Raw genomic sequence first — 72,089 nt, 5'->3', positions numbered from 1 at the left:
GTGGAATAGAAAACAATGGTGGCAAAAAATACATTTATCAAGCTAGCACTTTTAAGTGACTCTAGAAAGTCCCCTCACAAGACAGCGAGGCAGCACCGAACACCACTCTCAGTCAAATGCTAAAGGGACCAAACATAGTGATGGATGGAGTCTTTGACTTCCAATAGAAGTGGCATGATGGCTTGGCATCTCTCCGAAGTCCTCGCGTTCACATTGTGACCAAATCTTGCTCTGTCCCTGTTTCTTTGCGGTGACAGCATGAGAAATGCTTGGTTTTGTTCCCCCTACTGTTGCTATCCATCATCCATGGAAAGCCGGGACGCGTTGCTGCATACCCCCGTCTCTGCACACACACTTGCATACTCTCTTTCTCTCTCTCTCTCTCTCTCTCTCTCTCTCTCTCTCTCTCTCTCTCTCTCTCTCACTCTCTCTCACACACACACACACACACACACACACACACACACACACACACACACACACACACACACACACACACACACACATACATCTTTAATTCCAAAAGCTCATCTGCACCTACATGGTTAAATTGGTCTCTATTTTGCCCAAAGACCATTTCTCTGGCTCGCTTTTTTACAGGCCATGTAATAATGCAGAATGCTGGAAAGGTTAAATCTCTTTTCTTCAACTTACTGCTGCTCTAAAGAAGAATTTACAGATCAATTAGCTTTCATTGAATACCTGTCTATATGAATGTCTATAAATGATAAAAATAATAATAATAATAATAGTTATAATAATAATAATAATCCACAATTCTGTGTCCCACAACATATTCAAAAACACACATTTTCTTAGATAACTTGCATAACTCTCTACTCTTCGTCCCTCATGTAACCTTCAATAACTATTAGATAGCATCAACGTTCTTTTCCATTTTAGATTAAATGCACTACATTAACATATCACGTTTATTTTTCATGCATCTAATAATCATACGTTTCATCTAATAATCTTAAACACAATCATGCATTTAATCAAACGATGGAATGGAGCCATTAGGCTACAAATCACTAAAGTCTAATCCGTTGCTATTAAACATGACCACATCATCAATAAAATATCCTGCATATGATCTTGTGTTTAGGCATGCCAGATCACAGCTGAGCAAGCGAGTGCAAGTGTGTATGACGTGAGCTCAAGTGTCAAGATGTTATCTCATAAAGGAGCTTATAAATGTACAACTCTCTCTAGCCACATAAAGAGCAGCCATGATTTATGGCCATTGATTAGCTGCCGGAGGGTCTGACAGCTTTGTAGACAGCATCAACACCCTTTACACTGGCAACGTACAGATGCCTCTTTAACAGATACAAACAGAGTTTTGAATGAAGCCCCAGATGCTGAATGTCAGCATCACTGTATGTTAGTGTTCGCCCACAATTTCTCTCTACTATTAAAAATGCAGTGCAAAGAGATTTAAAAATATCAATCATGCATCAAAAAAGGGGCTATTTAAAGTCAGAAAAAATGAGGAAGATAGTGATGATGATGATGATGAGGATGATGAGGATGGCATGTCTCTTGTTGATGATCTTGTTCCTCCAGCAACCACCACTTGAACCTTTCCTAATCCTTTAGCAAGGTTTATGCAAGTCCAAACCATTTAGGGAGAGAAATTCCTGCCTCGCCAATGAAGCCTAATTGTGTCCCGTGAGAATGGATAGCACGTTCACGGCGTAGCTTAGTTTAAAATGCAAAATGTGGACATTATCTGGCACAGAGATTCAGCAGCATCCATCACGCTATGCTAATGTGGGCGGTTGGTTAAGATATTCTAATATAAGCCACCCTGCGGATGTAGAGGAATTAACACAAACAGAGAGGGGAGGCAGGAACATAGAGGGGTCAGGAGATAGAAAGGGACAGGGGAGTGTCGCCAGAGACAGGATCTCTCTTTCTCACTCTCTCTCTCTCTCTCTCTCTCTCTCTCTCTCTCTCTCTCTCTCTCTCTCTCGCTCTCTATTTTTCTCTCTCTCTCTCTCACACACACACACACACACACACACACACACACACACACACACACAGCATTTCTCTGGCTTTTTTTTTTTCTCTCCACTTTTTTTCTACTGTATCTTCGTTATAAAGATTTGTAAATAATTATATATGTATCAGTCCTCTCACCTCTTTTCTGTCTTCAAGTCATGTGGGCAAGCTCTGCGTTCTCTCCATAAACTCACCCAGAATTTGCCTTCTCAGGTATTTTTCTCCCCCGGGGATGAGTACCCAGTTTCCCCAGTTCAGACCCAGCTTCTGCTTTAGCTCACCAACGCTTCAAGGGAAGGTATTATTATCGTTATATTAATGTGACATTAATTGCTTTTACTTTTTCACTCCATTAAGTGTGCTCTATCTCTTCGGGAGCCAGGCCAGATGGTTTATCACTTCGCCGCTGTTGCTAGCGCCATTAATTGGCTAAGACACTGGACTATAAAATGATTGCGCTGCAGTGTTAAAAATGTTCATCGCACTAATTGAAAAGTAATTGTGGAGGTATAGTGCAACTGTCACTCCATAAAGAGACGGATTATTGAAGAGGAGCGGCATTGGCACGTGCGAGCCTGTTGTTTGGCAGTAATTACAAGGTGTTTAAAGTAAAAAAAAAAAAAAAAAATCTTTGTGACCTACTACATAACAAAGCGAAAACACAGCTGGTTCAAGACTTCCTGTATGCAGTTCAGCTCCTTTAATTCAGTGTCTGAGAAATTGTTGTCAAACAAGCAAGTCCTTTTCTTGTATTTGTGGATTATATTCCTAATGCATGTCTTTTGTCTTCTCCATCTTTATCATGAGGTTGAAAGCGCTATTTCATGTCGTTTATAACATATGTGCATAATTTAGATATTTCTGCCATAAAAAGACAGAGTGATGGAGATCAAGATAATTAGAACAAATGTGATGGTTGCATTGTGAGCAGTACGATTTGATTCATATCTAATGAACTTTAAATTATTATCTGAAGACCAACACATTAGAATGGTCAAATTATATTGCAAAATACTATTGAACTGGCAATAAATCATCTGAAAATAATGAAACGTCGTTCATGGAAATACATTAAATGCTAGAATACACTATGAAGCTACACTATGTGGAATAAAGTGTTAGGACACCGAACCTAGAAAAACGACCCGGACACCTGAACTTGTATATATTGGACATCTAAACTTTCCAGCCATATGCGATTCTTTCCAAAACTGCTAGTTTTTGGGTTTACACAATTGCATAGGGTGTGTTTGGATGCTGTAGCATGAAGTTCTTCCTTCATTCGAACTGGGAGACCCAAACCTGCTCCATGACAATCCCCCTCCACAAAACAAGTTTGAAGATATTGTTTTCATGGGTTGGACCTCCAACCTATTGAATACCTTTGGGATATACTGGAATGCTGTCTGCACCCCAGGGCACTACCCTACATCAGTACCTGACAATACTAATACCTCTTTGCCAGAATGTATGGCTAAATAAAAACAAATCTCCACAAAGCTTTCCAACCACTCTATAAATATTAAATATAAATATTTGATATGAATCATATGGCTCAGGTCTACATTGTCCAAACAGTAACTTTATAACTTTAACTGTAACGTTTGTTGAGTATTTCTACAACAGTGTATTTATTATATTTGTCTTAGTGTCTGTATATATTGTCCCAAATAAATTGTTTAGATTTTCTAGATGTAAAATGAATTATTTAAAATACTTCACACAGAGTAAGACTTGATAAGGACCGGCTTACAGCCAGCATATCGATTAAAAAGTGAATATTATAGTGACTTTTTTTTTGTCCACAAGACCTCAGCTGTTCCACTGACCCCATTGTTGTTCCACTGACTCTGTCACTCAGCTACTTGAGATAGATGGAGAGAAAAATGTGTCCATATTTATTGCAGAACTCCTTTGCTAGTGAATGTCAGGATAGCAAAAAGGATTTTAGAGAGAACATACACTCTTTATTTAAAATGTTGTTTGCTTAACAAATCTCCCATAACATTTTAATAGAAATGTAGAGTAAAAACAAAATAGAACAATTTTCTGAATGAATTTCTCTGACAACCACATTTATAAATAAAGCAAACCTCACTTATGGGGTTATATATAATAATAATATATATAATAAATAAAGACATGAGCAGTCTGCTATAAACACCAGCAATTTTATTTCCTCTATTATATGAATAAGATATTATAATAATCTTATCTTATCCATTTTCAATTTAATAGAAATGACTGTTTTATGTCATGTACATTACATGAAGAAAATCAGAAGGGCCAAGCTCATCATCATCAATAAGCATAAAGCATGCATTAGAGCCTGTATTCCTGTATGTGTACTCTGGGCGATATGCAGCATTGGTGTTCCTGCACACAGAGACAGCTGGCTTTGTTTCCACATGTCTGCTGATGTAAAATAATGTTTGAAGTGCTGTCTTGGCGGGCAGAGTTATTCGTTTAAGCCGTCATTACTAAAACAAAGCATTCGCTTGCTTATCAGCACCAAATCGACTCTCCTCTCACCCATCCAATCTACCATATTGACACTCATCGACTGGCCTGTGTGAGAACGCAATGGTGAACTTGTTGTACAAGGATTGGGGTCAGGGCATGAGGGGGCCAGCGGGTGTGTCTGTGTGTGCTGGTGACAGGAAAGATTCTATATATTGGTGCACAATCATCACTAATCAATGGTTGGACATAAAAAAGGACAAACAAGGGTTGAGATTATACATTTTTGTACTGACTTCTAACAGCATTTAAGTAGGGGATGTAATAGTGAATATTTCTGTGTCTTTGCATCAGTGCTGATGTGTACATCTGTCTAAGTCAATACATGCTTCAGATCAAGTTTCCATTATGCATCTTATGTTGTGTGTGCTGTTTTATTTTGGTTGTGTTATCTCTAGGTCAACCAAAGCCTTTTCATCAGAGTGCTACAACCAACCAGCACTCTGCTCACCCCCCCCCCAACATCCTACTCTCCCCTACCCAAGGTCAATATCTTCAACAATTAGCCCAAGAAGGAGGAGGGGAATTTTAAGCATGGCCGCCCACCGTCCTCGGCCCTTCTCAAGGGCTCAGGGGGGCAGCAACAGTATGTCAGGCTCAAATGAAAAGTGTACCCATTTTCTCTTTATGTCTCCATTTGCCACCCTCGTTAGGACCATTTGCAGACACTTAGAGGCACCCTGCATATCAGGACGGCATCCTGCCCTAGCCAGGATTGTCCCCCGTTCCACCTTCAGCTACTTAATGACAAGTACACGGTGTCAAACCTGAACTGTGCTGGCGTCAGGTGCAGCATAAAGTGCAGATGCAAATATAGAGTGGGTTGAGTAAGGGAAAGATGATAAGGTAGGTGAAAGCAAAAGCAGAAAGCGCACATCAACACACATGCTTACTAACAGATAAAAATGTATTAAATGCTGCAGCATGCCATTTATGTGACTATAACATCAACAATTTATTTCGATTGACCTCAAGTACATGTGATTACTACTTTTTTCACCACTGTCAACTTTCTGAATCACAATGTAATAATTAGTATTTCATTCCTATGTTATAGAAATACCTTAAAATTGCATACAGTCTACACTGAATACTCGATTATGCCGAACACTAAAATGTGTTTTTTATGTTTTTCAATGCTATTTTATAAAAATATTTATGCTTAATTTTTGATCTTATTCTTTTCTATCGCTGAGAATGCACAAGCTGAGGCCTTCATTGTACAAGGAAATTCTTCATTCTTGAAAATGTATAAGCATTTTTAAAACACCATGTTTGAAAGAGGGCCAAACATTTTCTCCAACTGCTTAAATCTGCTACATATAGAAAAATAGAAAAATATATGCCATGTTGTACTTCAGCTAGAAGTAGCTTATAAGGCTGTAAGCATGTGCATAAAACCATATGACAGCTTAAATAGCTTTGCTCAGTCTGCTTGAGCCACAGATAATACACTCTGCCCATTCTGCCCTCTCAGACAATAATGCTAGGCAGACAGTGAAGTAAAAAATGAAACATATACCTAAATTCAATTCCGCAGAGGTACATCCACACTCATAAATCTCTCCCTCACTGCACCCCTACCCCCAGGCTTTTGCCACAAGCTTGTCAAACCAGCTGAGCTCTTCCTATGGAAAAAATCGAGACTACAAAAGAAAACAGAAGATGAGGACAGGGAGAGACAGAGACATAGAGAGACAACACGCAGAGGTGAGGTGATTACAAGTGTTGAGCCAAGAACATGCAGTCCCCTTGTGAGCATTGGGATGGAGCAGCAGGGGAGAAAAAAAAAAAAAAAAACTCATGCTGTACAGACAAACACAGTCATCACACTTTACCATCTGTCCCGCTCGTCACACACAATAATTCTACATAATTCAGTTACAATTTTACAAAATTTTACAAAAAGAACAGTTTACAAAAATAAATGATTTGACATTACTTAAACTGAATCAATAGTGTTGTGACGGATGCCATCCATCCTGTTTATAACACAATAACAGTAGTACTTTTATGCATGAGAACAGAGCTTGCCAGACATTTCCTTTTTTGAATTGTTTCATGCAGTCTAAGCCGAAGACCCGAACCTCTACTGAACACACAATGAGGGCACTGTAGTGCTGATGTCATGGATTCCTGGTGACTGAGGTAGACAGTAAGCCACCGTCATTTGTAACACGGGACAGCTGTCCTCTCCTCTCTCTATCTCCCATGGCGAGCTTTAGTGGGCTTTAATTGGAAGGGGTTAGGAAGAAATCGACAAAGTTAAAACAGAGACTTAGTTTGACAAATGAGGTGGAGAAAAGTGGTGCGAGCCTGCTGGCTGCAATTAGCTTTCTTAGAACTTAATGTGCCAGGGCGCTCTCCACTCTGAGTGTTGAGACGGTCCAACACTGCAAAAAGTAAGGAGGGAAAATAAATAAATAAATAACAAGGACCACTGTAATTACAGGAACCTGATTGCATGTACACAGGGTGCCTGCTTGTATGCTCAATTTTAAATGTAATACCCCGATATTTCTTTGTCGCATCTCAAACACAGTTTAAGACTACAGTGGTGATATACTCCATACAAATGACTGTACAAATAGTTTGCAGATAAGAGACAAGGATTATGGTGAATGGATTATTGGTGGCACTTCAGAATAATCTTTTATCATAACATAAAATAAATGCATTGTTGCATTTACAATTCTTAAAATATTTGTGTGTCTTTCAGTAAAAATCACTTTTCAGCTTTTGGGGTGTCCAAAAAGTTCATAAAAAATCATTAGGGAAATTATTATTATTATTATTTCAAACTTAACTTCCTCTACATAATTGTCATATTTTTGTAAAACACGCACTGGTTCACAGGTTGGCAGTGTGAGATGTGTTTACCAGGTTTCCTGTTAAAGTTACACTACCGTGCGACCGTGATCCCAGTCCAGCCAGGAGAATACTTATAGACTATACGTACTTAATATTTATGAAGTATGACAAATTTAGGAAGACATTTAGATAATATAAATAATAATAATAATAATAATAATAATAATAATAATAATAATTATTATTATTATTATTATTATTATTATTATTATTATTATTTAATTTCCTTTTTGTATTCAAACATTTGGGACACCCTGTAGACTTTTATCTTATATCATTTAACCAGATAAAAACATTTTGTAATCTTTAATTTTTAATATGAAAAACATTTTACAGTTAAATATTAAAGGATTTAAGATTTAACTTAAGACTTTCTACCTGCTGACATTTAGCTTAGAGAACACAAAAAGGGCACCTTTTATTGATATATTTTTATTTCATGCAAATAAAATAGTAAAAAAAAGTGACAAAGAACCCACTATAACCATTGCAATAAAATACGTTTAAAGTGAGTAAAATAAAATGATCAGTAATACCTAAATGTCCCTTAGCACAAAATATTTACTGGCCCTTACCAGCACAGGAGGCAGGAGCATGGGAAGGTGCCAACATTTAGGAAAAATCTTTAATAAACATAAATTTTTTGTTGTTGTGCTAAAGTATTTCATTACCATTTATCATTTAAGCTAACATGTAAAGTTACATATTAACCGAAATACTCATTTAGGTTAACATGTTTACTACATACATAGACTAACATGTTAACATACACACAGATGTATAACAATACATACATACAGTACAGACCAAAAGTTTGGACACACCTTGTGTATATATATTATATATACATTACAGACCAAATGAAACAATTTACATTATTTAATTAACATTATTTTTACAGCTGTACCAAATCCAAAATACTAAATAAATCTGCATCCAAAGTAATGTAAGTAATATACAGTACAGACCAAAAGTTTGGACACACCTGCTCATTCAAAGAGTTTTCTTTATTTTCATGACTATGAAAATTGTAGATTCACACTGAAGGCATCAAAACTATGAATTAACACATGTGGAATTATATACATAACAAAAAATGAACTGAAAATATGTCATATTGTAGGTTCTTCAAAGTAGGCATCAAGAGAATGCCAAGAGTGTGCAAAGCAGTAATCTAAGCAAAAGGTGGCTACTTTGAAGAACCTACAATATGACATATTTTCAGTTGTTTCACACTTTTTTGTTATGTATATAATTCCATATATAATTCCACATGTGTTAATTCATAGTTTTGATGCCTTCAGTGGGAATCTACAATTTTCATAGTCATGAAAATAAAGAAAACTCTTTGAATGAGAAGGTGTGTCCAAACTTTTGGTCTGTACTGTATATTACTTACATTACTTTGGATGCAGATTTATTTAGTATTTTGGATTTGGTACAGCTGTAAAAATAATGTTAATTAAATAATGTAAATTGTTACCATCACTGTTACATTATAATCACAAAACTGTCACATTACGAAATAGCTCTACATTTGAAAAGCAAGTCACCAAGTTAAATTAAAAAAGTATTTAGCCTGTCAAAATAGGTTTAAATGTTTGTTAGGATGCAGCACAACACAAAATGTCTGTTTTACTTAGAAGTAAGAATAAACTTACTGTCTGCCTGCATCAGATTGAGCTTTCAGACAAGCTTCAGACATGGGTATCAAGGAAAACCAATTAATTTACTGTTTGAGGTAATGTGATTTACCACACACACACACACACACACACACACACACACACACACACACACACACACACACACACACACACACACACACACACACACACACAGACACAAAGTCGCTTGCCATGCAAACATGTATGTCAGCTTCCCTCAAAACAGCCACACAGAAACTCTCTCTGATTGAAAATGGCATCTCCTCATCTTCCTCATAAACAAAACGGAAACGGAAGACAAACACCACCGATACAACTTTTGTGAAGGCGGGAAAGGATGAGAGTAAGCGATTTGCATAGAAAAGTTCATCGGGACATAAGGATACGGTCGTAAAAATGGAGCAATAAAACTTTAAGTATGACAGAATATTAAAGGAGGCAGTAAATTTAAAGCAGGCGGGTGGAAACGAGTCTGAGGAAGCGACAGACAATGGCTCGGCCTGCTAAAGCTGCTAATGTTCACATGCTTAGGGAAGGATGTTCTCTCACCACACACACACAAACACGCACCAAAAATAAACCATTTCTCCTATCAGACCACTGACAGACACGGTTGGGATAGTCAAGATTTAGGATAATATCACCGAATTTCGACACTGAGTAACCTGAGTTGAAAAGCGCCATTTTAGCGGAAACCTCGGTGAGGATGTGGAATGGTGCGTCTCCTCCTCATTAAAGAAACTGTTCATACCCCAGACTCTCGTTCACTCTTTTTGTCTCAACTCATTTACCCCAACCAAGGTCTACAGATATAAATAAAAGAAAATGTTACTGGGACATTTTAACTCAGTGCCCAGCCTTGAAAGCCGTAATGTAACCACATATCATCAAAAGTGCTGAATCTTCCTTTATCTCCGCGCGTGACACGCAATTCCTCCTAAACATTTTCATGTAATGGCTAAAACTTACAAATAAGATTACAAATAAATGGTGTCACACGCCCTGAAAAAAAAAAAAAAAAAAAAATCTATTTCAGCACTTGAATATGGTAAGTGGATACATTCTAACACCCCCCTCACACACACACACATATACACACACGCAAACAATATAAAATTGTATTAATTTAAACTGGTTATTTGTTTCCCGAAGGAATGTGTACCTAGGCCTACAAAGTGAAGTGCAGTTCAACAGGTGGCCCATAGATGGAGCTCTTCTCATTAGAATACATTACACCCCTCTGTCCTGCATGCAATCCAGCTTCAAGGTTCAGTTTACCTGTCCTTAAGCAAATAGGAGCAGAAATCCAAGCCACTTGCACCCAATGCACTCCAAACAGTTGTCTTCTTATTCTTTACTTAACACTCCAGACTGTCACAAGTGAGAGAACTACAATTACCCATGATCCCCTGCAGCAGAATGACTTAATTTAGTTATCTAGGGAAATCAAATTATAAAAATACACAGTGTGGACTGGACTGTTCAGTGCTTTCTCACATTATATTTCTGCTCTCAATATTTTTTCCTGTGTACAGATGTCTGCTTCGTACTCGGGGTAGAAAGGGAAGTTAATATACACCCAAAAGCAGCAGTGACAGTAAAGGCTTTAATTGGAGGGGTTTTAATCAGAATTCACAGGCTTGTAAAGTTACAGAAACAGATGGGACAATATGGGCTCTCAATTGTGTGAAACATGCTCTGTGATCGAGATAATGTTGTGGTGTGTATTTTCCAAAACTTCCTTGTTAGTATTAGATTTTTTGCATCGAACACATTTACAGCGCTTAGCAAACGCACATATCCGAAATGACTTTTAGAGTTCATTTGTAGTGTCTGGGAAAAAAAGTAATATCATTAAGATAAAAAAAAAAAAAAAAAACGTTGTTAGAACAGCAGCAAGTTATGTGTGTTTGTGTGTTAGTTTTAACGACAGTCACTGACTCGCTGTTTGAACAGCCAGAAAAAGTTCATTCCACGACAGGACAAAGACTTAAGAATCCATCTTCTCTGTATCTTAAGAGACAATAAGTCAAGTTGTGCTATGCTAGTGGATTAAAGAGCACATGGTGCAGAATAGGGTTTGATTAATGCCTTTAGGTAGGTACAGCATTAGTGTTAAATGCTTCAGAAAGCACATCATAGTAAAAATACAGAATTTGACATGCAGGTGAATGCAGGTTATCTTTTACACTGCATACACATGGAAGGCAAAGTGACACTAATATACAACTGCAGTGACTTTGAAAAAAAAAAAAAAATAAAAGAAAATCACCTTTGCATTCTCTTTGTTTGTCTAATTGATATTTTCTGGAATAATCCATGCTCTAACCATTCTCAATTAGCTGAGAAGTGACAATGCTAATTCTCCATAAAAGAGCCCCAAAATGCCTGCCGATATGTGAGCTTTAACTACACAAAGCCATTAGGCAGACACAGCAGCTGCAGGAGCTTGGTATTGATCAGTGTAAGGGACAGACAGAGGTATTCTCTGTATCTCTGTATTGTGCCGTGGCTGACTGACATTGTAAAAGACACTTTCGACTGCATTCTCCCTTTATAAAGCACAAAGAGCCTTCAGATGTCAAGGTAAGTTTTACTGTGATAACAGTTGAGGGTTGAACAACCTGTTCAGGTTCTGAATCTTGTCTGAGCTACAGGAGTGGAATAGTTGAATAGACTTAGTGTACTATATATGTTTATGTACTGTATATTTAAATATGTGCATACCCATATTTGCTGGACAATGTGTGCGTGTCTATCTATCTATCTATCTATCTATCTATCTATCTATCTATCTATCTATCTATCTATCTATCTATCTATCTATCTATCTATCTATCTATATATATATATATATATATATATATATATATATTTAAAATAAATTCATGGGTGTAAGTTTATGTGCCCTCTTCTTCTTGCATCCATGTTGACTCTGGGAATGACCTCTCAGACTGCCCCAGAATGCATTGCTCCATGCTTTATAGTCAGAAAATGGGATTTGGGTGTAGTGGATATGTGGCCAGCATAGTGCAGCCTATTTATGAAAGTCTCACTCTCAGAAACAAGGTCGTCGCGGACAGCGAGGAGACAGAAGCAGTGCGCCCAAGGCCATTCCCGTGCAGACGGCGATCATATTGAAATTAGCAAATGGACCGCACACTTCAGCTCTCTGGCCCATTTGTGGGCCCTTCCCTTTCTCAATGATATGCTGACATGAACTGTGACGGAACATCAACATTTGCAGGGCATCAGTGTGAGAAAGTGGTGGTGGTGGTGGTGGTGGTGTTTGTGTGTGTGTGGGCTGGTTGGTGGGTTTGGGAGGTGGTGGGGTGTGTAATCTCCCCCTACATCCTAAAATAAAATGGATTTGACTCTTATTTATTTACAGCATGTTTTGCACTCATCCCATAACACTGTAAATTACTTGCATGGTCAAGGTTCCATTCTCAGGCAAGGCAAGCGAGAGAGGGGGGGCGGAACGACATAAACCATGTGATCTATAAGACATTTAATCCAGGAATCACATATGATCTGTCAATTTCCATATATCAAGCTTTATAGGTCGTATTTTAAATACAAAAATCCCATTTATGAATATAAATGTGTGAAATATGGCTGGCCATATGCATTATACGGCATAAAGTATGAGTCCATGAGCTCAAGACAAGTAAGCAGGTCAGTATTTACGATTTTTGATCCCTTCGGTAAAAGACAAAGTGCGCCTTAGTGTTTTCAGCTTTTCACTCTTAAATAAGGTCAGATTTACAATGACAATATGGGCCATGCTTTGCGCACGTTCACCTTTGGATTGGTTAAAGAAAATAGCATAAAAACAGATTGAGTATGAAATGCACACTCTCGTGGTAGATACACCGAGTTGCCTGTTAGTCACTAGATCAGGATAGCCAATTAGCTGGTAACTCGATGCATACATATACAGACAGCGTTATTCTGAATCATTTTTGGATGATTTGAAAAAATGTGAGTGGTCTCTTCCAGAATGACCCCAGCTCCATCACCAGGTCATGAGATTGCAGTTTGTTGAAGTTGAAAATGATGTAAATCAAATCATGGCCTTGGCAGTCACCAGATTGCAGCCCAATTGAACACTTATGAGGGGTTTTGGAATGAGATATTAGACAGCGCTCTCTACAAATATAATAGCACACCATTATTGGAAAGATCTTCTGTTAGATATTTGTACCATTTTAGAGACTTGTGGAATCTATTGTAAACTTCATTGAAGCTTTTCTAGCTTCTGGCTTTGTGTAGTGTATTTTTTCTTTAATTTGCAACCTTTGCTGTGCACATGTATGTGTTTTTGTCATATCTGCAATAACACTTTAATAATTTAGTTGTTGAACATTCTGAAGCACCTCAGGATGTAGGTATTACATATAATTATTAAGAAATGTCAAATTCATTGAGTGAAAGTACCGGAAATAGACAGAACAAGAAGGAGGGTTTATACGCTCACAAGAATGTCATGCAGCCTCTCATGGGATCATCCCTAGGATCCTGTTTGCATTTAGGAGTATGTCCAGTGTAACAGCAAACGTGGATTTCCTTTACAGCCAGTGGAGATTTCTAACCTTTGGCTGACAACAGGTCCATCCTGAGTGTTGAGCCCTGAGAGATCCTTTCTGTTTCTGCTCCACCAGTGTGTTTGTGCATCTCTGCTGCTTCTCTTCATCTGAGCACATGTTCTATCTGCTTAATACATTGAAGAGAAGAACAATGTTTGATTTTACTTGTAGGAAAAATTATAATGCAATGGAAATATAATAATATAGGAAAATATTGTATTAATACTTTCCAAACAAATACTAAATAATACAATTATATAAATAATATAAGATTATTAGTTAAATGAAATTATACTAAAAGTATATAAATTGTAAATAATAATAATAATAATAATAATAATAATAATAATAATAATAATTAATAATAATAATAATAATAAACTTACCCACATGTAAATGTGGCATGTTGCAAGTGTTTTTAACTGTGTTTTTGTATTATTATTATTATTATTATTATTATTATTATTATTATTATTATTATTATTATTATTATTATTATTATTAATTTATTGCATTCTGTTGAACATATGCCATCTATATTTGTCTTATATCAAATGTGGTTTAGTTTTTTTGTGACAGGTTTTGTGTTATTTGTAAATAATTTTTTTTTTTTTTTATGAGAATAAGAATATATGTTGGTAAAATTGATTATTATTTATTATCATTATTATTAATGTATGTAGGGTTTGCAGGTCATCTTTTTCTTTTCCTGATATACTGTGACCAATGTAATTTTACACTGATATACGTCTTACATTTATTCTTTCATTAATTAATTGTTAGTAATCACCTTCTCCTGGATCTGAAGCCCATCGAGAAACACTGAGTAATGAGGGGGAAACAAACAAGAACAAATACACACCAAGGGGCAAACCTACTACATGATTTTTGGAGGTGAGAGGAAACCCAAGAACCCGGAGATCAAACCATGGCTTCGGGGGTTGTGAAGTGGCAGTGCTTACCTGCTGCACCACTCTGCAGCCTTAGCTGTATCAAACTTTCTTTCTTTTAACAATAATTTTAGCAAAAAAAAAAGACATCCTCTTAAGTCTTCTTGTATATTTTTGTTATACTGTATTGAAAATATAATTTAATAGGGAAAATATTGGTAGTTATAACTATATATTTAGAACTTATTTACTTATTACATTATAAAGTGCTATATTTAATGTGGGCTGTCAGATATTTGTACTCAAACTCATTGTACTCTTTCAATTTTAGAGCCAACTTCAGCATTGTCTAGACTTACAGCTTTATCCGACTGCTTTTGACAAAAAGAACTCTGCTGCATGTCTTTCTGCCATGAATACACACAGACCTGTTTTCCTTAGTGCAGAATTATGTGGACATTGTCTAAATGTATAGGAGTAGAAGCAAACACCACTGTGTCTGAAGTAATACGATTCTTATTCTTTGCAGCAAACTGGAGAAAAGCACATTCCTCACATCCTTACTTCGCGAAAACACAACAAATGAATGTAGCAGTGAATGAATAAAAACATTAAAAAAGAGAATAGAAATGTGGCAGGGATGCAGAGACAAGGAGGTGAAAAGCAAGAGACTGATGAAGGAGTGAGGCTTATATTTTATTTCTGTGCCACAAGCTCTCGGGGGACGTTCGCACGCTCCGTTTTCAATCCTAAGTGTAATTTGAGCCATTGCTTTATGCAAAGTGTATACTGCAGCTCAGTTCAAACCCAATCACTCACACTGACATGCAATTCTTTCTCTGGCCATCATCAACACTGAGAATAATGGAGCTCAGTTAGGAAGTAAAAAGGCCTTGAACACATACTGATGGAGACTGCATCCTGATGAATGGTAATCTATGAGTGGATAGGGAAGGCCTAACACTGAGAATGGATCACACACACACACACACACACACACACACACACACACACACACACACACACACACGGGGTATATTACTACTAAAATATGGTTCCGTAAAATTTTTTAATAGCTCACATTTGTTTTAGTTTTTTTCAAACCGTGTTTAATTAATAACTCTACAGTACATATTCGAATCCACGATGGATAAGCATGTGACTGTTTATTTTTTATTTTATTTTACTTGATCATTTCCAAAAAACTATTTTGCATAATATTTTAATGATAAATTAGAGATTTTATTTCTTGATTAATCAATTAGTGCTTAAGCCTTAAATCAAAATAAGCTGCAGATTAATAGTACTGGTGACAAATACGTTCGAGTATCGAATAAGGTTGATATAAAAAAGATGGTTATTAAAAAATAAGTTATATTAACCGTAAAAAAATTTACTCCCAAACTTCAATAATAGCTGAAGATACAGGTAATAAAGTGGTATTACATTTTTCAATTACTATCATTATTGAGCACAGAGCTACAGTGCAGGTCTGCTTAGTCAGAATTTGTAGAAACGCGCACACTCTTGATCATCCTCTATTTATACAGCATTTGCTTTGCAGGTCCTGCACACTTTTAGAGCTTTTAAAATGAATGGACAAGCTAAAGGTCATTACCATCCTTTATAATAGTCAGGCTCTTGTGAAATGTGAATTTGCAGGAGTGCTAGGCTATAGTAGGAAAAGTAAGAATCTCTGGAGCAGAATCTATAGCCCGGGCTGAAGTGAGCCGTATTAGACAACTGTATCTGTGCTGACATATTCAGTCAACTCTTTAAAACCCACTGATGCTTTGAGGACAGTCCCAGGCCTTTCCATATCACTGAGCTTGTGCTGCATTGTGTACAGTGTCTGGTGTGTGTTCAAAACAACATGAGAGAAACAGCCACAGTACTTTGGGAGTATATCTTTTCTTTGTTCCTTTTTTCTCATTTTTTGACATCAAAACAAAAAAGAAAAGTGACACATGAATTCCTAAATGAACAATCAGAGATATTATTGTACAGTGCGACCAAATTGATATAATACACACAATAAATATATTTCAGGAGAAAATAAAATCCATTTTCATTCTTGACATTTTGAACACAGCGGACCAATTCTGACTGGAGCATGCTTAAAGGGCTTAGAGTGGGAACATCTGTTACTTTTTTTTGTTTTTCACATTAAAATTGTTCATTCACAAATAACTGATGTGGAATGAAAGAATAACTAAACAATACAAGTGAGATACAGTGTATATGAAGCTCACACTGGGCTTTCAAAATGCATGTGCTGATAACATGACTTTCGAACAGACTTGTATGGTGAGGTGGTTAGCTGAGTGGTACATGTAGTTCAAGTAAGTAGGGTACATAGAGATAGACCACAAAGGTGTTTATAGGTATAGTTGTCTTGCCAAAACTGGAAGAGTTAACCACAGAGAAAAGTCAATCTGCATGCTAGAGTCACAATTTATGAACCGCAGTATGGAAACAAATCAAACAAAACAACAGTACTGAGTGATTTAGGAATAGTTACAGCATGATTGTAGTCAGAATTGGTCCTTATTGTCACCCACATTGTCAGCACAATAAAATGAAAAATGCCCTGTATTACATTGTCCTTATTTGCTTGGCTGAGCCTTTTCCGTACACAGAACTGTGGCCACTTCAAGTTTAAACAGTTTTATTGAACAGGTGCGTGCCTATTCTCCATTAAGTAGCCAATGAGTGAACAGTAGAATGTTTCTTGGCCAATGATATAGTGAGAGAGTTTCACTATGTCAGTTCCTTTGATCACAGTATCAAATTGCGACAGTGCCACAATTTACAACACATAAAATGACATCAGTAGTATAAGCCATTCTTTTCCGTCTCGACTCTCTCAAATGGAGGAAAAGGGGTTGACAGAAATCTACAGTACTGAACTACATTTCCAATCATGCACCACAAAGGTCAAACAAAACAACATGGCGCCTTTCTTCCAAGCGCAATTTACACAGTTGTTCCGACGTTGCTCTCAGACAGGAGTAGAGTGATGCAGGTGGTTTCTAGTCAACCTTCAAGGCCACTCGCATAGCTGGAAACCTTCCGAGGGGGAGGTTTAGGAGGATAATTAGCTGTTTATTCTCCAAAGCCCTTTTTAGTAATCAATGCATCAGTGCTGTTGTGTCAACATGGGGTCAGGAGCCCTCAATGTGTGCACACACTATTCTTCAGGCTTCTGCCACCTTTGCAGGCCTAAAAATATCGCTGGTGTGAAAAACCTGCACCTGCTGGTCACCTTCGTTTGGATACATTGCTATAAAAGTGTCGTGACTATAAAAAGTCTTGGTCACTTCTAAAACGGGCTGAGCAGATGCCGGGCACCTTTCTTCCTCTGTGCGGGGCGGCTTTACCCGCGGCTTAACGCACCCAGAATAGTTTCTTTGACGTATGGGCCTCTGATTGTTTGAACATGGAATTTCCTGGACTTATGCCACCTGGCATAAATCATTTAATACCTCCTCCTGTGAACCTCATTCCCCTCTCCACAGCCAACCCCCTACCAATTCCTCACTCATCTTTCACTCTGCCCAAATCAGGTCTGTTTGTCAGCCTGCCAGCTAACATTTAGCACCAGCTTACACCGCTGACCAAATTTGGGCTGGAGGAAACATCAGCAATGCTAACGACCATCAGCAAATGGGCACAGTGCAACAGGCAAGTGGTGCGATTTATTGCTGAAATGCACTCACTTGTACACCTAATGTATGAAATGTAATATGAAATCAGTTCTAATGGCAGCAGCATTGCGAAGCAGTTCGATTAGATCTGTACCATCAGCTCCCTTTTATTGCTGAGTTACTACACAGTAAGATGACTCACTACCTGACTCAACTAGTTTGTTTAAACATGTTTACCAGTTGTGTCACTTCCTGTACATGGTATGATAAAATCCTTGCTGCAGGTTCACTGTTCTAAAGAGGTATATTCACATTTCAAGTGAAAAAAAAGCTCACATTTTATGATTTAAGCGTCTTCTTATCCCTTTGAGCAGAGCAAGACAACATGGCTGCCATTTTCCACAATGTTTGCCAGTCCTTATTTTATCGCCCTGTTATGAATATTTACAAGTCCTGGACAAGTCCTTGGGGCTGAACAATCACATGTGTTTGACATGCGATGCTCCACATTACATACTGGTTCTGATTTAATCATGACATGTATAGAGTTAGATTTTCAAAAACTGAAAAGAAAAAAAAAAAAAAAAAAAAAGCTTGATCACCTCATTGAGAACGCTCCGACTTAGAGAGATTTCTTTCTTCGTACATAATCACGGACCATAAACAACAACAAAAAAAAAATCATTACTGTACAAGTACATAGGATTTGTTATATATTTTTAAACTCTTCATCATTTATATTTATACTGAGTTTTTCCATTTTGCTTATTTTTTTTTAAAGGTTGTTCTTTAAAAACATCTCATGTCCATGAGAGAGATAGTGGGAGACAGGGATTTGAAAAGACAGAGAGGGAGAGAGGTGAGTCTGTAACCTGCTTTTCAATCAACAGTGTGCCTCTCCTCTTGTCTCTCCTCAGTTACTGTGTCTCTTAAAGTCCTGGCTGTCGTAGCCTGACCTGCTCACACCTTGGCCTCCAGCATTTCCAGGAAGAGTTTGTGCATGGGCACTTTGCCCTGCACCTTGATGCTGTAGAAGTGTTGCACGGCCTTGGTGGCGGTCTGCCGCAGCAGGGGCAGGGTCATGAGCAGCTTGCCTGCCCGCCGCGGGTCCTCCGTGTGCTGGCTGTTCTCAAAGTCCTGAAGCGCTTCATGGAGAGCATCCTGCAGCTTCTGAACTGCCTCCACGTCCTCTATGTGCATGGAGTCTAACGACAGAAAACACACACAACACGTGTTCATTAACACTACATTCCAATTGCAACAGTCCCTGCCTTGACATCACAGGCATGAAATGACAAATTTAATGAATAAAACAATAATGGTTGTATATATCACAAAACAAAAATGACAAAACCTTCAAAAAAATTCAAAATTCTACTCAACCGATACTTAAATTTAGTAATAATGACAATAATCAGAATAATAATAATATAAATTAAAACATCACATTCTCTCTGCCAATAAATGTCCTTAATATTCATAAACTCAAATTCATAAATTACGTTAATCAATTTATGTTTCCAGTAGTGTTCTTTATTAACACAAAGTCTTAAATATTGTGATTTGTAATTGGGGAAAAAAGTATTACTTTTTTAAGAGAACCAGGCTATGGAAATATTGCAAATAAGATACAGTATAGAGTCTATACAGCAGACTTGACCTGCGCTATCACAGGAAACAGTGATCACAGTGCAATCAGCAGTACATGAAACACCATGTCTACCAATTTTAGATGATTCTCTCAGGACTTTTGGCTCTGACTAATATATAAATGTTTAATCCAGTTTTTTCTTTTGTTCTGTAAAATGCTGATTTTTTTTTACATAACTAAATACACAGGCAGAATAATAAGGCTAAACCTCACTCTGTATCATCACTCACACACACATATGCACACACAGACACACTTGGAGAGAGTGAGAGCGAGGGGGACACAGAGGGACACAGAGACAGCAGTTGTTAAGGGGCGTCTGACACCTCAGATGAGGGATGTGACTGGCTGCCTGGCTGATTTCACCTTGGTGAATATTTTACCATGTGGGACAATAAAAAAGAAAACAGATTTCAGAATTCTAAAATTCATTGAGTGGAACAGCTGCATTCCCAAGACCTTGAGATATTTCTCAGTCTGACCATTAGTGAAACAAGTTTTTGAAACAAGAGAGTGAGGTGATGACAGTCGGTGGGAGAAACAACTCTGTGTGAAAGCCTTTGGATTACACCAATAAAAAAACTGTTCTGAGAAAGTGATTTTATACTGTTAGTCTTTCTAGTCTTCGTATATGACAGTGACAAGCACGGGCATTTAATGGCTTTATATGTGAGATCTAAACACATCATGTATATAATACTGAGATTGTACTATTTGTAGAATATTTATATGAAGGCAATGTTTGAGAGTTTATTCTCACATGAATCTCACATCTTTAAGGTGTGTGCGTTTTTTTTGTCTGTGTCTGTGTGTGTGTGTGTGTGTGTGTGTGTGTGTGTGTGTGTGTGTGTGTGTGTGTGTGTCTTTTTGTCTCTCTGTGTGTGTGTGTGTGTGTGTGTGTGTGTGTGTGTGTGTGTGTGTGTGCCAGAGCAGGACAGATAGAAATAAAGGATGGAGCATTCGTATTTTTGTGCCCAAGAGATAGTGTGTGTATGGGGAGCATTAAAAAAACAACTTTGAAGAAACAATTTCCTTGCAATCCATCAGAGAGGCCGCGTCGATCCGATTGATAAACTGCTAATTACAAAATCAATCGCTATGAATTTTCACAGCTGTCAGACAGAGGCACTCCCATGAGAGCCTTTGCACAGAGCCCTTGTTTGAGCTCTCGGCACGCTCTGCTCCTCCCCCCATCCTGATCCTCCCGGCCCCACCTCTCTGCAAAAGGTCTGTCATCCGAAAGTAAAGCAAAGCCCACCCTCAGCATTTTTCTTTTTTCCGGCAAACAAAAAGAGAGGCAGAGAGAGAGAGAGAAAGAGAGAGAGAGAGAGAGAGAGAGAGAGAGAGAGAGAGAGAGAGAGAGAGAGAGAGAGAGAGAGAGAGAGAGAGAGAGAGAGAGAGAGAGAGAGAGGTAAAGAGAGAGCTATAGAGGGAGATAGAGGGATAGAGAATGCTTGCTTGCGGGCTCTGCCCAGACATTGATCAGAGAGGGACAGACCGTGCCTTCTGAAAAGCATGCTGTCAATACAGGCGCCTCGTCTTCTTCCCTGGAACAAACGAGGCCCATCACTCCCTGATACTCATTCCATTCGACTTAACACATTTTATTGACAGCCCCTACGCTCCTAATGAAATGCTAAATTTATCTCCTGTGGCTGCAGGGCCCCGTGGCTACAGTTATGGAGATAGAGAAAGAGCAAATGGAGGAATGGTAGAACACGGAAGGCGTTCAATTAAATGCTCCCTCCTCCCTCGTCCGCTTTCTCTTTCCGTGTGTCCTTCATGTTTATCTCAGCTGTATCAATTTAGAAGGCCACATCAAGATGGCGCAGATAAGAGATCGTTCAGGATGAACTCTATTCTTAGGTTATTTTGTTTAAATTGGTGCATCTCTCAGGGTAGTTTTGGACTTCAAACAACAATTCAACCAACATGCTTTTCACACAGAAACATGAAGATGAATCTAATACATTTGTGATAATAAATGATCACAGTCTATATATCTGCATCAACCTGGAATGGTGAAATATCCCCATATTTTCTGGAATTCTCTGTTATAATAAAGCTTCCTTAGATAATACAAATTAGAATTCTATGCCATCAGATCTACCTGAGTTGGCGAGAGCAATGGCCTTGAGTGTGACAAACTCCTCCTTTTCCACCTTCAGCTTCTTGTACTTGCGCACAAGCTGCAGGATAGAGACAAAAAGGTCCAGCAGTCCCGTAAGCCGGGAGTGCTCTTCGTCCATCACGTAGTCCTCGGCATAAACCAGTTCGTCTTCGTAGGGCAGCGAGCGAAAGACGATGCTCAGGATCAGAATCTCCATCCAAGCGCTCTGCAGTAGACTCATCTGATCTCCTAGTGACAAGCTGGAAAAACCTGAGGCACACAAATGAGACATGGTGTTTAATTTGTCAATGCCTGTTCCAAAGTTGCCGACATTAATGAAAAGAAAACCGTAGTCAGCACAGAGAATAAAACAAAAACTACATCTTTTAGCAAACATGGTTAAGCTGTCCCTCATATCAGTTCTGATATTTAGTTATGACAATGTTAATGTGTATTCTTACATTCTGTGTCATTTGTTCATTTCAAACTAAATTTCGTTAGAGTTTGGTGCTGCATTTTTAAAGAAAGAATAAAAACTTGTTTTTTCTCTTTAATGTAGTTAGAAGTCAAAAATTGTGAACACTACAGTTAAGCCATAAATTCTGCTCGGTCATTTTTTATTTATTTCTAAGTTTCAATTGTATTTCTTTTTATCTAGTAATTTTTATTTTTTGTCATTTGATGCTGAAACCGTCAGTTAATTATTTTTTCCCAAAATAACATGTCTGTTGTCAGAGGCCTAAAAGCATTCAATAGCATTAATATTGTGACTTGAAAATAATTAAATAAATCGATGCAACAACCATAAATTATTTTTTATTCTAATCAATAAGAAATTGACTAGAATAAAAAAAAAGTACAAACAACTTCAACTACAAAAAGCATTCAAATTTTGTAACTAATGTGTAAGTCATTATAATAGACTAGCAAGGTGACTTCCCTGTAAATCTCTTTCTTTTAAAACACATTCAGTGTACAGTGACATCATCAAATCCAGGAGATCTAGAAGGACCAAAACTGGCAATCATTTTGAAAAATACTTTTTGACAAGCACTTCAGTCCGAGAACTAAAATTTTGTGCAGTTAAAAATTAAATAATAATTCCTGAATGAGGCAAATCACTAATCCCCGGCAAGCTACCTGATTTCAAAGTGGCTAAAGGCAGTGTGTCATGGGGATGCACTGATAACCATCTCATCCTTTTTCCTTCTGCCCTCACCTGTCGATAAACTCTTCACAGCCCTCTGGCAGCATCGAAACCCCCTCCCTTCTATTCTTTCCCTTCACTCAGTGCCTGCCAGGCATCTCCATCCTGACAGTATATTAGCACTGGTTGCAGCATCTGATGATTAAAATGATTGCTTTTACAAGTTTACTGTTGCAGTCCTGTCTGCCACCACGTGATTAGGAAGGTGATAGATTACAGTATTGACTGGGTCACATGCAATACCTGCCTCCAATGTTTTTCCTGCTTTCATATAAATGATTTGATTGAGAAAGAGTTGAAGAGGGTGATGTTTATCTGCTCCACGTGTGACACTTTGGAGTGGTGGCAGCGTGTTTGAGAGACAGAATGGAGGAGAGAAGAAGAGGCAAAAGGGAAAAAAGGGGGTACCTGAGTGTTTAATTTCCCTTATCAGAGGGGCGAACACTAGCTGCGTGTGCTGGGGGATACATTAATTAACAGATTGCGATCAGCGCCTCAGGGACCCTCACAATGTGAAAGGGAATCAATAGGGCCAGAGTGGAGGTGGAAAAGAGAAAAAAGAAAAGACAGAGTGGAAGCCTGACAACAAACTTAATGCATAAATCCGCCCAACTAACTGAAGAGTAAAGATTAAACACTTAATATGTCTAAACGGTTGCTAAGCATGTTTTATCGTGCGCTCTGCTGTGATATAAAACAATCGCACACGTGCAGTGTATATGCATACTGGGAATGTACCCAATCTTATTTAAACTGAACAGATAATGAAAGAAACAGATTTCTCTGATTATCAATGGAAGCATAGGAAGTGCATAGCGGTCAGAAAGATCCACAGAGACGTCTATCTACATTTGTTCTATTGCAGACAGGTAGAAACAAATAGAATGTAATGTAATATAGTGGTATGTTTCATATATATATATATATATATATATATATATATATATATATATATATATATATATATATATATATATATATATATATATATAAAAAAAAACAGACACACAAACATACAAAAACCCTTCCAGTTAAGGCCACAAGGTTTGAATCCAAATCCAAATATCTGGAGCACAAAACAGAGATAGTGGTACTGCGTTACATCTTTAATACATACACAACACAAATTTATCAGCACATAAACTTTGCATGACAATCACTAAGACGGCTTATCAATGAGCCATGCTGCTCTCCTTGGACCTGACAGGATAAGCGAGGGTGTGCGATGTTCGACATGCACAAAAACACAACAAAACATCCCTTGAGCACCACACATCCAACTCTACACACCCATCACACTCGGCTGCCAGCAATTACACACACTGAAAGGCCCGGCGTTTAATCGTCTGTTACGGTTTGTTGTGAGACGGTGAAATGCGGAACGGTGCGTTTTGCCCACCCAGTCTCTCTCTCTCGCTCTCGTGCTCTCGTTCCTTCCACAATACTGAATTATCACTCCAAATGGGATCTTGTGTTTTTCCTCTCGCCTTTTTCCACTCAATTTAATCAAGTAATGAAGTGACTTTCCGACTCTCTAGGTCAAATGGTGCTCGGGCCTGGGCACTTCCGCAGAGCCTTGCTAAAATGCAAGAGTAGCTGGCGATTCCAGCACTAATGCAATATCAATATTTACATCTTAATTTCCAACCAACTGCCCCTGTGTGCTTTGACAAAACATGACACAATATTGACCTAGAGAGCCTAGCTGCTGCGTCTATGCCTTTGGCAAATTCACAAACAGAGTGCTTAGTGTCGATAGACATTAGCTTTAGACGGTAATGTAATGCACATCATCTCAGTTTTAGAAGCAATTGCCTTCAGTAACAAACATTGTCCTCAGGTAAAAAAAAATAAAGAAAAAACAAGAAAAAACAAGAAAAAAAAAATAGTCAGCAGTGAAGGTAATACAATTATATAATGTTGCATGGATCTTATACAATGTTACAGAATAAAAATCATATATTTAAAATAATTATTTTTCAAAAATCTGGATTTTTTTTTTTAAGGTTTTATGTGCTTATCAGACAAATGTTTAATGAGTCAAGACTAAAACTTTGAACTTCATTCCACACGCTGAAAATGGTTTACCTTACGCAAATACCACAAACAATTTTTTTTTAATATCAGAGTCTTTTCAGTTGATATTCAGTTTATTTTAAATTAGAATTTAACAAAACATGGCTTGAAATGCAGGTAAGACCCTCTACCAGCAAGCAGGACTAGTGACTGATTGCTTACACTGATAAACAGATGCAAAAAGCATGGAACCAGCACAGTATATACCATGACCTCAGGATAGTTTGAGTGTCTGGCTTAACCTATTAAGGTTATATAGGCATTTATTATTAGTATTATATCAATATATTATATGCTGGATTTCTTTTTAATTATGGCATTTAGTATAGTTTTTACAAATTTATTAGTTGCCTTGTAACATCATCATCTTAGCGCTCAGCCGAGTGAGATGCCCGTTCACATACCACACATTTTCATATCAAGGCTGAAATGTTTTTGAAAACTCAATTTATCAAGTCTGTGAACGAATCCCCTGTGCGGGTCTGTCTTCAACACTAGTATAAAAAGTAATCAGTTTTTAGCTTGTTTTTATGCAGCTCAATAAAGCTCATCGCTCGAAACAGCAGCTATAACAAAGACAGGCTTGGCTGGCTCTCAGTGACATATTTCATGCCCATTGAGTCAAAGTCAACGTTTCTGAAACGGGGTAAAAGCCTCAGCTCTGCAAAAAGAAGAAAGACTTTTATAGCCCCAGAAGTCCTTTATAAATAAAATAACAGCAAAACAGCAACTTTTAATCCTAACACATTTACAAGCTTATATATGAAATTGTATTTCCTCCTTGACCTCATGCCCTCCTGAATTTATGTGGAATCCTGTACTGCTGATGTTTATATCTTTTTAGGGTGACAGACTTGCTAACTACGTTTGCTACAACATGAACATTAAAATAAACACAATGCGCGGTATTGACAAAAATTGGATACAAAGGATAAATGCTTGGATGAATCCGAATCGTATCGTTCAAACTGTTTGTATCAGATGTAAAATAGCTTCCAAAGATATAGAAGCCATGATTTGGCATTTGCACTTAACTTTCATCCTGTGATCAATCAGCAGGATGCATTTTGTCATTTTGTCCACCAGGAGAGGGGCTGAAATTAAGTACTCCACATTCGTGTTGAGCGGAACTTAATATTCATATTAATTTATTATTGTTTCCTTATCCCTGAGGGCCATTAGCAGTGCTCATAAAAAGAGATGTAATTACGAGGTATAGTGGCCCCCTCCAGCTGCACCCCCTCATATTTCACCCTCAATCTGATGACAGAGTGAGTGTGTGAGTGAAAGAGAGAGAGTGAGAGAGACAGAGAGAAGAAAATGCACAACACACTTCAAGAGCTATGCAGAAAAAAAAGAGAAACGCAAAAAAAAAGCCAAAGCAAACAGATAAATTACTGAGTTAGAGTGACAGAAAAAGAGCCATAAAAAAAGAGAAAAGGCTTTACTTCCAGCACTTTAGACACAGAACTGCTCTATCATGGCTCCTAATCAGAGAGACAAGCCATACAGTCTTATATGTTGGCTTTAGCCATCAGCTATCGAAGGCATAACCTGCCGAGAGCTCTTCCCCACGGTTGTATTTCCAAAAGGAGTCTGCTGCCTGCTGAGCATCCCTGTTTCACCCGCATGTCATTGCTGCGTCGACTGACTTGTTTATGCTTTCAATCTTTTAAACTTAAATGAGCCTCTGTCATTTCCACTGACCTTAAGTTGAGGTCACGTTCGATATAAATGTATATAATATTGGAGTACGGCATGTCTGCGCCATCGGGCTGGGTAAGAGTAACGCGTAAACAATAGGAAAACAAACATAAATGAATGATCACAAAAATCCTAAAGAGAGAGAAAGGCCATTAATATGAAGCCTCCTCTTCTTATTCTTAACCATTCTTTTGCAGTTTGCATGACTCCATCACTAATGATGCTTAATTTGATGCGAGTCTGTTCAGAGAGACAGTAGAGGAGCTAGACGCATATCAGATTTGATCAAATTGCATTTCAACCCATAATAAATGCAACACATTCAATTTATTTTCAGTTATTTTCTAAAACGAATAAACTGTCAAAGAAAGATGTCCAAATAAAATATCTTAAACTCTTGCCCTTCACTAAGCATTGTAATAATACAAAACAAGGCTCTGACATTTATTTAGCGTCGACATTTAGATCTGTTCGGCCAGAATACATTAAAATAGAAAGCCTCTTCAAGCTGAGATCTACAGTATCAGTGCTTTAAATGATAAGAAGCCCATTAGACATGAGCACATGCCACGATGATGGGTCATTTGGCCAGTGGAGTGTGAACGATATGAAGTTTCGTAATGTTAAATACAGTAATCCCCTTGTCTTAATCTGCTGTTTCTGACCTTCTGACCTGACTCCACTGCTACTTAGTCCTCCCCAGAGAGCCACTGTCTTCACTGGACATTATATATCTCTGTTTAGCTCAGTGACAAGGAAGAGACGATCCTTAATCAGTCATGTAATTACACTTCATTTATTTCTGCTGCTGAGCAGATTCACTGGCTAATGAGTAGCCATGTCCTATTGACTACTGTGTAAAATGTCTGGCCAAAAAAGACCCACTGCAATGTGTTGATGTTTTGTTTTTACCAACAAAAAAAATCTAATTGAATTAAAAATTAATTTAAGTTAAGCTTATTCTAAAGAGCACCAGGGTCCAGTGTTCGGTCCTGAGATTGAGATACAGTGTAGTTGGGTTTCAGTAAATTGCCCTAAGGTGTGAATTTGTGGTGTCCAAGCTCCTGATCAGGAGGTTGTAAGTTCAAATCCCAGCAAAGCCAAGCTGACACTACCTGGTACTTCAATACAGAAACAACCCTTAACTGCGAAGCATTTTATCAGGTATTGGTTGTAAGTTGCTTTACATAAACGCATTAGACAGATAAGTACATTTAAATGACTGATGGATAAGGTAGAAGTATTTGATTTTGTGAAGGTTTTTACAGGAGGTATGTGTACTTACGCCCACACATTTCCCTCCCCGTGCACATAAACAAACTCTGCTTTGACAGCGCTAACACAACAAAAATAGATCTTGCCCTTTCTCTGAGCGTAACCCCGCCCCGGAGCAGCAGATGTCCCTTGCATGGTCCCGGAAGCCCCCCTTCAAATCTCCATCCCTGCATGCTGCATCTCAAGCGTTGGGCGTGAGGCCTGGGCCTACACCTGATTGCTCCATCCATCTTGATCTGGGCTGCTAAAGCCTCCGTCAGTGGGTAAATTGAATATACTAAGGCCTGTCTGTTGGTGTCTATATTTAATAAAGGCCGCTGATGAGGTGCTGATTTATCGGCCGGCAGTATTCACACTCCATTACAAGGAGATTACACAGCTTGAGAGGGATCAGCCTCTGCAACACAGTAAGGAGATTTCACAATTTAATGGCAAAGAGAAAACAGCGAGCTTTGGGTGGGTGGGGAGAACGGGGGTAAGATAGGAGTAATCTTGTGCCATGAGGTGTGTGCTGAGATATGATAGCTGTAAGCTTTGAGAGGTGATCATTTTTAATAAGGTTCTCAGATCTCTATACCTATGAAGACTATGGAATTTCTATTTCTAGAAAGCTTCAAATTGTGTTATGTATTTTAGCCAAATTTCCAGTAATTTAGAAAGTACAAAGCATTGCATTGAAGAAAAAAAAAAAAAAAATGTGTAAGTTCATACAAAAACTCGCTCATAAAATGAGATGCATCACAGGACAAGAACAGCTACTATGGCTGCAGCAGGATCATGTGGGAAACAATTCTGCAGACTCTCTCAGGCCAGAATTCCCTAGTGGAAAAAATCCCGCCCTCTGAATCTGGGGCTTGGAGGCAGGAGACTAACAGCTGTCTAATATGATGAAGCAACTGGGTTGCACAAGATGCAGAGTGTAAAGCCTTATTCCAAACCATGGCATATGACATTAACATTCAGTGTAGCACTTCAGCCACAGAAATCTGACTACTGACGCTGTGATAAGTTCTTGCAATATCAGCATTGCCACTACTTTTCTATTTTCCGTGCTTACGATGTTCACCAAAGCAAAGCAGCCTACGAGGTCCCTTAGAGAGGATTTCTTTTTTTCAGCCGTTGACTTTCTCTGTACTTTCTCCAAATCGGTAACCAGATTGCATTTTATAGTGTGTCAGGCTGTAAGTAACTACAGTAATGCTTTTGTCAGTCGGACACTGTGAAATTTGAGATGGAGAAGAACAAGCAATGGCCGCATGTATGTGAAAGGTCTTTAGCACCTTGGGAGTAAAAAAGCCATCTGTCAACATTTCCCACACATCGACCGTAATAAGCACAGCAATGCCAGACGTCACTCAAACTATTTACAGAGTGCACTCTCGCATTGCCAGGTCAACCAGTGCTGAGCTGTTCAACTCAGGGATTAATTATCAATTCAATTTATGGCAGATTGGGGAAGAATTCACTATATATAGTTGTTATCCAGGATGTGCAGATGACAGACAGAACTGTGTAAAGAACAAAACAAAAAAAAACTAATTTTATAATAAATGTGACAAACATAGAGCACTGTAGATAAACTTTGCATGACATGAGTAATTGTGCCAATCATATAATAATAAATACGGCAAATAAGTGACAAGGAAGATAGAAAGTGTATAAACGTATTAAAAAGGTAGGCATTCTTTTTCTGGAAAAGCTAGTTATTTTATTTTTAACTTAAAGACTAACCCAGGCTTTCTGCTTAGAATTTATTCAAAGTATGCACACTCTCTATGATAAAAAAATCCTTAATGACAGGCCGATGCTTACTTGTGTAACTGTTTGCTTCAAATGTTTCCCCTTTGCTTATAAAACGCAAATTACTGTATATTGTGTGTCACAAATTACTGTAAATTGTGTTTTATAAGCAAAGGGGAAACATCACAAAATCACTGGCCCTATGGTGTAGCAAGAAATTTCAGAGAGAGTATTGGGGAATCTACTGATCCTGATCTGTACAATTAAATGCAATGCACTTATGTATATCTGGTGGATGACATACAGCAGTAGAATATTAATAATGTACTAGTTATGATGCTATAAAATTAGATGATTACACACTGCTGTTGTCCATGTGCATCTCTCAAGCACTCTGAGATTAGTGCTGGATAGGACCATTCTAGAGAAATTTGCCACTTTTTCATAAACTGCTCAAATGTTATCCTCACAAAATGGACAATGAAAAATCAATTGAGGAAGTTAAGTGCCAATTTTCTGGACATATAAACTGTTACCTTTGGATGTTGGTCATTGGCCATCTGTCAACGTCCTAATCAATGTTTGCCACTTTATAATGAACTGTTAATCTTTTTTTAATTCCATTGCCAAAGGGCTGAAAATCTATCAGAATGTAATCAGTAGCCTCGCAGTGGGGAGGAGCCACTGCCTGCCTGCTCGCTGTTGGGGTTGAATCATAGCGATACAACAACGATACCCAACTCAATCAGCCTCCATGTGCAACACAGTGTCACTGGGGAGACGACTGACAGCACTATGTAAATTTAAATCTAACCATCTTTTCATTTTGGCCTACAGTTACTACAACAAATACCATGTTGTATTATATAAAACCATAGTACCATGTTTTGGGTTAGCAAAAACTGCACATGGTTTTATTTCCCCCTAAAATATATCATATACTAAATTAAATGTTATCAGAGATATGGGATAAAAATAAAAAAAAACATTTCTGGACATTTTGTGTGAGTCTGTAAAGACGAACCTGGATTCAGATAATTTTAGATTTCCAGTGTCTTGAAACAACAGAACTGAAAATATAATATATCTATATCTCTCTCTCTCTCTCTCTCTATATATATATATATATATATAGGTCCTAAGCGATCTGTGGCTAAGCTTTTTTGCTAAACTCTTTCTGCGCTGACACAGCACTGCAATGTGTGTGTGTGTGTGTGTGTGTGTGTGTGTGTGTGTGTGTGTGTGCGCGTGCGCATTTGTAAGAATGACTGAATGGGGATCAAAGTCTTCTTAATCTTCTTACTAGATAACATTTCACGAGCTTCCCGATTACCATCTCCCCAAAAACGTAACCGAGTTGTGCATTGGTCTTTCTGTTGGTCAGTTTCACTTTTTTTATTTTTATAACTGAAATGTTAAAACCTTGCACAGATAATTATCATGGTTATTGGTATGAACTATATAATAGCCAGAAGGTATAAATGTAACAGACCCTTTTTAATGTGGATTCCAGCAGATATATAATCTCCATATTAAACATTATTTTGCGTAATGTGGACAGGTGCTGAAACATAAAAGGTGAAATGAAATACTGGATTATTCTAATTAACATTCGCATAAGTTTACTGTAATTCCTTCCACTGCCATAATGGCATGATTAAAACCTACACTCCCTTAAAGTATCTTTCATTTCCTACATTAAAGCACAAAAAAAATTGTTTTATTTTAGTCTGGATGAGGCAGTGCTTACTGTCTATTTAAAAATATCTAGCTAGAATAAGTGGAAGATACCAGACACCATGTTAGATGCCTTTACACTAATTCCTCAGCCCTTATAGCTGCCAGTCTTTGCGACAAATTTGTTCACATGGTGTTGCTGGTAAAATTAAAAATACACAATGTCACCAAATCTACCCTTTGATGTAACATCTACAACATTCTGTAACATTCAGTGATGAAATGCTTTTTTTTTTTATTTATTTATTTTTTTTACATTGACAGATCCCAAAATGGTACCATCTTCATGTAGAACTGCATTTGAACACTCATTCCTTCTATCATTCTTGGCAGTTAGACAAAAAACTTTAATAAAAGGAAAAAAAAGATAGTGGTGATTATACCCCACATATTGTGTGGTTGTATTATATTTCCTGCATCCTACAATTTTTTTCTGTATTTATTGTATTTGTCCAGTTTTTTGGATATACTGTTACTTTTGTCTATTGTACTACCACATTGTCTTTCTCAACTGGATCCCACTACCACTTTGACATTGGACCTCCTGGAGTGTTTAAAGGCTCTGGCATGGAGAAGCTGGTGCTGGATCTGTGATGATCACAAATGTTGAGCTATTTTATTAGTTGCTCAGAGCTTCTAGTTTTATAACCATAAAGACTGTAGAAGACTGTAGAAAGAACATTACTTATAATCTTATACTCCAGTACTCATGTAAGTTCTCACTCTCCAGTGTTCTGTATTGTTGAAAGTTTTATGATCAAACTTTTGATGTCACCCAAATGAGGATGGGTTCCCCTTTTGAGTCTGGTTTCTCTCAAGGTTTCTTCCTCGTTACATCTAAGGGAGTTTTCCCTGCTCATCAGGGATAAACACACACCATTCACCTTAAGTGTTGATTTTTGTAAAGCTGCTTTGAGACAATGTCTGTTGTGAAATGCGCTATAGAAAAAACTTGACTTGACTTGAATTGTTGCAGTACATGTTGCCGGTTGGAAACATTTCTGTCTGTGACCACTGTAATGTCACACCAATGCCACGGAGAATTTTTTTTTTTCATAGTGTATACTTGTATATGGCGAGACTGACAATAAATATTCTTTAAATCAACCTCAATAAAATCTAAACTCAGTAATCTAGTGAACCAATTTTGCAACAAAGTTGATTCCCAGAGAAATTGCTTATATGCCCATGGAATTTTCAACTGTATTGCCTACATTTTAAATAAAAGAATGTATAATGTCAGGCAGGCTTGAAGTGTACTGTCTGGTGGTAAGGAGTGTACCACGGTGCATCAAAAAACGTTAGATGAATATACGTCCACTTTTCCAAGACAGGATGCAGGATTTTTGCACCATCCATTTAGATTCCATGCCATGACTTAAATACACATGTTTGAGAATACATGGCATGGCAGTAATGACTTAATTTTTTAGCAGCAATGGTCATTCTCATCAATCTATCAGTTAAACTCTAAGCAGTATATTTCTCTGCAAGAAACACATCTAATGCAAACTCACCTGGAATATGCTTGGCCCAGCCAATGATAACAACCAGCTCGCGGTCTGCGAGGTCACACAGCGTGGTCAGTGCCTTGATGTCACTCTCGGGCATGGTGGGATCTGGCATGGCATAGATCTTCTCTGGCTCTGCTACCAGCAGGTGAGACACAATCTTTGTCACTGAGAAAGAAGAGTAGAACAAGAAACACAGATGTATATTCTGATTAGCTTTTAATTTAGAACAATCCTTAAAGGAACAAAAAGTAAGGATACATAATCACCTTTTATGAAAGAGCACTTCAACACATGATCACGTATCTGGATATTTTATGAACTATACTGCCATCGTGTGTGTTAGTTGGTAATTATGCCATTGGTGAATTTAAATATTAACTTTAGGGTTAGGGTTAGTTAATTTATTTATTATAATAAAAATATCACGGTCATATAATATTAGTGTGAGGATTTCTATATTACTCTGTAGAACAGGTCATTAGTTTAAATCCAATTCAGGCAGCTGAAAAAGAATGAAAAAAAAAAACAACAACAACCCAGTAACAACTGAGTATTGATTCAGGAGACTTGTAAATATGGAACAATGTTCGGGTCTGTGAGCTTTCCCTGATGAAAAAAGAGGCAGTCAAACAGAAAAATACCTACTTCCATGTCCAAATTGTGCTGTTGTGAAAAAAAAGTCTGTTTTTCAGGTCTCTGTAATGGATTTTTTTCAGTGTGAAGTGTTTGTATATGAAACATTTGCATTTATTCTTCATTCGAATGAAAATCTGCTGTGTGTACATTTATTCAGCACTTTGCAAAACTAACAAAAAAAGAGTGAATGTCCTTAAAAGAAAAGGACAGTGTTAAATATCCTCAATGATTAAGTCCACACAAAATTACATAACAGTTTTTTGCAGCTTTTATTACTCCAGATACAGATATTGATGTGTGAGAGTGTGAGAGTGTGTGAGTGTGTGTGTGTGTGTGTGTGTGTGTGTGTGAGTGAGTGATTGACTGAGTGAGTGAGTGAGTGAGTAAGAGAGAGAGAGAGAGAGAGAGAGAGAGAGAGAGAGAGAGAGAGAGAGAGAGAGAGAGAGAGAGAGAGAGAGAGAGAGATTGCGTGTTAGAGAAATCTTACATGGTTTCTTTGCTGGAGGTGGAAGAGTGAGGCCCAGGTAGGCGCTGTTCTCTGCGTCAATCCTCCTTTTATACTTTTGTCTGCCTCCTCGGACACGATCTAGACGAACACCTGGATAAGCATAGAACAGCAGGGTTTATATGTTTATATAATGTACAGTATAACGTAACCTATGCAGAAAATTGTATGCACAATCAAATGTTTTATTTGAGACCAAATGCATGAATTCATTCATATCAAATTGACAATTTAATCTAAAACTACTTCATTTCAATCCTATTTGAAAAAAAATTGGGAAACAAGTTGATGTGATGCAACAGTTTGGGAATCCAGCACACATCCCACCCACACACATGCATGCACACTTAAAATCCTCTTAGGTAGCACGATCAGAGTGTAAATAAATCATTCCATCTCCTTAACGGTCACTTAAAACCAAAGAAAGACAGGGAAAGCAGAAGTACAACAAACACACGCAAACATACCCTGACTCATGTGTGTGGCAGGTGAAAAGAGAGAGAGAGAGAGAGAGAGAGAGAGAGAGAGAGAGAGAGAGAGAGAGAGAGAAAGAGACAGAGGACAGTGTGCAGAGGCAGGCTGGTGCTTGTTTTGCTGGAGTGTGTCACAGGAGTGGCAGTGCTCCATATGTGAGAGCAGTCTGCTGCTTCTGCTCCACTGTCCACTGCACAACAAACACATGAATATTTAAACAAAGGTCAATGATCTCACAGACCGGCCTTCTAATTATTTAGCTTTTCTGCAGAGCCACTGAGCATGCTAACCATGGAGTTGAGACACTTACTCATTTCATATACACACACACAGCTTGGCCAGCATCTATACACCCAAGCACACCTTACTATGCTGTCGTGTACACACACACACACACACACACACACACACACACACACACATACAAGGTCCAATAAATCAGCCTGGTTTTATTTAACTAACTCTAGCAGGATGAGTGTAGAAGCTTATCAGTGCATTTCCCCTGCTACCCGACTGGAGTCACTTCAGAGCTAATGTAGTGCAGTAAATGCCACAATGCTCATCACAACATCTGTTATTTATTAGTCAATTATTTGATAAGAATGTTAATACATTTTTATATTTCACACCATGCAAATCCATATCTCTGCCGTTCACATAAACGCATACTGTTACAAAATCAGTTCTATTCATTACAGATGAATTATGAACCTGAAAGTCGAAATTACCGACGCTTTGGATGAAAATAAACACACTGTAATGTTCTCATGAGTTTAAAGCACACTTTGAAGCTCGCTGGCTTTAAAGCGTGTCCAACTACTTGAGCTGTCGAATGGGGGAGCGCTTGCTAAATGATTTCATCATATTAGAATCCCAGAGCTATGGGAAATGAGACTGGAGTGTTACTACTGAAAATTATGCTAATGTCATCCTGCCAATGGCTTGGAAAAAAAAAAAATCAACACAATAAGCACGAGATTTGAGAGAATGACCTCGCATAAGGACGGGTGAGGAAAAAATAGAGCTAAAGTAAAGTGAGTGAGGGGAAAAGCATATAAAATGTTTGACTCTGTGATTACACTACCAGTGAAATCCACATCGAAATAGAGAGGTGCATGGTGTACAGTTAACCCTCTGGAGAGTTTTTTTTTTTTCAATGTAGAAAAAAGATTGACTAGCTCAAACAACTCTTTGTTCTCCAGAATATTTATAGTCCCTGTAAAATCGCATCCTAGACATTTTCCAATGTGGCCTGATATTCATCATTCATTTAATTTCCTTTTGAGAGACGGTTTCACTTAAAATAATCACATACACAACAAAAGACAGCTGAAACAAACTGCATTATTGTTTTACCAGACGAACGAGCTGATTTCTCCTACTTATATAAATTATTTGATTCCCTAGAAACAGAAATCTGATTAGGATTGTCTTTCAATTTCCTGACACTGACAACCCACTAACCTAATTACCCACTGGTCCCTATGGTACCTCCTTCATAGCAAACATTGGGAAATCATTTGACGGTTGCTAAATCGCAGTAAAAATCTAATTTCTTCTAACTAAAAGTTTAATTTCACTATGATAATCATGAAGATGAGCATTGCAGCAAAGATCAAAGAGTAAATTACAATTTACAAAGTAGATTATTACACTATTAATGACATCTAACATACAACAGATTATGATCAGGCTATAATAAATGCAAACTGTAAGCATTCATACACAACATACATTATTTGCATGTATCAAATCTAAATTTAATCGGTCAGAGCACTGAAGGAACATATTTTACACATGGTATGTTTTCTTCCTGTTCCCTGGAAGGTCTTGTTGAGCATGTGGCCCAGTGTGAGTCCAGTGCTCTGAAACATCCCATGCTCATCTCTGTGTCACATGTTAGTGTCAGCCATGGAAAAGCCGGTGTGAACATTCTGAGGTACATGGGTATCTGTTTTAATTAGAACAGTGCCCGCCATAATTAACAGATGCTGACAGGAATTAAAGCTTGGCACTAGCCAGTCTCTCTTACACTCAGACAGGGTCAGGGTGAGAGAGTGAGTAAAAGGCAGGGAGAAAGGATATGGAGTTCTCTAATGGAAAATTAGTGGCGTATCATAGGACTATTGTGATCTCACTGATACTTCTTTGGAGTGATAGAAGGTAAACGCAGCTGGCCACTTGACTGCCAATATACCATTTTGAGTGAATTGAGTGAAAGACTGAAATCATTGATATAAATGAAAACACGAAAGCCTTGTATACAATCATAAGTGGCTATACTTAATGATTAATATGAGTGGCTATAATTAATGATTCATATAAGTCGATAATATTGCATACCAAATTTATGCTCTTCTTTCTCAAGACTCATTTCTCCAAAATCATTTTTAAAAGAAGGAGAAAAAAATGTGCAGACTCAGAAAGACAAATTTGGAAAGTTGTCATTCAAGAGCATTGTAGAGGAAGTGATGAGGTGAACCCTCTTGACACCAATGATAACAATTGCAATGTCATAATGTGACTTTAGCCAATTCCAATTAGTTATCACAACCTAAAACAAGTGAAGACAGCCAGGTCACTGATGACATGCTGAAATGCAAATGAGAAACTGAGCATGTCACACTCTTTTCTTGTTCTTCTAGCATTGCTTCATACTACAGACATAGCAACTGTAAGCTTAATCAACAAGCACGTACATGTATACGTGTGTGAGTGTGTGTTGTACAGCTCTGATGGCTGCTGGTGGAGAGCAGATAGCGTTTGGCTTTTGGGTGTCAGTTCTTCAAAGCGAGCGGGGTGCCAATGAAGAGAAGAAGGGCTCAGGGCCAAAGCGTTTGGCATTTGCATGGGGATTATCCCCGTGCTTGGGGCCGGACAAGGGCCAGCTGACCCCAGGCTCCTCTTTCTTACAAAAACAATAATAATCCCTCACCAAGCACAGCCCCTACAAAAGGGCCTGTCCCTACTCACTTTGTGTGGGCCGGTCCGAGAAGGCCAGTGAGGGTTGGTAGGAAACCTTATTTTTGGATCTATCACCTGTTCTGGGTGCCTGTCCCTTGGGAGAGGGGAAAGTGTCAGCATGGCTGGGATGATTGGTAGTGCCAAGAGGAGCTTAGGCGGACTTGTTTTTAGCTGGGAAAAGCACAGGGCCATGTCCCAGGGCCAAACAAACCCTGCCTTTCATGGTTGCCGCCGTTAACCCCCTCGTCAGCACTATTTCACACGACCCCTGACTGGCAGCTCCTGATGCCTTGCAAGCATGTCATGGCATTCATTCTCATGAGTGATGATGAGAAGGAACTAGAGGTAACAGACAAACTGACAGGCTAAAAGAGTAACCACGGAATCCTGAAAGATGTAAGATAAAGCAGGTTCCCCTCACTCTGGTAGGTTAAACTGGAAGTGAGTTCTTCCAAAAGTCATTTAGATGTTTAAGAACTTAATTATCTTTAATAAATCATTGCCATTACATCTACCAGGTCGGGTTAACAATCAGCACGCAATATGATTCTGACTGGAGACCACACAGTCTTCTTGCAAGTTAGCAACCTTATAATAGGAATCTCTCAGAATCACAAACTAAGATGCATGTGCAAATTCACAGTCATTCTCATTCAGATGATTATTCCAATGCATTTTTTGTTCATTTTCAATGCATAAAAAAAAATGTTTTTACTGTTTGAAATTAGGATCGGAATGACACAAACATTTTAAAACTGCAAAGATCACGGCAACAAACACAGATGATAAACCAACCACCAGTTAGGTGAATAAGGTCATGGGCTGCTGGTGGCCCGAAATACCCATTGAAGACTTTTAGACACTCTTGAGCACTCATTTGAATCCCAAACTAAGAAAACTGACACCCTGTGGCTTAGTGACCCTCAAAGGCATGCGCTAAAAAGAACCGCAAAACCACAATCGCACCATTTGGAAGAATGGCTTTCACCACACAGCACAATTCTGCTGCTCTCTGAATTTCTGCTTATGTTCCTTGATTATTCTCCATTGAATTTAAGAGTGCCTGTATTTTGCCTCTCTAGGGCATGCATGAATGTAGGCGAACCATGCAGGGGTGCTTTAGTTGTGGTTGAGCAGTCATTCATATGTCTGTCTTCCAGTAGAGATAATATACAACATTTAAGGCCTCATGAAGAAGTGGGATGCCCAACCCGCTCCCTCCCAATCCTCTCTGGTGGAAAACATGTGTTATCGCCTGCTGTAATCCTCTCACCTGCTCGGCTTAAAAACACTGGCCAACTTCAGGGGACCTGGCAGCCAGAGAGTTGACAGACTCATACACCTCTTTACATTGTGGGAATAAACTGCTGAAGGTACTGGAAAGCTTTTTCACAAAAATCAGCCAATCTTAATAAAGTACATACTGGCACAATTTGGGTAATTAAAAAAATGCAATTTTAGTCTGATCCAGGGATGCAACACATTCATTTGAATGAAGAGTAATGATTTCAAAACATACCTAAATACAAATATGAATAGGAGGTCCATGATAAAGAAAGCCTGTGCATTACAAGAAAAAGATCATGGAGGCATTTTTACCCTTATGCATGTTGCGATTCTAAAAATGCTTACTGTCCATTCCTCTATGCTAGAAGAACATATCCAACATAGCAGACAATAACTGTGTTGTCTACTGAAGAAACATTTTCTTGTTCCACAATACGTGGTAAGTCTATTGGAGTAGTGATAAATGGACTAAAGGTGTAAGCAGTGTAGTTTTGGACAAGACATACAATGTTAAAAAAAAAAAAAAAAAAGGCATCGAAATGAACAACACCTGCTAGGCTTTGTTATGGGCTTCAGTAAAGCACCTTCCGTCAGTACCCCTCTAAATGGTACATAAGGCCCTCTTTACTTAAGTGCATTCCACAGCCATTCACACAACCTAGAAAAAGGTTTGCTTCAGCCATATTTCTGAACCATCCTGATATTTAAATCAGAAGTCAGTTAAGTCCACCAGTGTGTTTATATTTACTGTGCTTGCCAAATCAATGCTCTTGTGATGGACAAGTGGTTACATCTGCTGACAGTTTACCATCTGTAGGTCTAACTACCACCGGAAAAACGGCAAATTATAGACCCGTGCTAATCTTACTAGGGACTGAGTTGATGATGAACCAAACGCACTAATTAATCCTGTTAGAGTATGAATGCTATTATATACTGTAGTTTTAATTTTAGCTTGTCATTCCTGAACCACCGGATGAGGCAAGCCCTCTTTGCAGACCTCCTAAGTACACTGGACGCTGAGGATTCTCCAACGTACATCATCTTTCACGCTTGGAATAGCTATTGCATCTAGTATCTGTGTCCTGGGAGGTTGGTCTGCGGTATTGGGGAGCCATAGTAAGCACTAGCCACAGACATTCAGGACGCTACTCTGGTGTCAGTGTTTCTCTGGGATCATCAAACAGACCTGTCTGTTTCTTAACCATGGGTCACCATGTGGCTGGGGAAGACTGTCCACATCAGAGCTTAGCTTCATTAACCTCTCTATTTAATTTAATTATTTAATTCTATTCAATCTCTACTTAATTGTAGCTGTTATTCTGTATACTTAGTTTGGGTTCTGTCTAGGATTTACTTGCCAGTATATTTTTTACTAAATTCAACCTAAACATGCATTTCCGCTGCCTTATTTATTTATTTTTGACATGTTCAGCATTTCTTCTCTAAATTTCACACTCCATGTATGGATCAGAGACATATATGGATCTGCTAGTCTGTTAAGGCACTGTAGCCATTGGATTACATCAGTGTAATCTCTCAATAGAATCTTTTCCTATCATCTCAGCTCTGATCCTCTTCCATTGATCAGAGGAAAGAAAAACGTAGTCCTTGACATTTGAGTAGATCTATTGATCACTTCCTCTTTTATACAGACGGGAGGAAATGAAGCGATTTCACTGGAGCTTCAGACCGACTTTTGTTGCATATCTCTAAGAACATTACACTGTCTGACCACACACCAAAACACAATGAAATTGTGTTACATCATATGATTACATGACTATTTTCTGTTTTGAAAATGACTGGATGTTTAACAATTTAATGCAGAAAAATAAGTGATAAACGTAAACTTGGACTCTTTCTGAAATTTACATTTGTTTGAGCCTATGATGGTCCCTGGTAGCTCAAGCATGAAGAAAGTGCAAGAACAATTATTTACCATTGAAAATTATGATCTAGGATGCATTTTCTACAAGCTGCATACTTATAATAAGGCTTCATGGTATCCATTCACTGCATGACCTTTCCACTTCTGACCTACTAAAAAAGCACAGACTGGAGGCTGAGGAGTCTTCTCCTCAGCAGTTACCAAGCGACAGGAAGAGTTTCAGAGAGATGGACACGGGTCTCTGTTTTGTTCTTGTCTCCTTGAAATGCCTGATTGATTTCGCGCTCACGTAGAGTAGGCAGGAAGACAGACGCACGACCTTGCGTTGAGGAGAGATACCAAATGCACAGCAAGATGCCTTTCACGTCTTCATATTCATTTGCAAAATGTATTTACTTATTTTGATAGTGTTTGAAAATTATAGGTGAAGGTGAGAGTGTGGGTACATGCAGACTCACTTGGCACTGACATGGATGGAGCTTAAGAGCTTCGTGTTAAGTGCTACAAGTTACTTGTTCATAAGTAATAAGGGGTATGCTGAGGACAGACGTCGAGTCACATTGAAGGAGGATGTAGCTATCTGCAACAAAATGAGTAAGGACGGGAGATACGACCTTTTCTAAATAATGGAGGACTAGAGGAAAATTAGAGAAAGGTGTGCTATGTACTCCACATGGCACTGTTCTCTGGCACAGAATCTATCCTGAATAAATCACCCAACTAAAAAGCTTCTATTAGCTCATGTGGTATTATCAGACACATTTAGACATCTAGGTCCTGTGAGCAATAAACTATTCTGAGAACTGTGTGGGGTGCATTTAAAGACTACTCTTATTGAGAAATATCCCACGAGCAAAAATAGTCTAAACAACAGAGATGAAGTAGGTTAATATTATACATTTGTGCACGCTTTCATTCGTAGGCAATAAGGAACCACCAATTCAAAATTATAACAAATGTTAAATTTAAGGAAAAGAAGGAATGTAATAAAAAAAATTCAATTTCAAATCACTTATTCAACCATAATTTCGGGAATGATTTGAATTCTTTATGATATACTCTCAGCGCATTATCCGCTACAAAGGCATCGGCCGAGAGAAATGTATACTTATTGTATATCATTTCATACAGACCGGTTGCCATGTGCTCTACATGACTATGACCATGTAGTCGACTGGCTCTTGTTTAAGCTAAGCTTCATTTTTTTGCACTGACACTGGTGATTCATTTATGACCATCTTTCCCTATTTTCTAGTCTCTTATTCCTCTAGATAATATATTTCCATTAATTTTTCATCAGCTAGTAATGCGATTACTCCCTCATTCTCTCTCTCTCTCTCTCTCTCTCTCTCTCTCTCTCTCTCTCTCTCTCTCTCTCTCTCTCTCTCGCCCTCTCTTGCTCTCCTTCCCTCTATCTCAACATGCAGTTGAGAGATTTCGTTACCTCACTTAGGTCCATATAGATTGCACTCTGCTGCTTTGAGGAAGAGCCATTTACAGACACTAAATGGATGGATTGGGTGTATTACACCACCAAAACGGATATTCTATTCACCAGTTCTCAATGTATGCATGCAATATCGCCTACAGATACTATATAAAAATATATGGCCATTTTAAAAGGCGCATTATATTACATTCCTCTTGCATTCCATAAAACATAAATATGCAAAGTATGTTACTGAACTAGCATATTATTTCTCTGCACTAATGCCCACTTCTGTTTTTCATTCAAAAGGAATTCCACTTTACTAACAAAAATAATAATAACAATAATAACAAGACATGTTGCTGGTCAGGCAGAGACAAACTAGAAAACACGGACCCTCCAGAGAGCTGAACAGTAGGAAGAAAGAAACCTGTCCAAGATTGAAGAAAAAAAAATTAAATCCATGACCAGCATGTTTAATTGTCACTGAATTCCCAAGTGGCAAGACTTTAAAAAAGCATCCACAGGAAGGGAGCTGAGATGTTCGGAAAACATTTAGCAGATCAATATGCTGGGGAGAGCTGAGAGCGGCTGGAGTGTGTGCTCAGGGACCGTGGCGAAGACCTTCCAGTCGGAATACTGTTACACTTCTATTAGTCAGATGCAAAGATCGACCTATTCAGCATATTTCTGTCTCTCTGTCCAACAGGCATTATTTACTGCTCTGTGGCTGGGACATAGAGGGTGGACAGCTGGGCCATGCCAACAGGGCCCTTAAACCCTATTCTGAACTGGCATTAGCCCATTGGCAAATCAGCAACTACATTTTCTTACATCAGCATCAGAACTGTGTCTTGTAGAGTGCTGGCAAAAGAACTCTCATGACAGCTGTTTAAAATGCCAGAATACTGTATTATTAAGAGAAAATAAAAGTATACACAGAGTTGGTTAAGCTGTCAAAAGGGATAACTTTAAGCTTCATTATATGTCAGAACGGCAACAAAAATAGCATCCCTAGTGTACAGATTACTCCAATTTGGAATTCCAAAATGGTATACAAGTATGTTCAGTCATGTGATACACTTTTAGTGATGCTGATGTAAATGGAATAAAACATACAATTCATGGAGCCTGCACGTGAGGTAATCAGGGAAATGTCTGTTAGATGGACAGGGAAAAAAAACTAGAACATGATTTCCAGTTAGAAATGTCTAAGAAGCTCATTACCTTCTTTTAGCATGCCGACTTTCAGACACTTCATAAATCGACAGGCTTGACAGGACTTGCGTCTTCGCTTCGTGATCTCACACTCGTTGGTGGCTGGACAGCTGTACTCTATGTTACCTGAGCAGAAAACGAGTTAAAGGAATATCAGCTCTGTTGTCTAATACATGTTTTTTTCAGAAAACACATAAATACAAGCTTAAAGCAGAACAGTTCCTGGGATATGTATTGCACAATAGGGCCCTGAGATGTATCTATTCAGACCTTATATCAATATATTCATCAGGTCAGATATTGTTCATCATTCATAATTCATTCATAAATCTGTAGAATGATCTCTTATTCTCTTCAATAAATTGATTTGGTCATAAGAGATGACAGAAGGCATAGAAAAGAACATGGAGGTAAGCAAAAAGGCCAAATCATATGACACGCAAGAACCTACTGTACCACATTGACCTACAATAGATGTCCTTTACCGGACAAGTTCGATTTGAAACAAATTAAAAACAGAAAAAACAAGAGTTGTTTGTACTTCACCATCAAAAATACATTAAAAAAACTGATTTTTTTATACACTGCATTGACGAACGTTTTTATTGTTATTTAAATATCTTTGTGATTAGAAAAGAGCAGAGTAGCAAATCACTTTCTAAACCAGACCACTATTAGCATTTTACATTATGTTTGACCAAATCGGAACCAGGCCCCCCACCCCCATTTACATATAGTGTGTCTACTGCACTGATGCATTATTCAAGTCAAGCACTTCAGCGCTTGATACACATGAATAGGGGTTTCATTGGTACACAATAAAGAGCTGTTTTTGCTGTATTGTACAGCTAACAATAGCCAGAGTGCTTGATATACGACCCCATTCTACGTGTGTCCATGTAGGTACATTTAACTAGAGGGAGGCATTTCAATTAGGATGTGTATGGGTAATGGCATGAGAGAGCTCTGAATGCAGAATAAAAGTCCACTGTGAATGCCAATACCACACCGGTTTAGCATGGACAGGTTCTGAATATTATTAAAAAAGATACACATATATATACACACACATACTGCTTATGGTCATCATGTAAATTGAGTTTTTATTTGATTAAGTCTAAATGTTACATTCAAAACCTGCACAAAAATCCTCATGCACTTCACACATTTTCATAACTTATTCAATTCGCTTTTTGGATTTCAGAAATACAAACTTTACAAGATGCAACATGATATACATAGTTGACAGCACCACATACACATTTAATTCCTAAAGCTTTGGCTCTATTTTTACAAGTAGAAAAACTATTACTATACAGTACCATCGTTTCCTCTGCTTCCCTCCATTTCCATTCCCAACTCGGGCAATTATGTTAACACATTATTGCACAGATCAAGTGGAAGGTCCCTAGATATATTAAATAATTAGAAATTCCACCTCTTATCTGGGTTATACAAATCAGTATGCAAATGCCACAGATCTCTTTGGGTTTGGAGTAAATAAAGGTGTGAAAATGAGTGTGATGAAGTCGGATTGCTCCTCTTCCTGTTTTCCCTTTTGTGGATGTGAAAAACAAAACAGTTTTAATCAAATAGATTTCCGATGTGCTTCTTAGATAACTGAGGATTGGTTGATGCTCAACACATCGGTGCGCAGATGTGGCTTTTCATTTGCAGTTTTCGGAGCCTGTATCCTGGCTGCCTGAACGGCAAAATTTATCATCAGCATAGCAGGAAGTCCTGTGAGTCCCTCCGGATGTCCAGCTTGCTCTAATTTACATGTTACACCCTTGTACACACCAACTACAGACAGCTATGCTAAAATACAGGAATCCATTTAAATATAATGGCCATGCATTTATACCCAAAGTGAGGTGTAACGATACACATTGATATGTTTTCTAAAGGGTTAAAAAAAGAAGTAGAAGCTTGTGTTACTAAATACCTGTCTATAGCTAAAGTTCCAGAAACAACAGAGAGAGAGAGAGAGAGAGAGAGAGAGAGAGAGAGAGAGAGAGAGAAAGAGAGAGAGAGAGAAAAAGAGGTAAATATAAATACATATATTTTTTTAGTTTTTTAGTTTTTTAAATCTCCAGCATTTTCAGTTGATCTGGTTTCATATTAAGTTTTATTTTGTTAAACATAAAAATAACTTTAGTGGAAAAAAAAAAGATTACAAGGAAAGAGTTTTATCTTCTCAATATTTATCTGTCTCAATTTCTTTTATGGCTTTTCAGGACCTGTGCCAGGGCGTGGTGTGGGGCAGACTAGGGGCTGGTAAGTAAATTACAGTAAAATGACAGGTATTTCTCATCAAAATCTAAACTGACTTTTACAGGCTGACTGTCAAGCTCTATTACTGGGCAGAAGAAGGGGGAGGGGGCAGTTGATATGGTTTAGTTTTCATTCTATACTCGTGTTCAAAATGAGTTGGAAATTAGAAGATGTTTAGTGTTTGATTGGTGGTGTGCACAAGGTGTCTGGGACAATGGTGGTGGGGGGGTATCAGGATGGTGATCAGAGATGACGTTAATTTGGGGCTTGGCTCTGACTGATGTAACTATCTCAACATACAGGTTCAAGGGGGCTTTACAGTGGATGAATAGGTTACAAGAGATGGATTTGCCATCCACCTTTGTGTTGAAAAGGTAAGGCCAGTGGAGTCTTTGTCTGTAGGGAGAAGGAGGGCTGGGATGAAGTGAACCGAAAAAGAAAGCTAAATGAAGCTAGGAAAGAGGGGGAATGAGAGAATTAAAGAACGGAAAGAAATTTCTGTTGAACTTTATGACAAGAAATTCTTCTCTCATTGTGATAACACATGCTAGAAGATACCATCCTACATCAATAATTAGACAAAAATACTGCAACTTATTGAGAGATAATATTTCCTTTGACCTTTTTTCAGCTTGGTATTAAACTACACTGGTTTATAGAAAAGTGGTGGCTGAGTTCAGGAAGGTGTAGAAAAAGATAAAGCACATGAAATATGGAACAATAAAAAGTTTATTCTTGGTTTGGCTACACAACATGTATCATGGCTTTACAATAAAAGGCGGCAGAGTGATGTTTGGGGAGAAAAGCACAAAGCGCACTGTATAAATTGAATATGCTCGGGTATGACTTCTGGAGAGTTTAAATGCCTGCAGATCACCTGCTATTCACTGCGAGGCTTTAGATCACTCTGTTTTAACAATACTGTCTTGGTGATAAAAAGGCAAAAGCAGCCTTTGCGGCTGTGACAACTCATTTTTCAATAAGACTCGTGAATGTGGAGAAGGTATTACATGTTTGGCAGTAAAAAAGCCATTTTGCAGTGGCGTTAAGGCTGAATGGAATTGATTAAAATGACAAGGCAAATTAAATGCCACCTCTCCTGCTTTGTCCTCATTAAAGGGACGCTGGCTCACACTTACAACCCTCGTCAGCCTCATTATTTACTTAATTAATCACGTCTAATTCACATCACTTCCCCTGTTTTTTCCTTTAAGGGCTCTTTGTCTGCCCATTCTCTTTTCTACTCATCCTCTCAGTCGCCCTCAGTGCTCTCTTTTCTTTTTTACTTTTTTTTTTTTCTCCTCCCAAAATCCTCCCATGTTCAGTCGGGGACCATGTCTGCTTATTATGCCATTAGCCCGCCTCTCTCTCGCTCTTTCAAAAGAGCAGCACTGTCCCTTTCCAATCTGAAGAAAGTCCACAGTTTTTTTTCCTGTTCCTCTTTTTTTTTATCCCTTCTTCCTTCCCCTTCACTGAAATTACCCAGCGACGCGTGCCTGCGTTTCTAATTGTGCCGGTCGTCCCCGGAGACAGCCCCCTCCCTTTGGCCTAATGAAAAGCCTCGGCCTTAATTACTCCTTCTGAACGCTGATTGTTATTGACAAAACTCCTGTGGCTCGGACAAACGGCACAAGATTAGGTCCATTACAGGCAGCCCTCCAAGAGAAAGAAAAGAGCCAAAGAGAGGGAGAGATAGAGAAGAAAATTTCAACTTGACATAGAGAAGGGGAATAAGCAGAAAGGTCTTTGACATTTTCTTTCTTTCGTTCTTTCTTTCTTTTTTGAAACGCTCCTCTTTTTAATTGTTTAGGCCATCACTCCACTTAAAATGCCTCATTCTTCCAAGGGTCCTTTTTTGGTTTAATAGCTTTTGTGCACCTCACTGTAGCAGGCTAAAAAGCCTGTTTCTAAATATGTGACTTGAGGGAAAATACTCATCTTTTGTCAATAGAGGAGATTGCTGTGAAAGTCAGTGCAAATAGAAGGATTTGGACAAAGGCAGCTGTTTGTCTGCAAAAAGGTACATAGACTGTTTGAAGCTGATAGGACCTCTGGGCCAATTTCAACATCGCTGACAGAACAGAAATCAAACACCTGAATAAAAAAAAAAATGAATAAAAAAATTTAACTTTTCCCATTTGTAAATGTACACCGGGTCACTATCTAAGAGTTATATTTAGTACGTTAAAGCACAGCCAATATCCACCTGTGTAATAAGGCGACTTAGTCCTAGAGATATGCATTAGTGTCATCATGTTGTTAAAGGTTTACAATGACAGAGCAATGAGATCAGGCTGTAATTATGGGTAGTCATGCTTTATTGTTACTCTGTCTTTTCCTTATGCGCACACACACACACACACACACACACACACACACACACACACACACACACACACACATCAATATGACTTCATCTGATTGATATCTGGGTCACAACACACTGACTGCATTGCCTATGCCAAACCAATGTGACCTCACTGCTGACAGTTGGTACCTACACTGTGTGTCAGCCAGTGCACAGATCATATAGCTAAACTTTCACAAATTAAGTCTTACTAACAAAACTATTAACCTGGATCGACTGGTTTAAGATTCGTCAATGAATGCACTTATTAAAACTAGGCAATACGTCCATAAAAAAACAGAATATGTTTATATTGCTAAACATTGAAATTTTCACAATAATGAAAATGTATTAAAACCACACACTAAAGGTTTAAATAATAATAATAAAAAAAAGATGCCTTTCATTAGAACTAGAAACTGCAATATCAGTATTTGAATCTCGTGAAAACAAGTTATATTATGCATTTAATTCTAACTCTTTTCAAAATTCTTGTGCTATTTGAAGCAAGGCCCGAAACCAGTGAAAAATATACCATCTTTAATTCCTATGCATGTCCGGTCAGTGTGGTCATCTGATCATGTGTCAGTGTAATAATACACGCCTTGCAGACAAGCAAATCAATTGATTATGTTGATGTCACCAGTGTTGCCAAATGGGATATACATTGAGGGTGTATATCACTGACTGAATGCAGACGCATCATTCAGAAATCTGATCATTTGAAATAATAACAATTTTATTTTAAGGCTGATGAAGCAGAAATTCAGTGGGAGTTTTACTGTTTATGGCATGTTATATGTACCAGTACCTTGTATGGTCCTTTTGAAGAAGGCTTTGCAGGCTTCGCAGGAGGCCACGCCATAGTGGTAGCCAGAAGCAATGTCTCCGCATACCAGACACAGCCGTTTTGGGATAGAGTTGAGCATGTACTCGCATTTGATTGGGCCCGAATCGTCAAGCAACGTGCTGGAGCAGTCGTCATAGCGCTTGCGGCAGGCGCTGCCCGCTGCACCAAGGGGTCCTGCCGGCGTGAACATGGGAGGAGAGTCAAGGCCGTTAGAGTGGCTATGGATGGCACTGCCGTAGCCGCCGCTAGCGTCTGAGTGTGCACCGGGACTTGGGTGACTGGCTGTGTCCACCAGTGAGGACGGACTAGATGGCTCTGTCTTTATGTATGAGCCACAGCTGGAGGGCAGGTGCCGCTCCTCAGCGGCCATCCTGTTTAACAGCCTGGGAAAAAAAAAAGAGCAAAACAGAGGATATTTAAACCAGGATGCTATATTCCATATGAATTGTCTAGATCTACATATTACTAAAATGTACGCGAGACTTTACTGTCATGGGCATCGCTAGAAAGTGATAAGAAGGCGTGTTTCAGGTTATATTACTCAAGCCGAAAAAGAAATGCACTATTGTGAAATTGCAACAGAAAGGATGCTTTCATGCAGCTTTGAAATAGACATATATTATGAGCATTATGAAGAACATCAGTGTTTGTGTGCACAAGCTGTTCCAGACATTTCCCTTTTTAAAAGACTTGCTGTCAGAGTAATCTAATCATCGAGCTCGGATTCTGGGACAAATGACAGCATGCTTGTAGATTAAATGTGTTTTTTGTTTTTTTTTAAGAAAAAAAAAAAAAGGATAGAAGATAAAAAAAGACCCATATTGTAAGCATGCCAAAGCAACTACATGAGCTGAGGAATGGGAAATTCAAACTAAAAAGGAAGTAAACAAAAACACAGAAATGGGAAGGATTTAAGGTATTTCCTGGGTTGGGAAAAGTGAAACATTGTTTAAACACAGAAATCCTGAATATTTACAGATTAACTAATAAAAAATTAATGTTATAATCAATCCATGTTGTTGCACATGTACTGTATTTCACACAGAACAAAAAAAAAAAGAAGGATCTGCATTGGATTGCTCATCCATTACTCATACGTTAGTATTAGGTGCAGACAGCAGGGTAAGAGGTCAGCATTTGTTCACATTATCGAAATTGAGCTTCACTTAACTTTATGCAAATCATGTTGCCGGGGTTAGTTTTTGAGTGGCAGGCCCACACCCCGAGCATTTTGTTTTAGTGTATTAGCATAATTAGCATACTGCTAACAAATGACAAATATTGACACACAGGAGCTTACATGTCACTGTCAGGATTCCCCATCATCAGCAAAACAAAGTGTTTCTCTCAGAAAACATATACACAAAGAGAAGAGGAGATGAATGTGCTATAGGATAGAATTAAAAAAATAAATCGTATTTATATATCTTTTCTGTTTCTCTGCCGTCGCTCTCTCCCTCCCCGGCTGATTTAATTGTAAGTGTGGGTGACTGTAGGGTTCAAGACTTAGGGTCATCGGGTCACCCTTACTTTCCCATCCTGGCTTCCCATGTCTGTGAATACAGGGTCAACGTGTCAAATTAAATCATTGCTAAGCTTTTCTCTCACTCGCCCACCATGTATATTCATCGTAGCCACAGCTGCCGCTACCTCTGGAAATTCACAAAAAGGTTAACTGCTAAAATAAATAATAAAAAACTGCCTCCTGTTAAAACCGTTGACCTTGCAGAATAAGGCCTTTGTCTGAGCCCTCAATTGCTGTTTTTGAAGCCAATGTAAAAAGAGTCATCCCCCCAAAAAAAAAAAATTAAAATTAAGAAAATGGGAAAAATTGGGAAAAAAATTTATTTTTCACTGGTAATAAAAGAATTCTCATCCGTCATTGTATATATGTGTGCGTATAAGAGAAAGCGAGAGAGAGAAAGAGAGCACGTTTCCCACATTCACTATTAAAAACTATATATTTAAAATGTCAAAAAGCATGGCATTTCGATTTAGCCCGTATTTTTCATATTCAGGCGGGTTTAGTTCAAAGGCCAAGGGTTAGCATGGAGGTGACACTTAACATAATTGCATAAGTGTTTGAATTCCCAGCACTGGGTTCATAACTAAAATATTGTTTTAGATCATCCGACCTTTCTTACGTCACTAACATCACACCTTTTTTCAATAATTTAAATCTTGACTTTCAAACGTTTTTTGGTGCATCCAAAATATTTAGCCAAACCTTAAAGAAAAGCCTTGCATTTATGTTTAAAGTTCGCTCTTCTCTGTGTTTTATCTCTGCATGCTCCGAGTGCCACATCGATCGTTTTTTTTTTTTTCACCTACCCCCTTTTGATCCACTGTACTCCCCATCAAAATTCATGCTGAGTGGTGGCCACAAAAGCATAATGTTCAGTTTGAGGCTAATCTGATTCCTTGCAGCAGCCCTAACAGAATTTTAGCTGCTGTAATGTCATTGCGCCACGGCGGTGGCGCTGGAGATTAGCTGCTCTAATGATCCCGTGCCCTCCGTGCTCCTGAAGGCCACGGAAGAATGCAGAGTCTCTCACCCTCAGTGCCATCTTGCTTTTCTAACCTCAGCGTGCAATGAGGCTCACAGGAAAACAAATTCAGAAACTAATTCTGAATCTAGGTATGTGTTTCCTGTACGCAATTCCTTCACAGTGGAGTGAGCAGATTCCAGTCCACCAAGCTCCCTCCGTTTTACTTTCTCTCATTCTTTCTCTCTCTTACACACACACACACACACACACACACACACACACACACACACACACACAGTTAGAGCGGGAAGTCCTTTGCAGACAGGGCGCTATCAGATGGCCCTCTGAGGAGGCAGGGGGATCAGTCAGAGGACCCCAGGCGATGTGCCTGATAAGGGTCTGGCCTGGGAGCAGCCACTGGAGGAGGAACTCAATTAACTCCTGACAGGCACTCACACTCCTCTGGGCTCGCAGGCAACAGTCAAGCCTCGCGGGCAGCTGCCACACTGCCACATTGCCCTTTCCCTCTGGAGGCAGCGACTTGCGCAGAGAGCTCACACTTAGGTGTGGCAGCATTTACAGCAGGGGCGAATTTAGTAAACAGTGCGTGTAAAGTGATTGAATCATTTTTGATCGTATTCGATGAATACAACATTAGTGCATTTCGGGATTTAATCTTTCTGTCTGCATGTACAGACAATATTTGGTTTCATCATATGAACATGCAAATTAAATGGTTTTTTTTTTTTTCTAGATGAAGTGCATTCTCTAGGGGCCTTCCCCTTGGGGGAAGGGGGGGAATGAGGTATGAGCCAGACTGGCCCAGTGAGGACCACTAGGAAATATGGAGACTGCCTCTGCCTAGCCACATAAACGCTTTGGGTTAACAGCTACCAAGGGAATATTGGGGCCTCAGACCTAGGGGGCAATTTTTTAAATTGTGTGTGTGTGTGTGTGTGTGTGTGTGTGTGTGTGTGTGTGTGTGTGTGTGTGTGTGTGTGTGTGTGTGTGTGTGTGTGTGCATATGTACATATTTGAGACAGAAATGCAAGCGAACAGTGAAATCTACAAAATCAAGGCTTTAAAAGATAACCTACAAACATATGAGTTTACTGTGAATGCAGCCGCTCAGAAACCATGAAGGTGTCTTCGGTCATTAATTGATATTAAGAGTGCGCACTCAAATCTCCATCAGGGAACAGCTGATAACTTCATCAAAAAAGTTCCTGGTTACACACTTGCACCATTTGCCCAGATAGTACACAGTGATAGAAGAAAATGATGTATAATCACAGTATCCGGTGTCACCCAGATAAAACTGGGATCCCTTATGAATCTGGTTTCTCTTAAGGTTTCTTTCTCATTTTATCTACCTTGTCCCTTTGCCTCTGGCTTGCTCATAATAATTATAATCATTTTAATAATATCAAATCTATATCTGAATCCGTTTTATTTCTGTAAGCTGCTTTGCTCACAATGTCTATTGTGTTATACAAATCACATTTAAATGAAGCAAATAACACCATGTCCTGTATTCTACCAGAATCTGTCTGTATCTCTAACCGAGGCCAGATTTTGGGGATGCTCATTCAGTATTCTCTCTAAACAGGGAACCATATATATATATAAAACAAACGACTAAGTGAGTGAGTAGTGAACACAGTGAGGAAGATGAAATAGTGTAGAAGAATGTAGTAGTGGAGAATAATCTGGATGATGGAGCAGAGGAGCAAAGCAGGCCAAATGAGAGAAACAAGAGAACGAGAGAAAAAAGAAAGAGAGATAGGGCAGTGGATCAATAGTCCGTGTGGGCTACTCACAGTGGCGGCTGGTGCTGGGTTACCACAAGGGGGACTGGCCCGGCCCAGCAGCCCGGCAATTAAACTCGCGTGTCTGCAGCCCAGGATTAAATTTAGCCCCTCTGCCCGGCTTCTCCCTGCAGTCTTTATAAAACTATGAGCTCACTCACGACAACAACATGAGCCCTAGCCGTGCTTGCTGCCCCTGCCTGGTCTGATAGCCCGGGTCCAGACGCAGATCACATTTATTGATCTTTTCCTTCCTTCCTGTTCTGAGGGGAGGGGTCGAAACAAGGGGGTCGTCTTCAGACAGGAACACTCCGTTCACTGACGTAAGCCTTTTTATAGATGAGAAGAGAGAATTGTAGACAATTCCACAGATAGCTGAAGTCACTGATCAGCTGGGAGACTTGCACAGTGTTGCAGAATTGCGCAAAGAACAACAGTTCATTGAGTATTTCCGTGTCAAATATTAGACTTTAATTTGTATCCAATAAATGTTTATTAAAGAAGTGTGCATAGACGCTTCGCTTTGCTTAACACACCCATACGTATGAAACAAACGTGTTTTAATATTCGCATAACGCTTAATCTACTTAAATATTCCCTTTACACACAGTTAGACATTTGATGCTTTTGTACGATATTTTAGGAAACAGCACACCGCAGTACTGTGGCATACTTTGGAGTCTGCAACTTGAAATAGTGTTTTTCACCGGACACATACATCTCTGTTGGAGAGACAGCGAGCACAACTCTAATGTTACAGTGATTTGACAAATTATTTATTGTGGAACTATTTCGAGGAACAGTAGTTATTAAAGCGAAGAAGGTAACCCAAACCAAAGCGGGAATATGAGAACACTAGATAAAGCACTATTAAGCAGTAAATTTTGCCAAAATGCTTTATGCATGACTTATATGCGCAGTTACTCTTAAATATAAATTCAAATGGTCTATTAAGTGACCACAACGCACTGTTATTTTTTCTACGTACATAATTTCACTGTTACACTGTTAATGCTGCATCCCTGCAAGGCAGAAAACCTGCATTTGATAAAGTGTGTGCAGGATATACAGCTATGCTCATTCTGTGGCAGTGAATGGGTTAACCAGAAACTGTGCAAGCCCAGTGGTAAAGCTCCCTATTGAATTGAACAGCTCATCATATGGAAAAAGTAGTTCAGTCCTCGCTTGGCACACACTAGGGAGGGTTTTTTAAATCGCTCCCTTTTTTCGTTTTACACTATAAATTATGTATAATGGTGCTTTTTCTGCTAAATAATTAGCTGACATCAAATATATTCTGGGCCTCTGAAATGGAGTGAAATGAGTACGTAGGTGGGTGTCCCTTTGTAGAAATCATTCCGGATGTCTGTAGTTTACTAAAATAAAAAAATAAAAAGTATGTTTGTCATAGTGAAGAGCTTCAACATCGTTTACCATACGGACATCAAAATCTCTGGTGGTGTGTGAGGCTCTGATATGAAGTTGTACTTCATGTTGCCTCCATTTCTATTTAACTCAGTGACACTACTCACGATAGTGATGTAAGACTTACAGACACAAATATGTTAACCTGATTTCTGAGCAGACTCCCAAATCCTAGGCACATTGACAGATGTAATCAAAACCCTGCTGCACATTCAAAAATAACTCGTCCACCTATTCGAACTAATTGAGCCATATTGGACACAAAGGAAACCTCATTTCCTAATCAAATTCAACATCCACCGCAGACAATTCAAAATAACTAAACACGCATTAAATGAATACGAGGCTCTTTGAGAGTTAATTCATATGTACATACTGCTGAGCCCATCCATTTCCAATCCCAACAGATGGAATTATTATTATTATTATAAAGGCACCCCATTATGTGTATATTACAAATCTGAGTGCATAAGCTGGAAATAGACGAAGACCAAAGCAAGGAACGATGCATGAAATTAGTTCATTAATCTTCCTCTCATATGCTGTCCTTGTTTAGAGGGGAACTCTGCCTGCTATGAACAAAGAGCCCATCACTCCATAGTCATCAATTACTCTCTTCATCACAGGGAATGCCCAGTGGAAAATGCAACACAGACTTACATATTCAGCAGGAGAGACGAACGTATCCACCTGACTCGGCCCCATGCAAGTGACAATTACTGAACAATCAGCTGTAGAAATGTTTGCACCCTCACCCATGCTCAGTCATGAAGAAACGGAGCAAAAGGAAAACACAATAACGAGTGCATGAGAAGAAGCTGTTCATCACACACTGGCCCCAAGTGTGGCAACTAGATAAAATAATAAACAAATTTTAACTTTGTTTTATAAATATATCGTGAAACTCTACACAGAGCAGGATTTTCCCTTGCATTTAGGTCTATTAAGACGTTAGACATATGTATATATTATATATTGTGTAATGTTTCTAAAGCAATGTCACGGCATCATTTAACCACGAAGGTACCTTTTTACCCACAGTATAAATATTTCTGAAGCGATCCTCTCAATTGTGTTACATCCTCCACACATTTTATTCCTGTAAATAGCTAAACGTTAACACTGTACACTTGTAATGCTGAATCACAAAAACTAAACCACCAGTCAATAATATTTTGCAATTTTTGGAGAAAATTTCACTCAGCATGCACAGCAACAACGCAAATGAATCTGAACCGTCCCATCTCGCTGTGGGAATGAATGACTTGGCGCAAAAATTTAATTGCAATAATTAATCACAGCTTTTCAATTTACAATATGGATCAGCCTTTTATATTTAGTTAAACGCAAAAAAAAAAATTACATTTCAACACCACATTTACTTACAACCATACCAATGATACTTAACTATTACATTTCAACACCACATTTACTTACAACCATACCAATGATATTTAACTATATTCCAACATCTATTATATTGTTAGTCCTCAACACATTCAGCTGTCTTTAACTGAATTTAAGTTGCACCCTACAGAGCAGAAACACTGAATAGATTTACCCACAACTCCACGCCATTCTGATACACTGCTATTTGAAACGCAATATCTTTTTATATTGCGTTTTAAATAGCACCCTTCTAGCACTGCTACAGGAAAGAATCTACAATCCAAACTTCAAATAAGAACGCATGACAGCTACAGCTGGGGCTGCTGTAAACCAGAGCTCTCGTCCAAGCACTCACTCACTCGTCCAGGTTGGCTGGCAGTTTTACCCAAATGCATTTGCCAAAAAGTTTCCAGTGCAGCGCCCAGCGTGACTCCACTCTTTGGCGTGCGGCACACAGGAACAGTACAGCTCGCATAACGCTGCTGTAAAATAAGATTTACATTATAATACACTCTGCTCCACTGCTTACTGTTAGCAGGTCAGAACCAGAAGAACAAAAGTGCCATGCTGTCGAGATAACATGCTGACACTAAACTAAAACTGACCTGCTTACTTTTCTAAAAGTTTTAAAAAGTTAGAAGAATGACACGTCTGAGGGATAACTATTAGTCTAAAATTATCTTAAGCCCGTAACTTTTCATATGATGCTGTTGAGATGTCATGATTAGTTATCATGATTAATCATTGTATTGCATTGTATTTGCACTGATACATGTTTGCTCTTTACATAATCTTGTGCAACATGCAACCATGTTTTGTGCTGCACCATAGTCTTGACTAAAAAAAAAATATATATATATATATATATATATATATATATATTTGTATGTGTGTGTGTATGTGTGTGTGTGTGTGTGTGTGTACTTTGAAGACTTTACTTGGAAACGTTCCACAAATCCTGATCATCTCATTTAAGCAATGTGTATCATATTTATAATTTGTTCAGCATAAGTACTATTAATGGAGTTTATTAATAATTAATGATTTATATAGATTAATGAATTATAGATTAGTAATGATAATGTAATTATTGACACTACCCAACTGAAATACTATCACAAATCAAAATGCAATGCTGAAAACTTTCACTGCAATGTTTCTGTCCTGTCTCTATGTGTATGTGTGTGTATGAAGAGACAGGATAGTGTGGGTTTTCTAGGCCGTGTAGCTGAGGCTGTACGGGCTGCAGTAGCCGGGTGCAGTGTGCACACAGTTTGGCTGTCAGAAAGAATCAAAGCCTGCATTGTGACGGACCGTTTCATTATTGATTTCATAAATAAACAGAGCTAACCATCGATCCTAATGTTATTTTGCATTTCAATTACTGCTCAGAAACATAACCTTCAAACGGCTGAACGTTCGATACCAATAACATTGTACGATAAACGCTCGCATAGCCACCCAATGCACATTGTGGTTCGTCCCCTCTCATCCTCGCAAAGTGTAAATTGGCGGACTTAGCATTTTCCCCTGCATAAACATTTAATTAGGGAGCAAATCAGAAGGCAGGGCGAGGATCGTTCTCATGAGGTCTGTGCGATTGACAGTGTCACTTATGCAAACAGAGGCAAAGGGGTTTGCACAGACCCACGCTATTGCTCTGCAGGTTGTACTTACAATTAAATGGTATGTGCAGCACTGACTGTTACACTGCTGTCGGTTTTTATTAGATTTACTCTAGGAGCAATTGCTTTCTATTACATTCAATTGAAAAGAAAGCATTTCTAAATATCCTTTAAACTCATTATTTTTAATCTCATTCACACATTGTTGTTTTTTTTTCTGTGTGTGAATCGTGACTGCCCTCTTGGTGCTGGAGCAACAGGAAGATGTGCTGACGCACAGTGTCAGTGATAGCAGTTGCTTGCGGGCGGGTGGAGGCAGGCGGATGCAAGGCCCCCAGACTGTGCATGTGTTCTGGCCCCAGCTCAGGCAGACATTATCCTCAGAGCGCTAATGGACCCCACTTTATTTTTAAACACACTGTCACACCAAGGCTCGGATGCCAAGGTAACCTTCGAGAGAATGAGAGGGGACGGTGACGAGGGCTTCTTTGGTTGCTGCCGCAAGGTGTGAGAGTGCTGAATGAGGGAGTGAGACTGCAGAGCTCTCGACTAGAAGAAGCTCAACAAGGTCATGTTATGACCAAGTAAACCCTTCATGCATAAACACAGACATGAGATGCCCATGGCTAAGATGGAAAATGAATACTGGTCGTATCAATCTGCAAAGGAATTTTAACTTTAAAATCACTTGTACGTGCGTGTGAGAGAGAGTAAAAGACAAAAAAAAAAACTCGCATTGAAACATGCGCAACACAAAATGCAAGCGTGCAACGGTCAATACAGAGCGCATCCCAGAGAACCTCGGGGGGGTAAAGGCTCCCATGTGGGCCACACGAGTGCACAACCACTGAATCAATTCATTTACAGTGCAAGGAATGAGCGTGCTGTGCACGGCTTACCAGAAGCGAGAGGGCTCCTTCTGAGTGGCCAGAGAATGGGACAAGGAGGCCCTGTTGGTAAAGGAGATGTGTTTAGAAACAGAGTGACAGCAATGCATAAAAAAAACAGTTGTCATTTGCTAATAGAAAGACTTCTTGCACATGTCCTTCAATAGCACCGCTCCAGTGAGGGTGTAAAGTGTACAGTGTTTTTGATTAGACAGATTTTTTTGATTCGACACGTGCCATAGGTCAGTCAGAAGGCTGTGGGCTTGTATATATGCTGCCTAGTCTCGTCAAAGCCCCTCGTTTTAGGGAAAAGGTAGGTCGAGCGCAGCCACAGGCCCGTGTGGGTAATGTATTCTGAAACCAAATTACCGTAAGCCGATCCCATCTGGATAGTGTCGGAGTGGGGGGCTGCTCTGCTTAGCCACGATAGCATCTCCACGCAGACAGCAAAAATCTGATTAACCCAATAGCACTGAAACACTTGGTCAAAGAGCAAGGAGCTTTTAACTTAAGATACACTAATACAATTCCGTTGCCTTGTTTTCTCTATAGGTAATACAATAAAAAGGAGCCGAAGGGTGGGGAAAAAAAAAAAAAAAAAGAGCAAAAGCAGTGGGAGGGTTGTGCATTTTAAGCATTTAATGCGCCAACTTGGGAATGAAGTCAAACAAATTTAAGTGTAATTCATCATTGAGTGCTTATGGAGGTTCGCCACAGAAATACATAATCGCACTGTCATTCCGCTATAGACTAACACGGGAAGGGGGGTACTGGTGTGAGTGAGAAAACAAGATAGGCTTGTCAGTAAGTGAGGAACACATAAAAAAGTCCTGTCTCTTTTCATTCTTGCTCATTGTGAATGCTAAGAGCAAAGAAAAACTCGAAGCGACAAGGCACAATATTGCCAGATTTTGGAGTAGTAAAGAAGCACCACAACAACTCGAGAGGGGCAATAAACAGAGACATATCCCCCCAGCTGCTGCCTGCGCTCTGGCATGCAAACTTAACAAAGAAGACACTATAAAAATAAGCGTAACAGACAAACACGATTGCCACATGGGCCAAACACAAATGTTAGATTTAGCAGAAAACCGGATCCGCAAACATTTCACGCTCATCGATGTCGTTTCTCTGAAAATGTCACGCGTAATCATCGAGGATCTCTACATCTGATACTAATGAATGTATTATTTACATTATCGGTGTGGATAAAGCGATGGGTCACAGAATAAGATCTATACTGAATTCACCAGTGGAACACTAATGCACAACTCAACACACTGAACAAGAGCGTTTCACTCGAGATCAATCTCTGCTGTTAAAGATGATTTATTAGAACGTTTAAAAAAAATATTGTATTTATATGAATTATATTCAAAACTTAAACTCGACCAAATATTCTATTTTTCCTAACCTTAATTTTCAACAAACAATCTTTTTTTAGAATTATAGTCTGTTTTTTTTTTATTTTTTTTTTTTTACTTTTTGTTTTTTACAATTAGCTAATAATTTTCGAGCTTTCCAGTTTTAGTATTATAAAATGTATCCATTAGCAGTAACACAAAATACAAAAGTAATCTAACAACCCTATCTACACACATTTACACACATGCTATATTATTATAAAAATTACTAATTCATTTTATTCTAGAACACACCTGCTTCACACAAACACACACACACACACACACACACACACACACACGCACACACACAACAAACCCAACCTAAGCGTTGATGTTACATCAACTTAGCACAAAACAGAAACCTTTTTTTTTCAAATATTATTATGTATTTGTTTCAAATAAACTCTGCCTTGGTAGAAAAATTGGCTTCATTCTTTTTTCTGTAGCATGCTACTGTCACACATTTAAATAATGTCTCTGATTACACACTACCTCAATACTGTGGTGTGTCTAAGACACTATTAGAACATTGAATTATAATTTTTTTTTTTTTTATCAAATTAGATATAAAATGATGGACTAATGTATGACTTGCCCTGATCTTTAACAAACTGTTACAGTGCACACACGCGTATGATCAGTGTGTATGTATTAAACAAGCTTCTACCAGTCACTTCTGTGTAGCAAAAATTGTCCCCAGAAATGCGTATGTACAATAAAAAAAAATCTGTCTGTATCTGTGAGCTTGTTATAAAATGTTAATATAATTAACATCATTACAAATAAATACATAAACAAAATACCATTAACAAAATATTAACATAAAAGAGATGACATGGAATTATGAAATAGTATAAAGTGTACACAGGCTGTGTATAAATGATAATTATTGACATTAAATGCAAGTTTTTGCAAGAAAAAAAAAATATATAAAAAAATAGTATTTAGTTAATGAGAGGAATATTTTCATTGTTTCATAGTTTTTTGGTACTTTTTAATTTTCATATATAAAATATTTGAGATATTAACATTAATTTCTATTTAAACTGATGTTGATGAAAAATAAATATATACATATGAATTTATTATAATGAAAAATATATGCATACAGCATATGCTGAAAAATCACAGCACTAATCTACACCTACATGCACATTTTCTCCTATTTTCCACTCTATTTCATGAGCTGTTTTAAAAACTGTGTGAACGTGTAGGTTCGAGTCCAGGCTGTTCCCTGTGCAGCTAGAAAAGAGCTCTATTGAACCTTACTAATCCTGCTTAGTTCTACAAAGCAGATTAAAATATGCGTGGCTAAGGAGTTAACGAGCTCGGCCGGGGCACAGTGTGGTCAGCAGCCGACAGACACACTTCCCCAAATACACACACACACACACACACACACACACACACACACACACACACACACCATTTTGTAGCACTGTCAATTTCGCCATGTTTCATTCCATTCCTTCAGTGTCTCACACGTCGCAAAAAGCCAACAAAAAACAAAACATACGTCCGAGCTACTTGCCATTACTCTTTTCAATCATATCAATCTTTCAAGCTGCCACGGTGTGTATGATTTTATGATAATCCAGCCACAACACACACATTTGGCTGATTAGATTTTTAGCATGAAAAGAGTTATCGTCTTAAATTATGAGCGCTTTCAGTGTGGCTTATGATTGTTCTTTCAGCATGATATATACCCGTACATGTAGAGATCACCTAGTGAGCACAGGAATAAAGAAATAAATTAACTTCGGATGGCTATAAATTGGGAGAAATATTGCACAAGCAGTAGCGTCAAAGAAAAAGGTTTTCGTATTTATATGTAGATATTTATAGAAGTTTGAAGAACTGGACAGAGGTATTATGATTTTTTTTAACAATTAAACAAATAGTTAAAAAAATTTAATTATATAAAACACTTCCACAATATGTGCAGAAGGTAAAGTACAAACTACATTGTGGTTCAATTATTTTAAAACTGTATGGGAATGACAATGCATTGGGGATTTAAAAGCAGAAGTTTATGAAGCGCCGTGACGGGACAGACGCGAGAGTGTGTGAGTGTGTGGAGAGTGTGTGAGAGCGAGTCCCGAGCAGCACCGCACTGAGCCCGTCTCCCCATTATCATCCTTTCCTCTCTCCCTCTCCACCAACAAATAATCCCAGCCGAGCCAATCTCCATGTGATCTGTTTAACCTTCTCTCCTTTTATTCCCACACCTTCAACAGGAGGCACGAGTCTAAGTGCTGCTTCCTGGCTTCGTCACTTATTCCTTTTGTCCAGCATGAAGGACCTTCAGAAGTGTTTCGGTTTTTGTTTCTTTTTACCGCACATACACACACACACACACACACACACACACACACACACACTCTTACACACAAATAAAAGGAAATCGCATTAAGGAGCCTCTAATTGATTGGCTACGCACTTAATGCAATGTGCAAAGAGTGTGCCACACACATCTCTCCACCGGCTTTCAGGAGACAGATTTCTTTGCGTCCTACACGGTACGATCTCAGAGCACCTGCTATCCTGTGGTTAAAAGTGTCTTCAAGCCTCATTTACCACAAAACAGAATGACTGAGAATATATGCATGAGTGTGTGTATGTGTGTGTGAGAGAGAGAGAGACAGAGAAAGCGAGATAAAAGTAGAAAGTCTCTGCAATTACAGTAAAAAAAAAAAAAAAAAAAAAAGTTGCTTTCGATCAAATACTTTTTACAAAGAAGAAGAAAAAAAAGCTGAGAAATAGAAAGAAAAGTGAAAGGAAGCGCAGTGAGGGAAGTGGGTTAAAACAAAGCAGAAATGAAAGAGAGGAAAGGTGCACCTACTGGTTATGATAGCTGAGAGGGTCAGGGATGCAAAGTTCTGAAACGTCCATCAGTCCAGTTTTAGCATTCCAGGAAGCAGAAAAGGAGGAAAGAGTAAAACAAGTGACAACTAATTCTCCCCCCACAAAAAAGAGAGGCAGACACCTTCAAAGGAAAAAGCAAAAAAGCGAAGCACCCAGCAGCACGGTACCCCCCAGTCTGCACAGGTACAAGTGGGTGCGCCTGTGGGCGAGTGCACGTGTGTGTGTGTGTGTGGAAGTTAGTAGTGTGTGTGTGTGTGCACGTGTGTACGTATCTGTGTGTGGATGAGGATGTGCCGGAGTGTAGGGGGGGACTGGCGACAGCTAAAGGGGGGGTGAGAGCAAGAAAGAGAGAGAGAAGGAGAGTGAGAGACGCAGCAGCAGAGGTGGGAGAGAGCGGTAAGATGGAGTGGCTGGGAGAGCGCGCGAGAGAGAAATGACTCTTTCCATGCTCGGGATAGGGCTCTTTAAGACTGAAGGGCTTGATGAATATGGAACAGCTGCTGTTGGCTGGCTCCGGGGGGCAGGACTTAAAGCGACATAGAGCGCTGGTGGAACACATGGGAGGGGGTGGGGAGAAGAGTCGGAAGGGGTGGGGTAGGGGTGTCTTAAATGCCCCCACAGACAATCACATCACCCGCTATACACACTTCTGAGATCTATCATCAAGTCGTATTGTATGAGTACAAATTAATGGCAAACTTACCACAAAAAAATGAGTGTGTGATATTTCTGTCAAAATTACATTTTAATAAACATTTTTTTTTTTTATAAAAACAAAAATCATGTTAAAACTCTATACATATGTTATATAGCACTCTATAGTTAATTTATTTAAGCAATTTTTTTATATTTTGCAAATGACTAGATTAATCAAACTGACTTGTTCCCTGTAAAAAGAAAACAATTGTGTACTATTTACTACAGAAATTGTTTTATTATTATTATTATTATTATTATTATTATTATTATTATTATTATTATCGTCACCTAGAATTAACTAAAGATTTACAGATTATATCTGAAAAGCAATTCTGCATTTTTTTGTCTATTTTTAAGTGAGCATTCTATTTTATTATTAGTGTTTAAATGCATTTTTATGTCATTTATAGTTTATTTTGCATATGCATATAGTAGTTTTAATTTTTTATTTGTTCCTCAATATGTTTATTCATGAACTGGAACAAGCAACGAAGAAAAGTCCACACAATTCACTTTTTTCATAAAAAAAAAAAAAAAAAAAAAAAACCTGCCAAATCAATGATCAGTGGCCATTTCAGCTCTGGCCATAAATCAGAGTATCTGTGAAGTTTCATGCACACCATGATACAGTGACCATCTTGTGGAAGTTTCAGAGCAAGTGTGAGAAATGTTTCAAGTAATAACTCAAACTGGACACCCATCAGCTTCTAAGGCGGCAGAAAATCCTCGCCTGTCTTCAGTGTCCCGCGGCTTCAAAAACACCAGTGTCTCGCTGTTGATCAAGCCTTGGAACTATGCAGGGAATGCAGATACCATTTCACAGTTGATGAGCGTCTCCATGTTACTGTATCCCATTTTATAAAAGCAACGGCACACCGTATCATCCAAAAAGGAGCTTTGGCAAAGCCAGTGGGTAATATGAACAGATGTATCTGTCTGCGTCCCACAAAACCTAAATGAATAAATCCTATAAAGCATTTGCCGTGACTGAGGCATGCTAGGCAAATAAAGAAACTCTATTTAATAATCATACTACACGACTATAGCTGTGCATGTTTCCTATTTGTTTGTGCTCACCTTCTGCTCGAATACACCAGAAGGCTCTGGAGGGGGGGTGTGTGTGTGTGTGTGTGTGGGGGGGGGGGTTGTCTTGTTATTAGCCGGTTCAGCATAACCTTAAGAGAAACCAGTCCTATTCATCTGCTCACGTTTCCATAATCAATACTAAAGCATCATGCAATCCCTATTGATCATCACAGGTCCCATTGATGCTTTACTGCAGGCCTTCAAATTTACTTTGCATATAAGACACCGCCTATTCAGATGGACATTACAGCTTGTTTGAAGCACACGACAGTTTGGTATAACATGACAGCCAAAGATAAAAAAATATGATCAAAGTGTAAATTGAAGTCTTTTGACTTTTTGAATCTAAAACAGCAACTGAAATAAATATACAAATAAAATGACGTCCTCTTACTTAATATGTATATATGCTATAAGATCAAATAGTAAAACACTCATTCACTCCAACATGCATGTGAAATTGCAAAGAAGACCGCTGGAAATAGTGCTAAAATATTTTTAAACACATCAACGGTGGGGGTTCATACCGAGTAGGTGACTGATGTTTCAGAAATTCAGTAACATACTGTAATTTAATTGCAAAACATGGGATTAAAGGTCATTCATCCGAGATTTTAATCCACCTGATTTGGTTTAAGGGGAACGGAGAATCCCTCTGGAATGCTTATTAAGTGGCAGGCGTTTGGGATCCTGCACAAAAAAAAAAAAAAGAAAAGAAGAGAAAAAAAAGTGCTGCTTCATGCATTTTTTAATGCACTATTCCTTACACATGTACTTAACTCAGTTTACCAATATAATATTTAATAAATAAAGAGATTTACGTTCAAGCAACATTTTTTTGTTTGTTTGTTTAAATCAGAAAAGGGATAAATGAGTATTGATTTAGTGAGAAATTGAATGGTTTTGGTAAAAGTCCCAATGCAGGTATATTTTATAGAATAACCAGCATATCACATAATACATAATTTAAAAAAACATAGCTAAAAAAAAAAGTTATTTCTGTAGAAAGAGTAAAAATATCCTAATTCCGTGTATTCAGTCGACTGTTTTCTAAGATTGTAGTGCAAATTTTTTGCTTGATGCACTATGAATTTAATCACAATGCAAACCTGAATATAAATGATGCCATGCACTAAACATATAGGGGGGGGGAGCTTCAAATGCAGAATGAACAGGTTCTAGAAATTGGATGAAGAAGTGTTTCAGTGTAACAGAGGTCACAACGGCGTGTTCACTGTTTTGGTGTGTACAATATAAAATCAGGTCAACTGTGTAGAAGCCATACAGGCCACCCCACTAGCCAGGGACACTCAGCCATCTAGTGCACTGGAGCTTCCTAATGAAGTGAGCACACCGAAAGCGGAGGGAGCAGACTGGGGTCAGTGTACAGTCACATACAGACCAAAATCAATTCCTCTTCCATTGTGCTCTTAAATGATGTCAATGCTGCATCACAGCTATACCTGAGGTCCCATGTAACTAAGGTAACTTCTATAGACTACTGCTAGTGATTGAGTGAGTGAAAGAGAGAGAGAGAGAGAGAGAGAGAGAGAGAGAGAGAGAGAGAGAGAGAGAGAGAGAGAGAGAGAGAGAGAGAATTTCCCTCCTTAATGTGACATGACACTAATCATTACAGCACTATAGTTTCTTTCTAAATTGATGTTTAGATCTGGTGGCGTCATTTCCGTACCTGGACATTTTTCCACGTCATGTTCACGTGACGCGAACAGTTTAGGAAAAGAATGATTAGAATTCGAATTATTTCAAGGAAATAATATAAAAAAAAAATATATAAAAAAAAAAGACACTCAATTACATGCAATGTCGTGTCCGAGATTGCACCTATTCATTTAGGAAGGAAACTCCCAGCAAAGTGTATTATGAGTGGATGAAGCGCATTCTAAGTGCTCAGCATCCCGAGGTTAAGAGGTTTAATAAGTGTGCTGGATACTCCACGCTATTGATTCAGACATGTAAAATGCTCTCCGGTGCACGTTAAAGGTAACACGCCGTGTTTCCTGATACCTGAACTCGCAAAGTTTTCGCGGCGCGCAACCGCGGCTGTGCGCGCACACGAGCTGCCAAGGTGAGCTAATTCAATTAAAAGAAAGAAGCAAAAATAAATGTCTATTTTTGGTTCCGGGAAAAAAAAGAGAAGAAAGAAGAAAAAGGTGGAGGGAAAGTACTCTACCTTTTCCCACATACAGGCCATTTTCGAGTTCTCCTGCAGGCAGGTGTGAGTGCGTAAAGAGAGATGTGTTTCCTCCTGTCCCGACTGCGCTTACCTTTCCCAACCTGACTCCTCGTGCTGTACAAGTGTGTGTGTGTGTGTGTGTGTGTGTGTGTGTGTGTGTGTGTGTGAACCCCTCCTCCAGCTTTGACTAACTGTATCCCACAACACACCTGAATTGCGCTCCAGCGTTTCCAACCCAAACACTAACCTGCGGTAATAAACTTCACCTTCGAGCGCGTTCCCGAGACTTTCATCCACTCATACACGCGCGCGTTCACGATCCCTTTCTCCCTCTCCTTCCCAAACGACGTCGGGCTTTCGTGTAGTTTTAGCGAAAGGAAATTCGAGTTGGCAGGATGGCAGGCAGTGCCAATCTGGAGCCATGTCGTAGTTGCGGGGGTAGAAAGAGCGGGCTAAAGGGCTAAAGGGCTCGGACTCCGCCGTCGATGAATAAATTACGAGATAACTGTTAGCGTCGCGTCTGAGGGCAGGTGAGCTAAGAGTTTGGCAACGGTGTCGGATATCATTCGTGTTAACTTCACCCCAAAGTAAATATTTTGTTTCTTTTGAAAACGTCAGGAAATGATCAATTTCCCGTGTAGAAACTTGGGTGACTAAACATTTCAGTATGGTGAGGTGGTGAAGTGCGCAGGATCTACAGGGGATGCGCGATTCTGAATCACCTGCACTTATAATAGCAGTAGTATTGTTATTATTATAGTACTTTTCTGATCTGTTTTTATTTACGTTTTTATTTATTATTGTAATGGAATGTTTCGTATTCTCCACATGCAGTAGCACCAGCACCATCGGCTCAGTTAAAAGACTGGCCTAAAGGAGAAACAACTGTCATTATCACAAATATGATTTCATTAAAAAGCCACCGTGTGGATAAAACCGCTTATAAACCTCTGAAAGCGTCTCAGAATCATAGTGAATCATTTGATTAGCTCCACTAGAGGGAGCACTGTTTCACAAGAATCCAAAAGAGTTCAAAAGAGGTATGTTCATGAATGCAACTATATATATATATATATATATATATATATATATATATATATATATATATATATATATATATATATATATATATATATGAATTTAAAATTAAACAACTTGGTAGCTTCTTATGTAAACTGCACATCTTTATCATTATCTTCAATAACCACTTTGTTCAGGCTTGCTGTAGATCTTAGAAATACTGAACATATAGTGGAAAATAACCTTATATATGACATTTGGTCCGGTCACACACTCGTTCACACTTTGGGACATTTTTTAATCATGACTAGCCCAACTTCTGTGGAAAGGGGATGAAACTGGACAACCCAGAAGAAACCTCTGTGGACTCTGTGAGCATGCACTGAAGCTCCACAGAGACAGAAGCCCAAGCTCAGGATCGCACTATGCTGACCCTAAATTGCACATCTTCATATTGCAAATCTTTATATAGGCAGTTTTTAATATTAACAAAAAAAGTGCTCTCTCAGTTAAGGACAGCTTATTTTATAATATTAAGCTCAGTCAATAATATTTGAATGAAGACTACACACACACACACACATATTTTGAATGGCTCATATTTATAGTTGCTTTACAAAGGAGTATTCAGCTATTTTTCCCTCTGCGGTTGTAAGATGCTCCTTAACTGAATTACAGCATCATGGCAAACCGAGTTAAAGTCACTCACATTTGGATTGGATAGACAGGTAAAATATGTTCTAATATCAAAAGGAATCAAGCATTCATCTAAACTTGCCCCTTTGAACATTGTATAATTCAAAACCCCCCAGCATTCTTCTTTGCCTTACTCAAACTGAATCAGACACCAGACTCTCAGCTAAAGTCCACTCCTCTCAAACCTCTGCATCTCCAAATGAAATTTGGAAGACGCTCTCGCTCTCCGAGCTTGCACAATCGAGGTATTTTTGCTTCACTTCACTTCATCCGGTAGAGTTACTTGGTTAACAAAAATGGAAAGCAGTATTGAAGTGGTTTTTAAAATCTTTGAATGGACTTTGGAATAGATGTGTAGTGCAGCTATGGCACATAACCTCCTTCTCCTTTATACATCCTTAATCCTCTCATTTGATTACTTTCTTTCTCTCCTTCACTCTATTATTCTATTTACTCGTTCTGAAATGATGCTGTTTCACACAAGAGGTGGGGTTCTGAGGCGAAATGAGGATGTCTACTTCATGGGATCTGACAGGAAATCCATACGCTGCAATGTTTATCATTGAGCCATTACCACGCAGCCAAATGAAAGGACAATAATCCAATTATTTAAGGCAGATTAACCCAAGAAACATTCACATCTTTGTTAATAGTGAAGCTTTAAGTAATGCACTGAAGAAAATAGTGTTCGTTTCATACAGAAGACTGTAGTGAGTAGATAGAGTTACAACATCACAGTGTTCAGAAATATTCCAAATAAAATGAGCTTTTCAACTCAACAGCAGTGAAACTGACAACATGAGCAGTGACGTTCTGCTACATACTGAGTTTTTAGATGACGGCAATGAAGATGCGATGAAATCGGTGCTCAAAACTTAATTTTAATACACTCAACTATTTTGCCTAATGACACATTAACACATTGTGGCACATGGGCCCCTTAGTATACTTCAGTATATCATTTCAGGCACAATTATTGTTTGCTTGCAAATGTAGTCACAGTTGTAGTCACATGTTCTAATCACTAGAAGATAAAGAAGAGAAAATTGTTCTGCTGCATAGAAAGTAACAGTGGACAGGATATCATTAGGGAAACGTCTGACTTCTTGTCTTTTGCTGTTTTTACATGTTTTTCTATGACTTGGCTTCCTCTGGTTTCACCAGTTTCCTCCCATCTTGTGAAAAAACATGCTGATAGGTAGACTGGTGATTCTAAACAATCCCTAAGTGTGAATGTATGTGTTCTTATGTTGCCCTGTGGTGTACTAGCATGTCCCCATGCTGGTATCCCAGGTTGGCCTCTTTAATCTTTCTCCAAAAAGCTGAAATAAGTAATTGCCAGCTGTTTGTTTAAGATGCATTTAATACTGTATCCAAGCTGTGTTTGATCTATAAGTAGCACCTGGTGTTAAAACCATTTATTCAGCACTAACAAGCTACTCATTATGAAGTCTTTCATGGACAGTAAGCATGGTGGCCTCTGAGCGTGGAAGAGAGGCAAAATAAAAGGTTTATCTTATTTGGGAAAGTGAAGGGGGCCTGGCCTTATCTGTCAATAAACAGTAATTAGATTTTGTGGCCGATAGTGTCGATTGGTTTCTAATCTAGCTGTCGGCCGGGATGTGTATAATTAAAAACCTGATTGATAAAGGGGCTCGAGACCGCCTACACCACCACATAGTTCCCCCCCATTCTCTCAACTCATCAGTGCCCTAACGGACGCACATTCCCCAACCTGTCCCCTTATGGACGGAAGAAAGCATGGAGATATGAAAGAGGGCCAGGGAGAAAAGTGGGAAAGTGCACCGCTTATTGATCAGAGCTATCTGCTTTCCAATCTGTGGCTTTTTTTTCTTCTAGCAGCGAGTGCTGAACAAAGGGTTCATTTGCAGTTGTAGCTCGAGGGGACCTTTATCCACTCCCAATGTGCCAGAGAAATGCAGGTGATTCAGTTCAGCATAATAGCAATGGTCAATCAAATTCTTCCGGTTCTTTCTGACTGTGATTTTGCAATTATTGCCTACTATTGGTAGTTGATGGTTCCTTTATTGCCAGTAAGATCGTGGGAGTTAAAACCATTCCTTTATAAACGACATTTGTTGTATTGATTAAGTTGTAAATTTCACTTTGAATGTGTCTATGTGTAGAGAACGAGAAAAAGGGAGAAAAACAGAGAGAGAATTCCTCAGATCAACTCTCAAACACTGGGATGAAACAGTGGCAAAACTAATTAGGGGACGTTTCAGTAGGTTTCACGCAGGCAGAGAGAAGACAGCCCTGAGGGCACAGAGAGAAAGCGAGAGGATGAAAACAGAGCAACACACCTTCATCTGCTTCAGCGTCAGCTCAGAGGCCTGAAAATGCACACATGCAGAGGAACCAGCTAAACTCAGAATAACTCATGCGACGAGATTTCTAAGAAGCAGACTATTGAGGATTATTCATGGAACAGAATGTGTTAAATGTGTTGGTCAGGAGGTTATGAATAATTGATTATTTGATAGGATTAGTAATGAGGATTAAATCTATAACAGCAGCTCTGACACCAGGTTAACCACAAGGTTTACATTACTTATATTATTGCATTATTGTTCCTGTCCTAATATATTACTTCGTATTAACGATTTTATTAATTATTATTATTATTATACATTAGAAACTGTAGTCAGTTATATAAACGGATTAAAAAAACTTGAGAGGGTAAGTTGTGTTTGATATGGTAAATATCTATTTTTTTTTTACGAAGAGGTATTTATTTTTAGAAGGAGTAACAAGTGTGAGTATGTTGAAATAGTCAGGTAAAGTTGAAAGTTTTCTGATGTACGAGGTGTTCCAAAGGTTATTAATATGACAAGCTGCATTTTCTTTCTTTAATGTTGATGATTATCATTCATTACAACTATAAATTAATAAATAATGGAACATGACATTGTTTATTAATTAATACAATGTTCTTAGCAAAATGCTGAAAGAGGAATTAAGCATTTCAAGTCAAGTGCTGTGAGTTTTGTGATGCCAAAACCCTGGTGATTATTTTTCTAAAATAATATTACACCCATTATATCCCATATATTTAAAATTTACAAATATTCTACACTGTATTTTAACCTGTAGGAATTTAAAAGTGCATCATTTGGTCTCTCATTTCATGCAAAAATTGCACAACAACATTTCTAAAAGAAGTGTAAAGAGTAAGCAAACACTGACTGCGTCACACTGGATCATTTAAACTATAATTACTTGGGAGAATGTAGATTGAAATACTGGATATACAGCTCTCACAATATTTGAAGAGAGGCGTATGGATAGGAAACTGAATGGACAGAGGCACTGCCGGTCTATGACCTTTGCTGTCTGCTTCTGGTCACTGAGCATGTCACATGCAGAGCTGAGCTATCAACATGAATGATGGCT

General features: G+C 38.5%; 1 protein-coding gene across 8 annotated transcripts; it reads right to left on the bottom strand.

Moving 5' to 3' along the window:
- Window positions 1-16,442: 16,442 nt before the first annotated feature.
- esrrb (estrogen-related receptor beta) lies at window positions 16,443-67,396 on the bottom strand. 8 transcript variants are annotated; one of them, XM_083543956.1, is made up of 9 exons: window positions 62,958-63,432; window positions 58,719-58,769; window positions 50,384-50,470; window positions 49,045-49,466; window positions 43,622-43,738; window positions 34,332-34,442; window positions 33,212-33,373; window positions 21,956-22,225; window positions 16,443-19,399 (listed from the first exon to the last, which is right to left on the bottom strand). In XM_083543956.1, exons 3-9 carry the CDS (start codon window positions 50,407-50,409, stop codon window positions 19,155-19,157), a joined length of 1,353 nt encoding a protein of 450 aa, XP_083400082.1. In that variant the 5' UTR covers window positions 50,410-50,470; window positions 58,719-58,769; window positions 62,958-63,432; the 3' UTR covers window positions 16,443-19,154. The 8 variants fall into 8 exon arrangements, with proteins under 8 accessions (XP_083400082.1, XP_083400083.1, XP_083400086.1 ...); XM_083543957.1 differs by lacking the exon at window positions 62,958-63,432 and adding an exon at window positions 59,076-60,016; XM_083543960.1 differs by lacking the exons at window positions 50,384-50,470; window positions 62,958-63,432 and adding an exon at window positions 67,207-67,394.
- Between the last annotated feature and the right edge of the window lie 4,693 nt (window positions 67,397-72,089).

This window comes from Silurus aristotelis (assembly GCF_946808225.1).
Source record: "Silurus aristotelis genome assembly, chromosome: 6".
NCBI classification, from domain to species: Eukaryota; Metazoa; Chordata; class Actinopteri; order Siluriformes; family Siluridae; genus Silurus; species Silurus aristotelis.
Note: the sequence above shows the minus strand (reverse complement) of the source record. Positions and strands in the feature narration are given on the sequence as shown.

Coding starts and splice junctions, on each gene's coding strand:
- esrrb (XM_083543955.1), bottom strand. CDS start 63,007: ATGGACGTTTCAGAACTTTGCATCCCTGACCCTCTCAGCTATCATAAC. Junction 49,467..58,718: donor AAGGAGCCCTCTCGCTTCTG/GTAAGCCGTGCA, acceptor TTTTTTTCCCAG/GCTGTTAAACAGGATGGCCG. Junction 34,443..43,621: donor AGTCGGCATGCTAAAAGAAG/GTAATGAGCTTC, acceptor ATGCTTATCCAG/GTGTTCGTCTAGATCGTGTC.